The sequence below is a fragment of the Hordeum vulgare genome, chromosome 6H, assembly GCF_904849725.1.
Source record: "Hordeum vulgare subsp. vulgare chromosome 6H, MorexV3_pseudomolecules_assembly, whole genome shotgun sequence".
Classification (NCBI taxonomy): Eukaryota; Viridiplantae; Streptophyta; class Magnoliopsida; order Poales; family Poaceae; genus Hordeum; species Hordeum vulgare.
In genome coordinates, this window is record NC_058523.1 from 351,796,835 (window position 1) to 351,868,923 (window position 72,089).

Below are 72,089 nucleotides of genomic sequence, written 5' to 3' on the forward strand. Positions count from 1 at the left end.
TGTGTACCAATTTCTCTCGTGGGCTCGCCTCACCTAACTCGCTACTCGTTGGGGATGGCAGAGAACTCACTCGATGGCGAGGAAGACACAGAACACGACATTTTACCCAGGTTCGGCCGCTGAGAAGCGTAATACCCTACTCCTTCTTTGGTGGATTGCTTCTCGTGGAGGTTGGTGGAAGAACTAGTACAGTGTTCGAGGGCCTCCGGAGGATGGGTGGCCTTTGTGTGGTGCTAGTGGGCGAATGAATGGATCTCCCCCCTACGAACTAACCTACTCTCTCTATAAATAGTGGCGGCCCTGGTCCTCTTCCCTTATCGTTTCGTCGGGAAGGGATCCCACAATGGCCAATTTTCAAGAGGGACTAGGGAACATGCTTCCCGTGTCCAAAAGTAGTCTTCGTCTGCAAAGTGGCTGCCAGCGCTGCAGGGACGGGTCCAGGGATGACGTTTGTCCTGCTGGCGGGTGGCGATGGCCTTGTTGCACCAGAAAGGAAACCTTTGGAAGATGCCTTGGGAAACCCGGTCCGTCCTTGCCCCCCTTTGCACTAAAGGGGAAACTTCTTCGTCCTGCTGTCTGCTGCTCGCCTGTCCTTCCTCCGCGTCATCCTTGACTCCTGAGGCCGGGTCTCGCCTTGGAATATCCGCCGCTCCAGAGGGGTCCTGATGAGGCCCCCTGCAGGTCTTTATGTTGTTGCTCCTCGCGAGGCCTTGAGTGGTGCCTCACCCGATTGTGCTTGCTTGATGAACTCGGCCAGCCCTGGGCCGCAGGTAGGCAGGTCTGGGTACCCCGATCCCCAGAATGCCGACAACACATGTAGCTCGGTGACGTCTCCTACGCCTTGATCTAGCAAGGAGAGAGGAGAGTTTGAGGGAGAGCTCCGGCAGCACGACGGTGTGATGACGGTGGAGCTGCGTGGTACTCCGACAGTGCTTCGCAAAGCGCTACGGAGTACGGGGAGGAGGAGAAGGAGGGCTGCACCAAGGGAGGATGAAACTTACGTGTCTAGCAGCCCCAAACCCTCACATATATATAGGGGGAGGAAGAGGGGCCGGCCACCCTCGGGTTTCCCCTAGGTGGTGCGGCGGCCAAGATGGAGGTGGGGCGGCGCCCTAGGGTGTGGCTTGCCAACCAAGTCAGCCCCCACGCCTAGGGTTTTTCCTCCCTCGCCTCCTTGTCCACCTTGGGCCCTGGTTGCTGGCGCACCAATCCACCTAGGGGCTGGTTCCCATCAACGTTTGGCCCATTTGGCCCTTCGGGGCTGGTGGCCCCTCCCGATGGACCCCCGGAACCCTTTCGGTGGTCTCGGTACAATACCGAGGATCCCCAAAACATTTCCGGCGATCAAATCTCCAGTTCCTATATATGAATCTTTACCTTCGGAACTCCTCGTGATATCCGGGATCTCATCGAGGACTCTGAACAACCTTCGGTACCACATATTATTCCCATTGCAAATCTAGCGTCACCGAACCTTAAGTGTGTAGACCCTACAGGTTCGGGAACCATGCAGACATGACCGAGACACCTCTCCGGTCAATAACCAGCAATGGGATCTGGATACCCGTGTTGGCTCCCACATGTTCCATGATGATCTCATCGGATGAACCACGATGTTGGGGATTCAGTCAATCCCGTATGCAATTCCCTTTGTCTACCGGTATGACCCCTGCCCGAGATTTCATCATCGGTATCCCTATACCTTGTTCAGTCTCATTACCGGCAAGTCTCTTTACTCGTTCCGTAACTCATCATCCCGTGACTAACTCCGTAGTCACATTGAGCTCAGTATGATGATGCATTACCGAGTGGGCCCAGAGATACCTCTCCGTCACACGGAGTGAAAAATCCTAGTCTCGATTCGTACCAACCCAATAGATACTTTCAGAGATACCTGTTGTGCAACTTTATAATCATCCAGTTACGTTTTGACATTTGATACACCCAAAGCACTCCTACGGTATCCGGGAGTTGCACAATCTCATGGTCTAAGGAAATGATACTTGACATTATAAAAGCTTTAGCAGACGAACTACATGATCTTGTGATATGCTTAGGATTGGGTCTTGTCCGTCAACTAATTCTCCTAATGATGTGATCCTGTTATCAATGACATCCAATGTCCATGATCAGGAAACCATGACCATCTATTGATCAACGAGCTACCCAACTAGAGGCTCACTAGGGACAAATTGTGTTCTACGTATTCACACATGTATTATGGTTTCTGGTTAATACAATTATAGCATGAATAATAGACAATTATCATGAACAAGGAAATATAATAATAACCACTTTATTATTGCCTCTAGGGCATATTTCCAACAGTCTCCCACTTGCACTAGAGTCAATAATCTAGTTACATTGTGATGAATCGAACACCCATAGAGTTCTGGTGCTTATCATGTTTCGCTCGTGGAAGAGGTTTAGTCAACGGATCTGCAACATTCAGATCCGTATGTACTTTACAAATATATATATATCTTGATCATGGATGTATGCACGAATGGAGTTGAAGCGGCGCTTGATCTGCTTGGTCTTCTTGTGAAACCTGGGCTCCTTGGCGATGTCAATAGCACCAATGTTGTCCCAAAAGAGAGTCGTCGGGCCCGACGCACTGGGAATCACTCCTAGGTCGTTGATGAACTCCTTCATCGAGACTCCTTCATGTGCTGCTTCCAAAGCAGCTATGTACCCCGCTTCACATGTAGATGCCGCCACGATGTTTTGCTTGCAACTCCACCAGCTGAAAGCCTCACCATTCAAAATATATACGTACCCGATTTGTGACTTGGTGTCATCCGGATCTGTGTCTAAGCTAGCATCAACGTAACCCTTTATGATGAGATCTTCGGCACCTCCATAAACAGAAACATATCTTTAGTACTTTTTAGGTACTTTAGGGTATTCTTGACCGTTGTCCAGTGTTCCACTCCTGGATCACATTGGTACCTCCCTACCAAACTTATGGCAAGGTTCACATTAGGTCTGGTACACAACATGGCATACATAATAGAGCCTATGGCTGAAGCATAGGGGACGGTACTCATATTTTCTCTATCTTCCGCCATGGTCGGGCGTTGAGCCGTGCTCAACCTCACATCTTGTAATACAGGCAAGAACCCCTTCTTGGCCTTATCCATATTGAACTTCTTCAATATCTCGTCAAGGTATGTGCTTTGTGAATGACCTATGAGGTGTCTCGATCTATCTCTATAGATCTTGATGCCTAATATGTAAGCAGCTTCTCCAAGGTCCTTCATTGAAAAACTCTTATTCAAATAGGCCGTTATGATTTTCAAAAGTTGTATATCATTTCCCATCAACAATATGTCATCCACATATAATATGAGAAATGCTATAGAGCTCCCACTCACTTTCTTGTAAATACATGTTTCTCCATAAGTCTGTACAAACCCAAACACTTTGATCACCTCATCAAAGCGAATGTTCCAACTCCAAGATGCTTGCACCAGCCCATAGATGGAGCGCTGGAGCTTGCATACCTTGTCAGCATTATTAGGATCGACAAAACCTTCTGGCTGTATCATATACAATTCTTCCTTAAGAAAGTCGTTCAGGAAAGCCATTTTGATGTCCATTTGCCAGATTTCATAATCATAAAATGCGGCAGCTGCTAACATGATTCAGACCGGTGAGAAGGTCTCATCGTAGTCAATCCCTTGAACTTGTCGATAACCCTTAGCGACAAGTAGAGCCTTATAGATGGTCACATTACCATCCGCGTCAGTCTTCTTCTTAAAGATGCATTTATTTTCTATGGCTCGCCGATCATCGGGCAAGTCCACCAAAGTCCATACTTTGTTCTCATACATGGATCCTATCTCGGATTTCATGGCTTCAAGCCATTTGTTGGAATCCAGGCCCGCCATCGCTTCTTCATAGTTCGAAGGTTCACTGTTGTCCAACAACATGATTTCCATGACAGGGTTGTCGTACCAATCTGGTGCGGAACGTGTCCTTGTGGACTTTCGAGGTTCAGTAGCAATTTGATCTGAAGTTTCATGATCATCATCATTAACTTCTTCTCTAGCCGGTGCATGCACCCCAAAAACATTTTCTTGTGCTGCGCTATTCTTCAGTTCGAGTGGAGGTACAATTACGTCATCAAGTTCTACTATCCTCCCATTTACTTCTTTTGAGAGAAACTCTTTCTCTAGAAAGGATCCGTTCTTGGCAACAAAGATTTTGCCTTCGGATCTAAGATAGAAGGTATACCCAATATTTTCCTTAGGGTATCCTATGAAGACGCATTTTCCTGCTTTGGGTTCGAGCTTCTCAGATTGAAGTTTATTCACATAAGCATCGCAGCCCCAAACTTACAGAAACGACAGCTTAGGTTTCTTGCCAAACTATAATTCATACGGTGTCATCTCAACAGACTTAGACGGTGCCCTATTTAAAGTGAATGCGGCAGTTTCCAATGCATATCCCCAAAATGATAGCGGTAAATCAGTAAGAGACATCATAGATCACACCATATCCAATAAAGTGCGATTACGATGTTCAGGCACACCGTTACGCTGAGGTGTGCCAGGCGGCTTGAGTTGTGAAACAATTCCATATTTCTTAAGTGCGTGCCAAACTCGTGACTCAAATATTCTCCTCCACGATCAGATCGCAAGAACTTTATTTTCTTGTCACGTTGATCCTCTACCTCACTCTAAAATTCCTTGAACCTTTCAAAGGTTTCAGACTTGTGTTTCATTAAGTAGACATACCCATATCTGCTTAAATCATCAGTGAGGGTGAGAACATAACGATAGCCACCGCGAGCCTCAACACTCATTGGACCGCATACATCAGTATGTATTATTTCCAACAAGTTGGTTGCTCGCTCCATTGTTCCGGAGAATGGATTATTCGTCATCTTTCCCATGGGGCACGGTTCGCATGTGTCAGATGATTCAAAATCAAGAGACTCCAAAAGTCCATCTGTATGGAGTTTCCTCATGCGCTTGAGACCGATATGACCAAGGCGGCAGTGCCACAAGTATGTGGGACTATCATTATCAACCTTAAATCTTTTGGTACTCACACTTTGAATATGTGTAACATCACATTCGAGATTCATTAAGAATAAATCATTAACCAGCGGGGCATGACCATAAAACATATCACTCATATAAATGGAACAACCATTATTCGATTTAAATGAGTAGCCATCTCGCATCAAGCAAGATCCCCATACAATGTTCATGCTCAAATTTGGTACTAAATAATAATTATTAAGGCTTAATACTAATCCCGAAGGTAGATGTAGAGGTAGCATGCCGACGGCGATCACATCGACCTTGGAACCATTCTTGACGCGCATCGTCACTTCACCCTTTGCGAGCCTCCGCTTATTCCGCAGTTCCTGTTTTGAGTTGCAAATGTTAGCAACAACACTGATATCAAATACCCAGGAACTACTACGAGCGCTGGTAAGGTACACATCAATAACATGTATATCATATATACCTTTGACGTTGTCGGCCTTCTTATCCGCTAAGTACTTGGGGCAGATCCGCTTCCAGTGATCGGTTCCCTTGCAATAATAGCACTCAGTCTCAGGCTTGGGTCCTTTCTTTGGAATCTTCCCGGCAACTGGTTTACCGGGCGCGGCAACTGCTTTGCCGTCCTTCTTGAAGTTCTTTTTACCCTTGCCTTTCTTGAAACTGGTGGTCTTATTCACCATCAGCACTTGATGTTCTTCCTTGATTTCTACCTCCGCTGATTTCAGCATGGAATACAACTCGGGAATTGTCTTCTCCATCCCTTGCATGTCGTAGTTCATCACAAAGCCCTTATAGCTAGGTGGAAGCGACTGGAGGATTCTGTCAAGACTGCGTCATCCGGAAGTTCAACTCCTAGCTGATACAAGGGGTTGTGCAACCCAGACATTCTGAGTATGTGCTCACTGAATAAACTATTCTCCTCCATCTTACAACTGAAGAACTTGTCGGAGACTTCATATCTCTCGACCCGGCATGAGCTTGGAAAACTAGTTTCAGCTCCTCGAACATCTCATATGCTCCATGTTGCTCAAAACGCTTTTGAAGCCCTGGTTCTAAACTGTAAAGCATGCCGCACTGAACCAAAGATTAGTCATCACTCCACGACTACTAGACGTTCTGAACATCCTGGGCTGCCACAAGAATGGGAGGGTTACCTAGCTGTGCATCAAGCACATATACCTTCTTGGAAGACATGAGGATGAGCTTCAAATTATGAGCCCAGTCCACATAGTTGCTCCCATCGTCTTTCAGCTTGGTTTTCTCTAGGAACGCGTTAAAGTTGAATGGGACATGTGCATTGGCCATTGGATCTACAATATTTGTAAAGACAATTTTAGACTAAGTTCATGATAATTAAGTTCATCTAATCAAATTATATAATGAACTCCCACTTGGATCGACATCCCTCCAGTCATCCAAGTGACACATGATCCATGTCGACTAGCCCGTGCCCGATCATCACATGAGAAGTACTAGTCATCAATGGTGAGCATCTCCATGCTGATCATATCAACCATACGACTCATGTTCGACTTTTTGTTCTCTCATATTCCGAGGCCATGTCTGTACATGCTAGGCTCGTCGAGTCAACCTAAGTGTTCTGCATGTGTAAATCTGGCTTACACCCGTTCTTTGCGAACGTTAGAATCTATCACACCCGATCATCACTGGTGCTTCGAGACAACGATCCTTTGCAACGGTGCACAGAGAATACATATCTCGAAATTTAATGAGGGATCATCTTATCTTTGCTACCATTGTTCTAAGCAATAAGATGAAAATCATGATAAACATCACATGCAATATCATATAGTGACATGATATGGCCAATATCATCTTTCTCCTTTGATCTCCATCTTCGGGGCATGACATGACCATCATTGTCACCGGCATGACACCATGATCTCCATCATCATGATCTCCATCATTGTGTCTCCGTGAAGTTATCTCGCCAACTATTACTTCTACTACTATGGCTAACGGTTATCAATAAAGTAAAGTAATCACATGGCGTTGCATCTCATACAATAAATTAAGACAACTCCTATGGCTCCTGCCGGTTGTCATACTCATCGACATGCAAGTCGTGAATCCTATTACAAGAACATGATCAATCTCATACATCACATATACAACATCACATCATTTTGGCCATATCACATCACATATCATACCTTGCGAAAACAAGTTAGACGTCCTCTAATTGTTGTTGCAAGTTTTACATGGCTGATTTTGGTTTCTAGCAAGAATGCTTCTTACCTATGTGGAAGCCACAACGTTGATATGCCAAAGCTATTTACCCTTCATAAGGACCCTTTTCATCGAATCCAATTTGACTAAAGTGGGAGAGACAGACATCCGCTAGCCACCTTATGCAACAAGTGCATGTCAGTCGATGGAACCAGTCTCACGTAAGCGTATGTGTAAAGTCGGTCCGGGCCGCTTCATGCCACAATATCGTCGAAAAAAACTGGACTAGTATCGGCAAGCAATTGACAAAATCATTGCCCACAACTTTTGTGTTCTACTCGTGCATAGAATCTACACACAGAACCTGGCTCGGATGCCACTGTTGGGGAACGTAGTAGTAATTCAAAAAAATTCTAAGTTACACCAGGATCTATCTAGGAAAACCAGCAACGAGCAAAGGGATAGAGCATCTTCATACCTTTGATGAGCGCTAAGCGGAAGCGTTACTACGAACGCGGTTGATAGAGTCGTACTCGTAGCGATTCATATCGCGGAAGATTCTGATCTAAGCGTCGAACAACGACGCCTCTGCGTTCAACTCACGTGCAGCCCGGTGACGTGTCATATGCCTTGATCCAGCAAGGAGAGAGCTGAGGTTGAGGGAGAGCTCTGGCAGCATGACAGCGTGGTGACGGTGGAGCTTCATGGTACTCCGACAAGGCTTCGCAAAGCGCTACGGAGGACGAACAGGAGGACAGGTAGGGCCGCGCCGAGGGAGGATGAAACTTATGTGTCTAGCAACCCCAAACCATCACATATATATAGGGGGAGGAGGAGGAGGGGCCGGCCACCCTAGGGTTTCCCCTAGGTGGTGCGGCAGCCAAGATGGTGGTGGGGCGGCGCCCTAGGGTGTGGCTTGCCTCCCAAGGCAGCCCCCACGCCTAGGGTTTTGCCTCGCTCGCCTCCTTGTGCACCTTGGGCCCTCGTGGGTGGTGCACCAGCCCACCTAGGGGTTGGTTCCCATCCACTTTTGGCCCATGTGACCCTTCGGAGCTGGTAGCCCCTCCCGGTGGACCCCGGGAACCCTTCCGATGGTATCGGTACAATACCGACGATCCCTGAAACATTTCCATCGATAAAATCTCCGCTTCCTATATATGAATATTTACCTCCGGACAATTCCGGAACTCCTCGTGATGTACGTGATCTCATCCAGGACTTCGAACAACCTTCGGTAACTACATACTATTCCCATTATAACTCTAGCGCCATCGAACCTTAAGTGTGTAGACCCTATGGGTTCGGGAACCATGCATATATGACCGAGACGACACCTCTCCGGTCAATAACCAACAGCGGCGTCTGGATACCCATGGTATCTCCCATTTGTTCCACGATGATCTCATCGGATGAACCACGATGTCGGGGATTCAATCAATCTCGTATGCAATTCCTTGTCTATCGGTATGACACTTTCCCGAGATTCGATAGTCGGTATCCCTATACCTTGTTCAATCTCGTTACCGACAAGTCTCTTTACTCGTTCCGTAACACATCATCACGTGACTAACTGTTTAGTCACATTCAGCTCAGTATAATGACGTATTACCGAGTGGGACCAGAGATACCTCTCCGTCACACGGAGTGACAAATCCCAGTCTCGATTCGTAGCAACCCAACCCACACATTCGGAGATACCTGTAGTGCACCTTTATAATCACCCAGTTTGGTTGTGAAGTTTGATACACCCAAAGCACTCCTATGGTATCCGGGAGTTGCACAATCTCATGGTCTAAGGAAATGATACTTGACATTAGAAAAGCTTTAGCAGACGAACTACACGATCTTGTGCTGTGCTTAGGATTGGGTATTATCCATCACATAATTCTCCTAAAGATGTGATCCCGTTATCAATGACATCCAATGTCCATGATCAGGAAACCATGACCATCTATTGATCAACGAGCTAGCCAACTAGAGGCTCACTAGGGACACACTGTGTTCTATGTATTCACACATGTATTACGGTTTCCAGTTAATACAATTATAGCATGAATAATAGACAATTATCATGAACAAGGAAATATAATAATAACCACTTTATTATTGTCTCTAGGGCATATTACCAATAGGGGGCTCCCAACTCAACGAGTTAGCCTTTAATATCCCACTTGACCCGGCTAAAAGCCACTACAATCTTGGTTAAACCCGCGTGTTTGCAAGATACTACTCTAAAAAGGTGACCCGGTGTACTGTGATAAGTCAATCCATATGGAACCTAAACTTATACACGATAAACACCGGCTTAAGTCATGAGAGAGCCAACTCACAGAGAGCAACGATAAACCATGGGCTATCATGCTAGCTTCATTGAAACAAGACTTTAGGCTCGAAAGCCAGTCTTAGATATCGGGCTTATAAGTCGGCTTATAATTTATTTTATCATGAATTATTGTTTACTAAATTGCACAAACAAATTTAAACTTTATATTTACGGGGTCATACATAGACCGCCGGGTTATTATATTGGATCAGAGGATGACCAGTCATTTGCTTGATCAAGATGTCAAGAATTCATTATGTTCACAACATGATTCTATTTGGCGGCTTGATACGTATCCAACGTATCTATAATTTATGAAGTACTCATGGCATGTTTACAATAATTCTATATGATTTTGGTATGATTTTATTAGAACTAACCTGGACTGATGTTGTTTTTAGCAGAATTACCATTGTGTCGTTTTTTGTGTAGAAATAAAAGTTCTCGGAATGGGCTGAAAATTTACTGTGATTTTTTATTGACCAAAAGATACCCCCGAAGCACCAGAGCTGGGCCAGGAAGTGGATTAGGAAGCCACAAACCTGCTGGGTGCGGCCACCCCCCTAGGTCGCGCCCCCTGGCTTGTGACTTCCTCGGGAACCTCCCGGACGTGCGACCGACGCCAAAAATTCCTATAAATACCAAAAACCCCAGACAAAAACCTAGATCGGGAGTTTCACCGCCGCAAGCCTCCAGAGACACGAAATATCAATCTTGGCCCTCTCCGGCACCCTGTCGGAGGGGGTCATATTCACCGGAGGCCATCTTCATCATCCCGGCGGTCTCCATAATCACCATGGAGGCCAAGGATGAGAGGGAGAACCTCTCCCCACTCAGGGGGGAACCATGGAGGTGGAAGCACAAGGGGGAGAACCTCTCCCTGTCTCTCTCGGTGGCACCGGAGTGCCATCGAGGGAACCAACGCTGCGGCCACTCTTCCTTTGTGTCTATCACAGAACCCTCAAAAGTTGATGAAGCCTTCATGGAGACTCACTGGATTCAAGGAATGCAAAAACAACTTCATCAATTCAAGCTTAACAATGTGTGGCAACTTGTCTAGCAGCCTGATCATCGCAGGCACAATATCATCGGTACCAAGTGGATCTACCAAAACAAGCAAGATGAAGATCGTCAGGTAGTGAGGAACAAGGCACGACTTGTAGCACAAGGCTACACAAAGGTTGAAGGAATTAACTTTGGTGAAACTTTTGCACCTATTGCTAGACTTGAAGCTATTCATATATTGCTTGCTTATGCTAACCATCACAATATCACCTTATATCAAATGGATGTGAAAATTTCATTCCTCAATAGTAAGCTTGAGGAAGAAGCATGTGTTGCTCGGCCACCAAGTTTTGAATACCCAAAGCATCTTGATAAAGTCTTGAGACTCAACAAGGCTCTCTATGGCCTCAAGCAAGCCCCTTGGGCATGGTATGACACTTTGAAGGAATTTCTCATGAAGAAAGGCTTCAAACCTGGTTCACTTGATCAAACACTTTTCACACAATCCTACGACAATGAACTATTTGTTTGCCAAATATATGTTGACGATATTATCTTTGGTTGTACTGACAAACGTTACAGTGACGAATTTTCCTACATGATGGGTGAAGAATATCAAATGTCCATGATGGGGGAGTTGAAATTCTTCATAGGATGTCATAGGACTACAAATTCGGCATGGCATCTTTATCTCTCAAGAGAAATACCTCAAGGATGTCCTGAAATATTCGGCATGCAAGACTATAAAGGCGTCAAATTTCCAATGCCTACCAACGACCACCTCTACATAGACGAAAATGGTATAGATTTTGATCAGAAGGTATATCGCTCCATGATTGGCTCTTTATTGTACCTATGCGCATCTAGGACAGATATTATGTTTAGTGTTTGCATGTGTGCTCATTTCCAAGAAACACCGAAGGAATCACACCATAAGGTTCTGAAACAAATTCTTTGATATCTAGCTCACACACCAACGCTTGGATTATGGTACCCCAAGGGCTCAGATCTTCATCTCCTTGTATATTCTGACTCTCACTATGCTAGTGATCGTGTGGATCGCAAGTCAACATCAGGCACCTACCATTTCGTCGGACGATCCTTAGTGTGTTAGTCCTTGAGGAAACAAGAACTTTCTATAACTTTCCACTGCTAAAGCTGAGTATATTACTGCTGGTTCATGTTGTGCTCAACTACTGTGGATGAAGCAAACCCTCAAGGACTACGACATCAATGTGAAGAATGTGCCACTCTACTGTGACAATGAGAGTGCAATCAAGATTGCAAACAATCTAGTACAAAACTCGAAGACCAAGCACATCTAGATTTGTCATCATTTTCTTCATGATCATGTACTGAAGGGCAACATCTTCCTTGACCATGTGAAGACTGAAGAACAACTGTAAGATATCTTCAATAAGACCTTGGATGAAAATGGATTTTTCAAGTTGCGGTGTGAGATAAATATCTTAGAATCTTTGAATATTCAGTGAAAGAACACACATCCTAACACTTATGCAAAATTTATGACTTAGATGTGCAACACACGAAGTAACATTTTTCTTCAATCAATTAAGACTAGCATGGCTCTTGTGAAGAAACTAATGAAGATTTTGAGTCTTAGGACCCTACGACAATTGTACGCACTTTCTGAAATCATCATTCTTATACGGTGGTTTATGTCACCAACCCGAGTTGAAAGTCTTCGAAGTTGAAATTCTTCAAAGTAGAAATTCTTCAAAGTTGAGATTTCTGCAAAATTTTGTAAATTTTTAAATTCCTCAAGATTGCAAATTCCCGAAGAAGTTGAAATTGTTCAAACTTTTCAACTGTGTTCTTCATTGACTATATACTTATTTGTTAGCTTTCAAAGTCCTCAACAACATTCAGTTATTGCTAAGTCTTCATGGTGGTTTTTCTTCCAATTGAATGTGATCGTACCCACCCCCCTCTATGCTAAGCTCAACCCGGTCTATTCTCAAATTCTTTTTCTACGTTCTATTTGAAACCCTTTAAAAGTCTTCACTGAGTCCTTGTGAGCTGATGAATTTAAGAAACGAAATGTTAAAAATGTCATATCAAAATTTTCGGCCGTTGGCGCTAAAACCGCTACCACTACCCACGTCTAGATAACCACGATATCCCACTAACTCCACTACTTAATATCTGGGTGAAACATGTCCAGCGGAGAGAAAGACTCGTGGGAAGGTTGGTCCGAAATATTCGGACAGGACCATTTTCACTTGGGCTATAAATAACCCTTTCACTTCCCCCCTCTCGTTCCCACTTCTCACCACTCGAAGCCCAGATCTAGCGGCGCCCCTGGAAATCATCATCGCTGGTGAGGAAAAGCTTCACTACCTCGACCTCCTCGTCGTTGTACTACCGCTGGTCGCGGACATGCTCCCTCTGCTAGAGCCATAGCTGTCATGAGCCGCCATATTAGGGCGCTAAAGAATTAACCCGATGAACCTCTCCCCCACTTTCTTGTGTTTGTCGTGTTCTACAGCAAGGGTAATTAAAATCTAATTTTACTGCCCTTGTAGATCTATGTGTTTCCATAAAATCTTCAAAAAAGTGTTTATTCCTCAGCAAATTCATCATATGAACACTCCCTTATATCACTTGATAAATTTAACTAAGCTACACTATACTTCAAAATATTCCTCAAATTGTGTGATTTTTTGGATCTACGCAACTTTGGAACGTAAGTCAAGAACACTTAGCGAAATCTTCAACACATTATTGGTCAAATTGCTCAACTTGAGTTATTTCTAAAAATCTTCTGAGAACACATATGGCCTCTTCAAATTCTTCGCACCTATACTCTGTTCATAGGTACAAAATGTCTACTGACAAATCTCTAGGTTCTCATCAACTTAACTCATTTGCAGCATTTCTTGAAGAAAATTTGCACACCTCCTAAGAGTCCTCAAAAGTTAAAATTCCTCAAGTGAAGAAAATGGTTGAAGGGAAGAAACAACAGAAGGTAAAGAAGCTTGAGAACAACACAACTTTTGAAATCCGTGAACAAATCTATGATGAATACTGCACGCCAAATGAAGAAATATATCGGAAGGAAACAAAGGAAAAGCGCAAGACGCGCATATAGAAAATAGAAAGGAGGTGGCCCAGAGAGTGGAGGGAGTACAAATATGTGACTCCCAAGTACATGAAGAAATTCACACTGAAACCTCCCGGTCGAAGACCTCCTCTCGCTGATGGACAAGTCACTGATCCCACTAGCCTTGTCACTAATGAAGAATTTCCTACCGAATGGCCTAAGCATGAGGAAAAACTGCAGAAGACTTCAAAAGAGGTCGTGAGGTGATTTAGTTTGGAGACTGCTACAGCAGCTGCTGCTGCCACCTCCTCTGCTGCCAAAGCTTATAGCAGAGATACAACTCTGAAGTGAGCTTTGGTGAAGAAATTGGCTGTGAAGAGAAAGTATTCAACTTTACATTCCTCACAGCAAATACCACAACCACATCCAACTGTTTCCGAAATGTCCTCAGCGACTGCCAAAAAGTCCTCAATGCCGGTGCAACTGGAACAAGTCAGCGCATAATGGGAAGTGCAATTCCGATAGGGCCGTCTACTTCTTGCTCTAGACACACTTACTCAAGTTTAACCATGAAGAATAAGATGACCGGTGGGCGAGGAAAAAGACCAAGCCCTAACAAGGTGGTCTTCAACATTACCTCTGAATCTGAGGAAGAAGAGGCTGATGGTGAAGAATTAGCTCAAATCATCAGAAACAAACAAGAGAGGGTTGCTCATGATAAAGGGACAAATATTCATATCATCCTAGAATCCAAGGTGGTGTTAGAGTTCATCGACCTATGGTATCAAAATCCTCAGACTCTAATTGACGATTTGTAGCTTCCACCTGGGCCAAGCCATGTGTTAGCTGCATTCACTGCTGAAGAAAATGGAAAGTTGAGAATGCTAAGAGGGTCAGAAAGGACCAAATTCACAAGGAAAGGTTTCTGAAGAACAACATCCTCTCCTTGACCCCTGACCATCTTGTTTCAACACAAACTAAGATCAAAAACCTCAGTGAAGAATACAGTCGCTATCATGTGGACTCGAAAGGTGCAAAGGTACGATTAGTTAACATGGCGACCAAAGCCATCATAGATAACAACACCAGGGTTGCAGCTCCAACGCAACCACAAATTCCTCAGGCCAGCTCCTCCGCACAGCCGCGTGAAGAAATTGTCAGGACTGAAGAAATTCAAGCGCGTGATGACTTTGCGCCTCAAGAACTTGCAAGGCTAGCTGAAGAAACTATTGCGCGTGAAGTAAATTCTCCTGCCAGGACGATTGCATTAGGTATGCCTTAAGAATCTCCTCCAACAACAAAATCTTCAAAGGTGAAGAAATTTACACTTATTTATGCATAAGAAGTGAAGAAAACAAAGGCCGCTGAAAAGGGAGCTGCTAAGAAGGGGAAGGCATCAACAAGCACAGATTCCTCACAAGCCAAACGCTTGAGGACTTTTTCAAGTTCCTCAAATGCGCCAATTGATGCTACTCCAATCAGCATGGTACCCCCTTACGAGATGGTGCCATTCGGCATCAAACATGTCATCCGAGAAGGGATGAAGAAATTGAAGATAATCGATATGTGGCTTCCATAGAGAAGATTGATGAAGAAATTGAAGTGGAACCAAATAATTCAATTCCTCAAGCATCATAACCTCCGCCTCAGCAGACACCAGAGGCGGGTGCTGAAGAACTGGATGAAAATGTGGACATTGGCTGCTAAACACGAGTTATCAACGATGATTATTGGGAAGAAGCTCATCCTAACTCACCGTTGGCCGCTCCACTTCCTCAAAGTCCTCAGCCCCCTACTATAAGTGAAGAAATTCATACATGGTCTAAGGACAAACACACTCCGATGAAATCCATCCCGGAGGAAGACACATTTGCATCAGCTGAAGAAACTATGAGTCAGACCGCCACTAAGGATATTGCTGCACCGACCATTGATGAATCTACAAAGCATGTTCCTCAAACTGAAGAAAATGTGGCTGAAGAAACTGCTCCTCAAATTGAGGATATTGTTGATGAGCCTCATGTTCAAATTCCTCAGTGAGAAGTCGTTATGGCTAGAGTTCCTCAGACTGAAGAAGAGCTGCAAAGACTTGTGGACAGATACAAGCCAAATCTTCAACCCAAGACTCTTCTGCCCTTCAGAGGTACAAACAGACTCAAATTCCTTTAAGAAGAAATTTTTTGATGAACATCATTTTTTCATCAATGTAAATCCGTATGACTCCGCGGGGATAAGGCGCAAGAGATTCTACACTGCCACTCAGATGAACTTCAATGGTGCTATGCTCTTTGGGAAGAATAAGCTACTTTAACATCACCAAATTCCTCATGCAGACATGGTATTCATTCCATGCTTCATGCCAGTCCTCAATGTTCTTCATGATGCTGGCCTACTACCGTTCTGCATGGATATATGCGAGTGGAATAAAATGCTAATTCTTCAATAATATGCCACTCTTCATCTCTCTGGTGAAGCACAAGATGTAAACACTTCGGTTCGTGACTAGATTTCTGAAGACACACACTACACTGCACCTGCAACAAAATTGCTTCGTGTGGTCCCACTTGCAATCTCCTCAAAAGGAGCCAAACACATCTATGATGAACCTTAGCTGCCCAACCACCTAATGCAAGTGCTGATGAAGCCTTTGGCTCCAGGCAAGCCACCAATGACCACTTCCTTGTCAAGGATCTATTGTATGTGCCAAGGAATGTGTACTGCATCTTGACCAAAACCCTTAGCCCCATCAAGGGTCACAACTCTGAAGAAGAAGACGTGGTGGGAATCATGAAGAATTTTCTATTGAACATCATTCATGGGATTCCCCTAAATTTTCATGATTTCTTCTTGAGGACTTTGGTCAATATTGCTATGTCACCCTTTGAAATGAAGCCTTATGCGCCATGGATCATGAAATTCATCAGGGCCGGATCCTCAATTCCTTACAAAGATGAGTTTCGGAATCACTTCAACTATCTGCCCCCACTCGAAGTCATCAATTAATCCTCCGAGCTGATTGAAGGCAAGTGCAAAATAGTTATTGCTGAAGGATTTTGTCCCCTTGATGGACAATTTCGCAAGGCAACATCCTACTCAACCAATGATGACACTACATCGCAAGACTCTGCTACAAAAGCCCTAGTTAAAGTTTCTCATGAGTCTACCCCGCGCATGATGACTGGCCATGAGCTTGTGCTAAGTCTTCATCAGAAGGTCGATCACAATCACAAATAAATAAAGCGTCAGTTTGGTGCCATTGTGCATGATGTGGCTGCAACACGTAATGTTGTGAGGAAGAATCACTATTTTCTTCACGAAATCTTCGATCGCACATGGGCCATTCTGTCTCATCTCAAGACTCCTGAAGAACTCAAGGAGATGGAATTTCAGCAAGACTTTGACTGGTCATGGACGCCCAAGAAGAAATTCAATAAGGTTCATGTTCCTCTCCTGGTGACTACTTCATTTTCTTCATCACGCTCAAATGATGAAGTTGAGGATCTTGATGACATTGTTGCCGGCCTGATAACCACAAACGACCTCAACAACGTTGAAGCTCCTCCTCCACCAACAAGTTGAAATTCTTCAAGGCGTTAGTCCTCAGTTTCGTCCCTTTTTGTCACTTGATTACAAAGTGGGACAAAACTTAGTTAGTCTTCAAGCGGGTCTTACGTTATGGGCTATATTTTTTTGTTAAGTTGCAACTCTTGCTCTTCTGAAGTGCTTGGTTGTATGAGTTATAAACTTATGTCTGGTGGTGGTCTAACACTTTTGAACCATTTTCTTCGCATGCTTATTCCTCATGATGTTTAATGCAGGCACGCTGAAATTGGTCAGACTCCACTTTCCATCATCCATTTCAAATTCCTCATGATATATGTTAAATGCGTGCATGGATTAAAAAATATAGGGGAGATCTCCATGGCATAAACCTACAATGTGCATTTGAAGTCCAAAGCAAATTCCTCAAATATGCACATTTTCAGGGGGAATTTCTCTATGTCTTGCAATCATATTCCTGAAACTCTGTACTTACACTTCATATTTTTACCCCCGTTCAAAACATAACCTATTTGTCATAAATCACCAAATATGGGAGATTGTAAGTGCATCTAGTGCCCCTTAGTGATTTTGGTGTATTGAAGACTTATAGGTTAAGATATTAATGTGTTTGTGAGTGTACACAGTCTCTACAAGTCGCTTGGGAGTTTGAGTTATTCGAAGAATATCGACCCCTAAAAATGAATGTCTTCGGCTGTACACTTTGATAATTCCTCGAACATTTTGACAGTGAGTAAATTGGTGTGTCCTTGAAGATATTGATGCGAGGACTTTCAAGCATGAAGACTTATGTTTTCGTAGTTTCATTTCCTTGTTTTGAGTCATAGGACCATTGTACAGCTAAAGGGGGTCGAGGTAAAACTAAGGAAAACTTTCCAGGTGATCTTTCGAGTGAAGCCTTTGGAGATCTTTTACTGTTTAGTAAATTTATTTAGTGACACACACGAAGATATTCTAGTCTCTGAGGAAATTACTCTAACTGAGGAGTTAGGTTTTTCCCAATGCGAAATACCTACAAGTGACGAATATGAGAGACATGAGGACTTTCACAGCTTGAAATTTCGACTGTTGCTGCGTTACGCACCAACTATCCCAAAACTTTATCCACATAATGGTCATATCATTGGGGCATTTATGTCAAATCATGTCGGGATTGCCGCATGCTATAAATAGTCACCCCCCATAACCAGTAGTTGGTTGGCTGCTCCGCAAGAGAAACTGACACTTGTCATTTGAGAGCAACCCATGCCTCGAAGACTTTGAGAGAAAATTATCGCTGAGAAAAAACCCCAAACACCCAAACCAAAAATCAAAACCCAAAGTGATTGAGCATCGCTCAAGATATTGTTCCTGTGTGGAACCAACACTTGTTACCTTTGAAGACTATGCATCTTCCAGACAGTTAGGCGTCACTGTTCTAGAGCATCCAACAGTAAATTGTGGATTGACGGGTGACCGAGTTTTTGAGGGTTTGGAAGTTCGCCCTAAAGACATACCACCAATGTTGGGTGAGGATTGTGTGTGCTTAGCTCAAGGAGAATACGGTAAGAACTTAGTGTCCTGGAACTGTGTGTCCTTTCATTTAAATACCAAGCCCCTACAAACCAGACGTACAACTATCACAGTAGTTGGAACTGGGTCATTAAATCATTGTCTTCACCGAGTTACTCAACCTTGGTTCTATTTTCTAAACCCTTCTATTTCCTCATTTATGTGTTGATGAAATTGATTGTTACTATTTGAAGAATTTGACTCTAGACTTTTGCAATTTCCTCATCTCAAATTCTTCACTTCACTTGTTCTTTACCTGCGAATCCTGATCAGACTACTCGCACTAAGTGCATGTTCCATTTCATCATGATGACTATGCTTTTACTATGTTGGCTTACGCCTGAGTACTTATTCCATTGCAAGGTGTTCGTGACTGAGCAATTTCCTCACCAACAAATTCCTCAATGACAAATTCATAAAAATTGCCTATTAACCCTCCCCCTCTAGTCGATATTACGCACTTTCAACCTCAAATACCTTGCTGCCATTTATTTTCTTTTATTTTATTTTTAATTGTACAATTATCTACACACCTCATTCCATTGCAATAATGAGACCAGGGGGATTGACAACCCTCTTGCCCGCGTTGGGTGCAAGTTGTTTCTTATTTTGTGTGCAGCCGCTGAAGACGGTTGTGGTTGATATACCTATTGGTTAGATAAACCTTGGTTTCATAAATAAGCGAAATACTCACCCACTTTGTGCTGCGATAAACCATTCCTCTTCACTGAAAACCCAACACAGGTCACAAGTATGAGGAAGGATTTCTCGCGCCATTCCTGCGGAATATCATCACCAACTATCAAGTAACTGCAGACAAAATTTCATTCACTTTTTTCATTTTTTATTTGCTGGTATATTTAATTTGTATCATAAAAAAATAAAATATAAATATAAATATAAACCTTTCCTTGTTGTTAGTTCAAAGCCATGGCTAGTTCTTCTTTTGTTCGCATTACCCCGATAATGATGTTGTCAATTTTAAACAAAGGGGAGGAGAAAGTTTGAAAGATGCTTGGTATAGGATTTTCTATGCTCACAATAAGGCATTGAATAAGCTATCCACCACTGCCTTGCTTCACAATTTCTATGTTGGTGTAACCATTTGGTATAGGTTTGTCCTTGACACTATCACCGATGGGAACTTTTGGATGTGTCACACTTTGGATGCCTATAATGCCATTGAGAATCTTGTGGGAACACCAACCATTATCATTAATGCACCAATTTAACCTTGGATCATGTCATGCAAAGTATTGATGCTATTGAAAGCAAAATGATTATTGTTGAGCCCATTGAGGAGTTAGACAAAAAGGTGCATAACTATATAACTCAATTTGGGTCACGAGTAGGGATGACTTTGAAAACTTTGAAGGAAAATGATGTTGTTATTAATGAAAGGGTAGAACAAGTTTTGAGTAGAATTGATAAAATGGATGAAGTGATTGACAAGGTTAGCTCCGCCTTTACAGCGTCAAAAACTAATAAGGTTACTTCTCGAAGCAAGAGTCCAAAATTTATTTACATTCTTAAGAGCGTTAGTACACGTCCTACCAAAAGAAACGAAGACCTTAAAATCATTAGTGTTCACCTAGACTTTATAAACCTGATAATAGAACCTATTTTCAAGTCTCCTATTGTTCCTATTATCCCTGGTTGTACTATTAAGCTGTGATTGAATTGACAACTCAACCATTAAGACTTATAAATATCTTTTGGATTTTCTTGTGTCGAATCAATTAATTTGAATAGAATAATTTTTTCAAAGGTTATTACGATCTTCTATACTTGTGGGTAATCACAATCCCAAAGATGATTGATTTAATTTTGCTTGGTTGGCTATCCAAATTAAATAGAATTTGGACAACGATAGATACCAAGAGCGAGTGGCCAAATTGTGGTTTATGTCTTTTGTGCATGTGATAACAGGAGTCGGAGCTATACTTGCTTTAGAAATCACGGTTCACCTCCTGTGGTTTAGGCTTGGTTAAGGAGTGACTCTGGTTGGAGCGTTGACACTACCTCCTGGTATATGGATCATTCAATCAAAGTTCGTGAACCAACAATATTCCCAATAGGAGGGCCATCCGTCTCTCAGCATGCGCATAAGTTGGACCACTTGGAACTAGAGGAATGCATAGAGGTGTTCCATCACAAGTTCGCGGCGCGAAAAATGCTCCTAGAAGCCATCAAGAAAAATGCAATACTTTGGGTTATCACGGGTGTAAAACGTTCCAGACAAATCATGTCAAGAGAGTAACCATCCACTATGTTCTTTAGGACTTATAGAAAATACTATAATTCTCTTCTAATTAATGTACGAATCAAATATTATGCTTTTGATTTGGAAGAAAGCTTGTCTTTGTATGAATTTGAGAGCGAGAGAAGATATAGATCCGATGACATAAAATCTTCATTAATTACTACGTTCGTCCTACTTTTATTACTCTCCCTCCTATTTAGGGTCATATTTTGACTATGATGCTAACTAATAAAGTACTCCTTTCGTTCGGAAATACTTTTCATAAAAATGGATGTATCTAGATGTATTTTTATTCTACATACATTCACTTTTATCCATTTTTACGACAAATAATTCTGGACGGAAGGAGTACAAGATATACATATAAAAAATAATACTCCCTTCATTCATTTATAGAGCCTAATGCGTTTTTCGAGATTGCCTTTGAATTGATAACATTGGTAGTATATAAAAAATATATCATTGGTAGCTCGTTTCACGTACGAATTTAACGATAAGCTCTGTGTAACTTGCATGTCATATATTGTTGCTCTAATATATGGCCAAAATTAGTCTCCTATATACATATAGAGGGGAGTATATCGAAAACTATGAGCCAATACGAAATCAGATAAATAATTTCTAATGATATGCTTTAACATTTTGTTAATCAACTTTATTAATTTAAATTTGACACAAAATATGAAGGAGACTAATAAAATAGGGAGGTAGTACGTCAAATAGGGGATGTTTGTTTCCAGAGACTTTTTGATGTAAGGACTAAAAAAATCTCTTTTAGTTTCATATGAAACAAACATGAGAGACTTTTAGGGGCTAAAAGGGGTATTTGAGACTACATGAAGAAGTCTCTATGGAAGGGTCTTTTTGAGACTTTTTGACACTTTTTTCAACAGTGCCCCTACTTTTAGCATGTCATTTAATAACTTCTAGTACATTACTAGGGGTAACATGGTCTTTTTGCATGTCATTTAATGACCACTAGTCCCTCCATAAAAACAAACGGATAAGGACTAGGGACTTTTTAATTGAGACTAAAAAAAAGTCCTGGAATTTCTAAAACAAACAGGCCATAGTACGAGCAAAGCAAGGTTACATGAGTACTCCCTCCGTCCGGTAATAAGTGTATTTTTTCTTTTTCTGTCAGTCAAACTAGTTGAACTTTGACTAACTTTATTAAAAAAAGAGTTAACATTTATGACATCCAATTAGTATCAATAGATTTGTCTTTACATGAAGTTTCTAAAAATATCATTTTCATGCCATATATGTTGCTACTATTTTCTATAAAACTGGTTAAATTTTAAAAAGTTTGACTAAGTACAAATTTATATGTATACTTGTCTGTGGACGGAGGGAGCATCAATTTCTTTTGCACATCTACTAGGTCCCCGTGCACCGAAGAAAGAATCATCAGTCTGCTATGTCAGAGCGCAACATCACAGAAGATAAGAAAGGATCAGTAAAAACTTCTTCAGGGAGAGTGGGAGAGAGAGAAGAAACTCTATGAGAAATTGAGCATGTATGTGAGTCAGTGAGTGTAAATGCAAACAGGGTTACGTCCAGGGGCATTGAAGAAGCAGCCGCAGTGCCCTCATCATAGCCAAGCCAAGGCCAGGCTCACCTATGGGCTCCTCGTCGCTCGCATTTACTTGCAAGTAGCTCGCTGTTTGTGCTGCTGTAACTTCTGCGAACCCTATATGTCGCCTGAAAGGTGCAAGTCAAAATGCAGGCAACCCACCCTCACATCTACCACCACCTCGTCGCTCGCATTTACTTGCAAGTAGCTCGCTTGGGGGCGTTCTTCTTTAGTTCACTCCCATCACCCGACGCTGACATGCATGCATGTACAAGATCACGATGATCTCTGCATGGAGTCTGCTGCCTCTCTCGCTCTGTGCATGCTTGCGTGAGTTTGGAGAGAAGAGATGTGATACACTGGTGCTACGCAGCAGCTACTCATCCAGTACTCCAGCACTAGCGTACCACCACTGCCCATGCGTGGCTCTTGCACCCTCCCCTGATGGGAGAGGGGTACCGGTACGTGACCATGCGTCCATGCGTATGACTGCACTTCCTGTAATGCATCAAAAAACCCTGAAGAGTCACAAGTCATTGCAGCAACGGCAATTCTTTTCTTTTTTCACCATGTATCCATTCATTATTCTATCTTTTCTTCACATGCAGGGTATAGCTCGGCCTGGGCGTGTACGTAAGTACGCAAGTGCTAGAAGCATCAGTCCTACAAATATATTTACGCATGCGTACTCAGCATCGCATATACAGAACAGAAGCATGCATACGTACTTTGCATCCACTGTTCTAGTTCCATCACATCACACGGCCTCTATGCATACAATGGTACCTACTTCGTCCGTTCGTAAATACTCTCTTCGTTCCAAATTCTTGTCTTAACTTTTGTAGAAATTGATGTATCTAAATAATATAACTTGACTAGATACATTCATATATAAACAAATCTAAGACAAGAATTTTAGGACGGGGGGAGTATAGGACATTTTAAACATTTCACTATGAACTAGATACATATGTATATAGACATATTTTATAGTGTCGATTCAATCATTTTGCTTCGTATGTAGTCCATAGTGTAATCTTTAAAAGGTCTTATATCACTATAAGAAATAAGGTCAATTACGACTACCAATATTGGTCGTTGATTCGTCATTGTTGACGTTTATTGACTTTTTTTGACCAAATTTACAAGATCAACAGTTGGCCGTCAAGAATGAATAAACATGACCTTTCTAAAAAAATTGTCGTAGATCTCTATTGATCAAAATTTTGGTTTGGTCACTACCCATTTGTGTGAGCCACGTAGGATCTGACGTAGCATTGCTAGTGACCAAATAGAATCATCATCAATTTCACAGCCCAGTCCAGCAATTTAGCCTACATGGGCCTGGCCCAATACCTATTTTATAATTAAAAATGTCTGATTTGTTTGGGTTGATGCATTATTTTGCCAGAAGCACGCATATCTCTGGATAGGCCCATTAAAAATAAGTACAACAAAATAAAAGATTGTAAATAAAATGTATATTTTATTTTAGTAGCACATCACATGACATACAATACATCATCCATGACTCCTCTGCACATCAAGGTTCAAGGCCTAACAAGTGCACATCAAAATAATTTTACAAATGCACAAAAGAATACTTCCGCAAGTGCAAGTGCACAGAAAAAAAGACCCAACAAGTGCACAATCAGACATCAAGAGAGTTCTACAAAGATTGCTTGTGAAGCACAAGTTTCTTCTCATCCTCTTCCTCTGCACAATCTGCCACTCCTATCATTGCCGCCTACAAAAAGAAAATGATGGCAAGGCTCAGAAAGCAGACCAAGAAAACTAACATGATAGAGCATCAAATACTAATGCATAGATAAGCCTGTAGACAACGAGCCACATATAATAATAAAAAGGGCAGCAGATAATAACCCATTATAGGTTCGTGCACATGTACCACAAAAATTCTCCTTGTATTATTTATCTCAAGACTTCCATGTAGATGTTAGACATGCTTGAAAAGAAACCTAGCTTAAAGAGAAAAATAAATATACAACCTTGGGATAATCAGGACAATCTTGGTATAACAAGAATCTGCCCACGAGCAACAGATCAAGCTACATATAGATAAAAGAATTAACGATTGTAAATTTAGCTCATAACCAGTTCTAAAAATTCTAGTTAAGCACTTGCTGCTAACAATGGACAAATACTATATATATATATATATATATATATATATATATATATATATATATATATATATATATATTGTATTAAACCGGCTAAGCTAGGGGCTCCCTCGCTTTTTTCAATTTTTTTCAAATGCTTTGTGAAATTGACATGTGGCAATCAATGGAGAGCAGCTGTAACGTACACTAACTCCACTTATTAACTAAATATAAATAGTAACCTTCCCGAACATGAAAACGGGTGAACAGCGCTCTACACGCTAGGCGAAGCATGGTAGTTAGTGAACAGTATCTATAATGAACAGTAGATTCACTTATTAACTAAATATGAATAGTAATCTCACATGAATAGTCTCCTTCCCGAACTTTAAATGGGTGAACAAGCCTCTACGCGTCCACTGTTTCTAGAAAAAATGAAAACGCAGTTTCTTTTCTGAGCAAAATGTATATACAGTTAAAAATATGATGCAAACAAATAATTAGTTGTGAAAAATATTACATGTTAACAATATTTACGAAAAAGTATTTTCGAAAAAAAAATAGTAACAATTTTGTGAAAAAAAAGATACTTGTCCTTTCTTCTAGCCTCGGCCTCACACCAGTTTTTCTTCTTTGAATTTTAGACTAATAATTTATCACGTATTCTGGTAGTTCACAACATAATAATACTACTTATGTATATACCCTCATAAATCTGCACTAATGGAGAAAAAACATCAATGAAACTGCATACATTTGCAATACTTGATTCTCGAGATAAATTAATAAAGCAATAGTTCAATTAAAAACATGACAATATTAAACTGGTCACGCTAGCCTTCACCGGATGCATTTGTTAGAGGCCGGTCTAGCCGGTCCGCTTTGTGTGTGTGTTGCTTTACTTCATGTGCCCATGCCTTACAATACGTGTATATTTTACTTCCTGTGCTATTCAACTTGAGTCACAATTGACCGTATTTCTTGTAGTGTGAACATTCATTTTAGACTTATGAATATTTCAATGAGAAGGAAAATACTACTTCCTCTGTTCAGAAATGTAATACGTATTTGCACACATTTGTGAATAGGTGGAGTACTTTTGAAGGATGCATTCAGTACATAAAGATCACTTGATTATTCAAAGGAGCATAGTAAGATTTACTACAAAGGATGTACTTGTAATTATTTCAAGGATTAACTATACAAAACAATAGGAGGTACACAAATTTAGAAGTGCTAGACAGCCACCAAGTGTGTACCCCATATTAGTCAGTATACAACTAAAACTGGTGAGAAGCAAAGGGCATATGGCATTCCCATTAAAGTATAGGTCCTGATACAACGCATAACACCTCCACTCGATAGATTGGTATTGTATAAGACTGGAAACTTACAGTGAAGGGGATGAGGACAATCAGTTTTGTTAACCACCACGATGTTGACCACGGCGTTGCCCTCACTATTAGAACTTCATCAAGCCTATAAGATCCAAAGTTGAGGTTTAAAGTAAAAAAGAACTTGCAGATAATGGTGGTCTAATAGGAAGAGTATACAGATAACATGACAAGTGAGTTTGATTAAACATAAATATCAGGAAACTCTGACGTTAAACATAAATGTGTTATTGGGTCTTAGAATCATGGTCTAGGCCACGTAAACATAACTTTATGTTGTCTTCTAATGTAGAAAAACAACTAAATAAAAGCATAATTAGCATCCCACAAACTGAATGATAAGAACTCGAGATAACCATTAAACATACATGCATATACTCCCTCCGTCCCAAATTACTTGTCTTAGATTTTTCTAGATGTGGAAGTATCTGGACACATTTTAGTGTTAAATACATCTGTATTTAGAAAAAATAAAGATAAATAATTTGCGATAGACGGAGTACTTATTCAAGTTCTAAAAGCCCTGTCACAGTACTCTGCATTGTATAGAAGCAAGCATAATATCGACCAAACAAAAGTGTACGGAGTAGATGTTATTTTCCCACAACACAACAACCTTTATATGGGCATGTGATCTACTACCAGAACATCTCACACTAGTACTCCTTCATGCGCCTTAATTTGAAAACAAAAGTTTCCTCATACAACTTCCATCTACACAATTACTTAACACATAAGAAAAGCAGAGAAATAGTAGTAGAGAAAATGTCTTGTTGCAGCGATCATTGTTATGTACTTGATTTTATAGAAGCACTACAATTTGAATTTAGGTCGCTGACAAAATGGCACAATGGTATTCATCAGTAGGCATTCTCCTATTAGTTGCCAAAAAATAAACGCAAAAACAAAACCCCAACATGGTTTGAATAACTCAGTTTCATGCTTGAACTAAAGTCTATTTTTTCAGCTAATCATAGTTTGCAACAATTAACACATTTGAGTGAGACCGTTTGACAAATTGATTTATATATGTGGAACAATGCAAAGTGATTATTCTTTTAGCTAATCATCTATGTGAGGAAGCGAGTAAGTCATGCATGCATACATCCAGTGCCAACTTTATTTGGTCAATCAAACAGTTAGGAAATGAAAAAGGTAGACTGCAAGAGGAGCAAACATTTCAAGGGTTACACAGGAGAGAGCAGTACATGTGAAAGGTTAGGAAGCAACGCCACCAACATGAGAAGGAGGCCAAGCCCAAGCACAATTCTGTGTTACAAGTAAAACAAAGGCAACACTCATACAAATCAGCATTGGCAAGATCTGGACCCTAAATATGCATTGAAATAGCTATCCATCAAATATTTGTGATTTATAGTGTTGAGTAGCCTCGGATGGCAGCGGCTTTTTTGTGGCTTCCTACCGATTATGAATATAAAAACACGTTTCTACAAGACATAGCCTGTTGTGTTGTTTGCAGATTATTTGCAACTGCCACTTATAACATTATTGATATTAGTTATGACTGAATTCAGTAATCCACTAGCTAACTCAGCTGGTGAAAAGAAGTTGATTATACATGTTTGTGCCGCTACACTGACTGAGGTTCCCATGGAACAATCTCAACTGAAAAAGCTTGTTCTCAGTGATGGGAGTATGCGTATTTGCACTACTCATGCATGCCTAGAATTTGTTTTTGTACACTAGCTGAAAAAGGGTGAGATAGTTAAGGAAATGGCATGACGAACATGTATCTAGTCTGGCTGAAAACTATGTAGCAGCAGATTTGAGTTACTACTGAACTTCATCACCATCGCTCGCACCTTCAAAGCAGCAAATATTAGTTAGTAGTACATTGCAGTAGATTTGGCACATCAGACGTTATTTTGAGCACCCACAAACACCTCATCGATTGATATTATTTAGAAAGAAAAGAAAAAACTGACGATGCTAAACTCAAAGGCGGCCAGACGGAGCTTAGTCCTTAGTTTACAGGATCAACAGATTTATCGGAACCTTGACGACCACTAAAATGGCAGCATCAGTCCTTGGTTTATACGATGCCAACCTGGCCACTAAAATGTAGTGTGTGTGTGGTCTAGCTAGAAATTGGACAATAGCAGCAGAGCATTTATAAGGAGACGAGAGCAGGGAGCGGGTACCTTGCCTTGTGCAGAGTTGTCAAGCTCGAGCTCGGACTCAACCATGTCTTCCTGGTCGAGCTCAGGGGTGGGGTCCTGCATGACATAGCTGTCGGCTTCCCTCGAGCAGGACAAGGCTGCCGGCTGGGCACGCCCCTACTATCCGCCTCCTCGAGTAGGCCAGGGCTGTCGGCTGGGCGCGCCCCACCTATCCGCCTCCTCGAGCAGGATAGGGTTGCTGCCGTCGCCATCCCATCGGTGCCATGCATAACTAGAACATTGTTACCTAAGAAAAAATTAGAACCATAAATTTTAAAAGAAGTGTTGTTTAAAGTAATTGACAGATATTACATGTCATATTGTGTTGGCTTCCATATGGATGAAATAAATTTATTTTAATAAATACATTTATACCTACTATTTATCATCCCAAATTATAATTTATATGTAAAGTCTGGGACCAGGGGTTAGTAAATATATAGAGGATATTAGTCAATATTTTTATTTCCTTTAATTATATAGCAAGAGTCTAAATATTGTGTGCTCCTAATAGTAGTTGTCTAGGAACCTGATTTTTAACTATACCTATTTGTTTGGGTACTAATTGCATCAAATACCCTAGTTGCTTCTACAAGACGTACATGGGCTTCAGAATCGCTTACGGGAAAGAGAGTCGTTCCCTACAATGTTGTTACCCTGAAAGAATATACAGGTAACGGTTGATTCTAGCCACTGATGCTTGCCACGCAGTAACATAGTGGGTGTTTCGCCATGGCTGCAGGCCACGCCGACCTTCCCAGACTCAACGCATGCATCAAGACCCAGTGCAGCATGTAGAGAAGGGGGAGAGAGAGAGGACGAACCCAATGGAGGGTATGCACTCACCGGATGACACGAGGACGACATAGCCACCGGAGCCGGAATCGACGCCCGAAACCCTAGCCATGAGGGGTGGGCCATGGTGGGCTCTGGATGCCGCAAACACTGGATCTAGCAGGATGGGAGGGCGTCGTAGAGCAAGGGGAGCTCGGGCTGTGCTTCGCGTTGGCGGGATTCGCCGGACATCGCCTGAATCAGCCACCAAAGGTAGCGCGACGAGGAGTCGCGTGAGGAGAGCGGGATGTGATGCGAGAGGGACGGTTGGGTGGGGATGTGGCGGATCCGATAGCATCCAGAGTTGCCAGGTTGGAGGAGGAGAGGGGGAGGGTCGGCGGCAAGGGAGACGAGGCGGGTCGGAGGAGGGAGACGAGGCACTGGTGGCGGCGATTTGGGAGAGACGAGGGGAGTCGTGTGTTCTGTTTCTCCTTTTCTCTATGGATGGATGGAGGAATGTGGGGGTGGAGAGCTAGATGGATAGATGGATGGATATGCGCCACGTCATCGATCCGTGGAACAAATGTTTCCACCAATAGGAATCAAGCTCATGCAATTGTGTTCTTCTTTTTATTTTTCTTCTAATTTTTTCTACCCTCTTGACCGACGAAGGAGGGCAAGTACTAACTGCATCCACATCGGTGAAGGATCCGGCGGCCTCTGGCCTCATCTCCATCGAAGAAGCACTGAGGTGAAGGCCACCGAAACCCTAGCCACAAGGTAGGTGTGTGGGTGGACGGGAGGAGTGGATCGTGATGGATGGATGGAAGTGGCAGCGTGAGGTGCGGTGAATCCGGCCGCCGACGATCTATGAGGGGAGAGAAGGGCGGCGACAAGGAGATGATGATGTGAGGTGGGGGCATGGATCGGGGAAGGTTGTCTTTGGTATGACGGTGATGAGTGTGGACGGGGACATTCGTCTAGGACCACGTGAACCCGCCCGACTGCTACCACACATGAATATCGGATGGATGTGCGGCATGTCATCGATGTAAGGCATAAATATTTCCACAAATGAGAAGTAACCTATTGTGTGGCTGTTTCCACCCTCAAGTGAAGACGACGGTGCCGTTCATGAAGGGGGTCACACTCAGGAGCCACGTGGCAGGCATCTAAAGCTATTTTTGCCATTTAAAGAGTTTTCTGCCGAATCAGAAGGAAATCAGATGGAATCAGAAGGAAATCGGTCAAACAATTTTGCACAAGGGTGCATCTTGAAATGGCAAACAATGTTGCTAAAGGGAGTTTTCATTTTCTTTGGACGTAAAATTCATTTTCCATTTATGGCCTTGTCGACATCAATACAAGACACATAGGCGAAATTGTTGAGTTTTCTGCCGAGTCACCTCTATTTAAGCCTATGACCTTCTTAATTTTGTCATGGAGAACCTACAATGCGGGCATAAATAGAGCTACACATGCGAGTGACCATTTTAGGCAATGGGATTATGACCTTCTTGATAGAGATGGTCAAAATTTTCTACGATTTGGACCCTCTTAGACACCTCATGACCTTTTTGTAGATTTTAGTCATAGATCTATGATCAATAAAACCGCCGTCAATATTTTTTGTCATAAACGAGCTTATTTCTTGTAGTGTATTTTGGAACGGAGGGAGTACAATAGATAACTTTGCTCACATACATATATATGCCGAAAATTTCTATATATATATATATATATATATATATATATATTTATATATATATATACTTTTGAAAAATGTTTCTGAATTATTTTTTCCACTAATTTAAAAAATATTCACGAATTGAAAAAGTTCAAAAAAATTAATAAATCATGGATACCAAAAATCTTCAGGAATTTTTTATGTTTTCATGAATAAAAATGTGTTCAAAAATTTATAAAAATGTATTAACAAATCTAATATTTTCTAAATTTGAAAAGTTCTCACAATAAAAAGCTTCAGGTATTTTAAATTATTCACAAATTCAAAAAAATGTTCATGAATTGGAAATATGTTCATGAATAAAAAATTGTTTATAAAATAATAAATGTTCATGAACTAATTAGAGAAATAATAAAGGAAACAACAAAGACAAAAAAATGAAACGGCAAAAAGAAATGAAAAACTGGAAGAAAATAAAAAACAGATAGAAAATAGTGACAAAGAAAACATGACGGAACCTTTCTAAAACTGCCAAGAATGCTCCGAAAACTGCCCCGGCTCCCGATATCTTCCAAAAAAGGTTCGTAAAACTGACTGCCCATGATGGAACTGCCCCGGCTATAAATGGTATATAACATTGGCCGGACGCAACCACTACAGGTCACAGTGTGGAATTCAGTCCTAATTATCAAGTCTGAACAACTATGCAATGCCCTTAACAAGACCATGTCGTAAATATAAAAAAATAAGACAAGCACCATTACAAAGTGCAATCAACTAAAAACATACGGGGGGCTTTCACCTGGAGTGTGAGATCTTGTAGAACCACCAAATCGAAGTCGAGCTGACCACACCAAGGTATCCCTGGGACGACATGTTCACTGCCCGAACAAAGATGTTGACGCATACACATACAGGCCTGGTGTGAGCATTGTCGTGGAATTGATAAAGCAAGCCTGCCGAGGAGTGCAACTTTTGGGGCACTCGCTCCATGGATAAGCTCTAATCACGAAAATGCAAACGACATATAAAATGAACTTTCGATTCAAAAAATATAATAGGTTCAAATTTACAAGTCAACGTGAAAAGAATGGCAAGTGGGACGGGTAGGGCTTGCACTCTCTGCCAAAAGTTATACTCCCTACGAATCCTTATTAATTGCCCCTAATTTAAAGTAAGTACAATAGTATAGCCAGCTGCTGGCTATAAGCCATTGTCATGTCATCTATATCTTACCTTATAGTCAACATGTACAATAGTTCATTACAAAAGTGTACTACTTCTTTATTATATAGTCCACCTTTCATACTCATAAAATGCCTAGGAGCACGTGCTAGAGCTGACTCTTAGCTAAGAGCCCGCTTACCTTCTCTCTCCTCTTCTTTTTTCTCTAACTAAAAAAAATTAGTTTATTCCTTATAATCAGCTGACTCAGCTCTATTTTACTTGCTCTTAGTGCAACTTTATACTAAACTAATAATAATTAATATGAACCTCACACATGTGCCAATGCAAATATCTTAGCAAGGCATTTGGCTTATGTGGTATTGTATTTAATGAAGATAGATAGTGAGGTTGTATCTTAGCTACTTCCTCCGTCACGGTTTAGAAGACGTATTTAGAAATTCTCTAGAACCTAGGTGATTATTGATTGGTTGTAAGATGGACTGAAAAATAGCATTCACAATACACATGCATATAGAAATAATATAAAGAAGTACTAATTAGCTGCTAAGAATAAATGCAATACGCCCTAAACCTTGTCTATTAGAAAAATGCACATAAATTTAACCGTGCTTTCTAAACTGTAACGGAAGGAGTAAAAGGCAACCTTGGCACGTGGTCATAGGCAAAATAAGAGGTGCTAACCCAATCACATGCATGCATGAGTCACAAATCATTAAATTTACATACAACACATAAGATACAATGCATTGTAGTACTACCTCCGTCATGGTTTAGAAGGCATGGTTAATTTTACGTGCATTTCCACAATAGACAAGGTTTTAGGCGCATTGCATTTACTCCCAGCATCTAATTAGCACTCTGTTACAGTACTTCTATATGTATGCGTAGTGTGAATGCTATTTTTTTAACTCATTTCACAACCAATCAATGACCACCTAAGTTCCAGAGATTTTTCATGCACACTTTCTAAACCACGACGAAGGGAGTAGTTGTTTTTTATGTTTTAATTACGCGTATGATTACGTGCTAAGAGACGATGCATTGGTAGAGGCCTTAGTGACCAACAAAAACTACATGCATGTCATAATGTATCTCTAATGGAAAAATCACTTTCTGAATTTTAGCGCAATCATGTCGCTGCATGCATGTGTGCCCTCGCTCTTGTGTGCCACAATCGTCTTCCATGCTAGTACTCCCTCTGTCCAAGTGGATAAGGTGTATTGTGATAGTCTAGCTTATGTTTGCAATCATCAAAACAAGCCTATGACATGCCTAAAAAGGGCAATTGCAAAAGGCATTTATTTATGCATGTGTGATGATGAAAGATTTTTTTTTTGAAATGGAGGCAAAGATTGCCTCATCTATTAAATAAGCACAAGAGGATTATCGAGTTAATTACGGAAAACTGGACAAAAGCCGGTACAACAAAGGGCAAACCCACTCTCATAGACTGAAACACTCAGCGCCAAGCCCACCCTTATCGACGACACGTCGACCTACGGCCACACAACGCAGCTCCTACTCTGATGGAGAACTCTGTAGGACAAAAGCACGCACGGCTGGCGCCAAGGGAGATCGCCGGACAGGCTACCTGCAGCCGGTCATCGTATACCACAGGGCCCCGTTGCCGCAGATTCGACTCAATAGCAACAAACAAACCAAGGCAAAACCATGGACACGCCAAAGAAGAGTCGACTACCGCAACCATTGCCGCATCGCCGATATCGTTCCCACAATCATTGTTGCCAGAGAAGTCTGGACGCCCCACCCGCCACTAATCACCATCCACTGGTCCCGCTCACAAACACCAACCTCCCAAGACGAAGCCCCCAAGAGGGGATACGACACAAAGGCGCTGCCATCGTCTGATCATAGATCAAGCTTTCCCCGGAGAGGCCGAAACAACCAGGTCCGCGCTGGAGGGGTGGGAGAATAAGCAAAGATGCCTCCAAGAAGGTCAACAACGACCGCAGCCGCCACCATCGTTGGTCACGGCACGAGGCCAAGACATGGTTTCACCAAGCTTCACACCACCCCGGCCGCACATCATCTCGCATTGGCATCGGCAAGCCCACCAAACATCACCACCATCGAAGCAGCCCATCGACGAAGAAGCATCAAGACCCGTCGCACCCAACCGCACCTCGCGGAGACCACCGACAGTCGGAGACTAGATCGGCATCACATGCCATCGGAGCGCACTTCCTCGTCACCATGGGACTCTGATCCGCACACCCGGAGGGACGCCCACATGATGCCAGACTGCGTAGGTGCACACCGGCCGCACCCCTCCTTGCCGAAGCCGTCGCTTAAGTGTCGTACAGGCCGCAGAAGCCCGCACCTTGGGCTGCCCAGCCACGTCGCGCTACCAAGCCTCGCACGCACACTTTCAGCATCGCCTTGTCGCGCCACTACAGCACATTACCGCACCACGCCGCACAGACCCACGACGGCCCGCAACGCGCATCCGGCACCGGTACTTCGTCCCGCGTCTCCTGCACCAGATCCGTCACATTTGTGCCTCCCGCACATTCGGCACCGGCGTCGCGTCCATCCACGCCCACGCCATGCAGGAGCCCCAGACCTCCACGCCCAGGCGCCTCCAACCGCGCTGCCCGGAGCTCGGCCCTCTGCGTCCACGGCCACGGTCCCACCGCCAAGCAACCCAGGGCAGGCTGCAACCGAGCATATCCTGCCAGCGTTGGTGGCCACTGGGCTTTGCTCGTTGGTGTGAGCCGACAACGTCGAGGGGAAGGGAGAATGGGGGTGGCGGCGACGACTGAAGGTAGGTCTCCGCCCGAGCCGCTCCACGAAGCAAAGCGAGGGACGGGAGTTTAATCTGTTTTTGATGAACACGCGCGAGATTATACATATCATTACTGATATCCCCTTAAACGCATGGCACGGTCTCCTCATTGACAAGTCATGCCCGTAAGAAAGCGGCCTCGAACCGCGAATCGAGTTTTTGTCATAACTAGTTGTCGCGAGTTTTCGTGAGAAAGCCTATCACAGAAGAACTGTTCACACCCGGACTTTTTAAAGCCTTCTGATTAAGCAGTGACTGTTTTAAAGGCATGACATCACCTAATGACCAAGTTTAAACCAGACAAACATGAAGCGAACTCGTCTCGCAAGCCGGTTACTCTGGATGCAAGGAGCTGCCGAAGACCATATACATCGGTGTTGGATGCAAGTTCCGGGGCTACTGAGGGAGTCCGAGACTAAGGGATCCTCGGATGGTTGGCCCATCTCTTAGAGACTGACCATATGGGCCGTATTTTTGAAGACCGGACTGCATGACAACCTCGTATTCAAGAGGAAAGCTCCAAAGACTGGCATGTCGTCCAAGTTAAGTAGGCTATATCGGCGCATCTGTCCCCTGCTGCAGGTTGGTGGTATCCAACCCTAGGAGCCCTGATATGTCTCCAACGTATCTACTTTTCCAAACTCTTTTGCCCTTGTTTTGGACTATAATTTGCATGATTTGAATGGAACTAACCTGGACTGACGCTGTTTTCAACAGAATTGCCGTGGTGTTATTTTTGTGCAGAAATCAAAGTTCTCCAAACGTCCTGAAAATTTACGGGGAGCAGTTTTGGAAAATATCAAAAATACCTGAGGGGGTGGGCCAGTGGGCCACAAGCCCCTGCTCCACCACCACCCCCTGGTGGCAGTGTGCAGGCTTGTGGGGCCCACAGGACTCTGCCGCCCCCAACTCCAGCTCTATAAGTTGTCTTTCGTCCCAGAAAAAATAAAAAGAGAAGATTTCGTCGTGTTTTCGATACGGAGGTGCCGCCACCACCTGTTCTTCATCTGGAGGGCAGATCTGGAGTCCGTCTTGGGCTCCGGAGAGGGGAAATCGTCACCATCATCATCATCAACCTTCTTCCCTCTCCAATTCCATGAAGCTCTTCGTCATTCGTGAGTAACCTATTCATAGGTTTGCTGGGCGGTGATGAGTAGGATGAGATCTATCATGTAATCGAGTTAGTTTTGATGGGGATTGATCCCTAGTATCCACTATGTTCTGAGATTTGATGTTGCTACTACTTTGCCATGCTTAATGCTTGTCATTAGGGCCCGAGTGCCATGATTTCAGATCTGAAATGATTATGTTGTCACCAATATATGTGTGTTTTAGATCCGATCTTGCAAGTTGTAGTTACCTACTATGTGTTATGATCCGGCAACCCCGGAGTGACAATAACCGGAACCACTCCCGGTGATGACCATAGTTTGAGGAGTTCATGTGTTCACCAAGTGCTAATGCGTTGGTCCAGTTATTTATTAAAAGGAGAACCTTAATATCCCGTAGTTTCCTTTTGGACCCCGCTGCCACGGGAGGGATGGACAATAGATGTCATGCAAGTTCTTTTCTCTAAGCACGTATGACGCCACACGAAATGCATGCCTACATTACATTGACGAACGGGAGCTAGCCACACATCTCTTCGTGTTATAGCTGTTGCATGTTTAATATCATCCAAAAAAATCACCGACCCAATGACTACGAGTTTGTCCTACTGTTGCTACTGCCGTTACTTGTCTTGCTCTGCTGCTACTACTGTTGCTACTGATGTTACTTGTCTTGCTCTGCTGCTACTACTGTTGCTACTTCTGTTACTTGTTTTGCTCTACTGCTACTGTTGCTACTACTTTCGCTAGCTACTGTTGTTACTTGCTACTGCTGTCACTACTGCTGTTCCTTGCCACTGCTATTGCTCGTTCCACTGCCGATACCCGTTACTTCGCTGTTACTACTTCGCTGTTACTATTGTGCTTGCAGATACAAATCTTTCAGGTGTGGTTGAATCTGACAAATTCAGCTGCTAATACTTGGGAGTATACTCTCACCTCTATCTGGCGTACCTACAAATTTGGGTCGAATACTCTACCCTCGAAAACTGCTGCGAACCCACGCGCTGGTAGGCCATCAACAACATTCTTCGAGTTTCATTGCCGGGGAGTGCTATCATCATTCTTTTGGTGCCGTTGCAGGTGAATGTTAGTTGTTATAAGCATTCGTCTAGCTAACACTAGAGATTGTAGGATCAACACTTTTCTGGAGCCATTGCCAGAGAAGCACATCTGACGTCAGCATTTTTATCGCGCCGTTGCCGGGGAGGTATTGCTATATTCTCTGAGTTACTTGGGATTTATATCTGCTGATCACTATGAAGAATCTAAAGGATCCGAAGACCAAAGTCTTGCCCTCAACTACGAGGGGAGGTAAGGAATTGCCATCTAGCTCTGCACTTGATTCACCTTCAGTTATGAGTAAGTTTGCGACATCACCTCCTGCTAGAAATCTTGATATGTCGCCTGTGCTTGATGATGCTTGTGATACTACTGCTAGAGATGTTATTCTTGATACTATGCGTGATGATACTGTGCTTGATACTATGCCTGATGATACTATGCTTGATTCAAGTGGAAGGAAAAATCTCGGGAAGTTAGGATGAGAAATGATCCGAAGTTTGCCACTTCGCCTCTCTTTGTCACCGATAAGGATTATGAATTCTCTGTCGACCCTGTGATAATCTCTCTTGTCGAGTCTGATCCTTTTCACGGTTATGAGTCTGAGACGGTCATAGCCCATCTTGCCAAACTATCCGAAATAGCCAACCTCTTCACTAATGAGGAGAAGATCCACCACTACTATATCCTTAAGCTGTTTCCTTTCTCTCTAAAGGATGATGCTAAAGCCTGGTTCACCTCTCTTGCTTGTGGATGTGTGCGTAGTCCCCAGGAGATGGTCTATTACTTCTGTGAGAAATATTTCCCTGCCCATAAGAAACAAGCTGCCTTGTAGGAAATATACAACTTTGCCCAACTCCAAGAAGAGAGTCTTCCACAAGCTTGGGGAGGCTCGTCCAGCTACAGAATGCTTTGCCTGATCACCCTCTTAAGAAGAACAAGATACTTGATATCCTCTATAACGGACTTACCGATGCCTCTAGAGACTACCTAGATAGTTGTGCCGGTTGTGTTTTTAGGGAACGAACTGTAGAACAAGCTGAGACTCTACTGAATCACATCTTGATCAACGATAATGCTTGGACTATTCCCGAACCACCTCCTAAGCCAACTCCTAAGAAAATAGGTATTCTATTCCTCAGTCCCGAAGATATGCAAGAAGCCAAGAAATCTATGCAAGAGAAAGGCATTAGATCTGGAGATGTCAAAAACCTACCACCTATCGAAGAGATCCACGGTCTCGATAACCCGATACAGGTAGTAGAAGTGAATTTTCTGCGTAGGTTTGATGAGAGTAATATTCCTTTTGATAAACCTGCTAGCCTATGCTTTGATGAATTTGAAAAATTTGTTGCCAAACAACAGAGTTTCAATTATTATGTTAGTAGACATTTGGAACAAAGTGCTCGTATGCTTAGCCATCTAAGTGCTTGTGTAGACAGAAATGTTAATGCTCTGAAGCTTGTGAGTAAACATGCCTCTATGATTACTACTCAGGTAGAACAAGTACTTAAAGCTCAGAATGACTTGCTCAATGAATTAAATGACAACTCTGTTAGAGTCATTACTAGAGGAGGCAAAATGACTCAAGAAACTTTGTATCCTGAAGGTCATCCTAAGAGAATTGATCAAGATTCTCAAGGAATCAATGTTGATTCACCTAGTCATCCTAAGGAGAAGAAGAAGGATGATAGAAGCCTACACGCCAGTTCACCAAATACTATCACACCTGAAGAATCTAATGATATTTCTGCGTCTGATGCAGAAACACAATCAGGTGATGAACATGAACCTGGTGACAATACGGACAGTGATGTTCATAATAATGCTCAACCTAGCAATGATGAGGATGTGGAGATTGAACCTACGGTTAATCCTGATAAACCACAACCTAAGAGACGCGATAAGAATGACTTCACTACTAGGAAGCATGGTAAAGAAATAGAGCCATGGGTTCAGAGACCTATGCCCTTTCCTCCTCAGCCATCCAATAAAAAGGATGATGAGGATTTTGAGCGCTTCGTTGAGATGATAAGACCCATCTTTCTGCACATGCGGTTAACTGATATGCTCAAGATGTCTCCGTATGCCAAGTACATGAAAGATATCGTGACTAATAAACAGAAGATACCAAATCTTGAGATCTCCACCATGCTTGCCAATTACACTTTCAAAGGTGGAAACTCCTAAGAAACTCGGTGATCCCAGAGTGCCCACTATACCTTGCTCTATTAAAGGAAACTACAGAAGAACTGCCTTATGTGACCTTGGAGCCGGTGTTAGTGTTATGCCGCTCTCTCTTTATCGTAGTCTTGAGTTGGATAAGTTGACACCCACTAAAATTTCTCTGCAAATGGCCGACAAATCAACTGCTTTCCCTATCGGCGTTTGCGAGGATGTGCCTGTTGTGGTTGCTAATACCACTATCTTAACACACTTTGTTATCTTGGATATTCCCGAGGACGATGCCATGGCTATCATCCTCGGAAGACCCTTTTTAAACACCGCAGGGGCTGTTATAGATTGCAACAAAGGCAATGTCAATTTCCACGTCAACGGTAATGAGCACACAGTGCACTTTCTGAAGAAAGATATCAAGTACATTACATCAATGCTATTGAAAAGACTTCATCGATGCTAATTGGGAGCTTTGAATGCCCCGTTCCTCGTGTCAAGATGAAGTATGATTTGCTTGTTGGGGAGACTCATATCCCCATTGAGGTGACTTAGTGGCTATTCGAAAATTCTCCATTCTCTCTTGCGATTCGAGAAGGTTTTGTCATAAGGACTTGATCAATCCCATTGACGGATTTCTTCCGATGACCATGAAACGGATGAATCAGAGAGTGACATACCTCTATTTTGAGTTTTCCTTTTCTATTGCTTAGAAGAAAAATGATATAATTAGTTTAGCTTTTCCTGTTTTCTGTTTTAGCGTCCCGGAGAAAAATACCTCGAAAATAAAAGTTCTCCGATGGTCCTGAAAATTTAGTATGATTTTTTCTGGATTTTTTGAAAATTTCTGAGCCTGAGAGCTGGTCAGGGGGGCTGATTAGTGGGCCACAAGCCCCCCACCGCCACCTACCCCCTGGTGTTAGGGTGCAAGCTTGTGGGGCCCACAGGCATCCCCTCCACTCATTCCAGCTCCCAGCCTCTTCTTCCACCTCCAGAAAAAATTGTTTCGCAGCTCAAACCCGTGTTCTTGCTCATTTGGCTGTGATTTCCGATCTCCTTGCTCAGAGCACCATTCTCCGAACCGTTTTGGGGAAATTACTCCTTGGTAAGTGACTCCTCCATTGGTCCAATTAGTTTTTGCTCTAGTGCTTTATCCTTCGCGAATTCTTGCTAATTTGGTGACCCTGTTCTTGAGCTAGAAAAGTTGATTTTAACTGGTCCCAAGTAGTTTTAGCGCGTGATACGGTCTCTAGACACTAGTAGGAGTAGTTGCTACAAGTTGGGTTAATCCTTATTCACTTTTCTTTCGAAGTCTCTAAAAAAATTTCAGAATTTTTCAGAGCTAGAAAAAGGAAAAGATGAGGAGGTTCTTGAGAGGCTCTTCAAGCCGTAACTCCAAGGAGGACGAGAAGAACCACCCCAAGTACGTAGTCCCTCGAGTCACAGAAGTTCGAGCGTGCGAGTGGCCAAGTGCTGAATTTTTGCGCGCCGCCGGACTTTATGAAGACTTTTATTAGTTGGTGGAGAACGCAGGTCTCACTGTGTTCGTTGAAGATAAGTGCCCACAATATCTCCTCCTCACCAATATTTTCGTTCAAAGCTTCAACTTTTATCCGAGGAAGAATCCTCCCATTGTTGAGTTCATAATATACGATGTTCCCCAGTGCATGACGGTGCATGACTTTTGCAATGTATGCAAATTACCTTATGTTGGGGATATCCGTGACCCTCGTCCACGGGACTTGGAGGATTTCATTGGTTCTATTGCTGTTGGAGAGGAGAGAGGAGTGTCTCGCGCTAGAATCGCTAGCATACATTTTCCTATGCTTCGGTACTTCTCACTATTTGTGGGAAAATGTTTGATTGGCCGTGGGGAGGCTGGATCACTTTGTTCTCCAGACCTTGCGGTTTTGCGCGAAGGCCTTCATAACGATAAGACTTATAGCTTGGGCGCTATAGTAGCTCAACGGTTGAACCTGAACCGTTCTAAAGGTGTTGTCTATGGAGGTATCTATGCTACCCGTCTTGCCAGACACTTTGAGATACCGATTAGACTGGGAGAGGAAGGAGAGATGCTTCTCCCTGAGAGATATCTGGATTATGACAGCATGGTTCGCCATTATTTTCTGGATAGAGATGCTAGTAGACGGATGATTTATAACCTGGTGTTTAGTCAAGGTACTCGCGAGACTATTACTTTGCCTGCTCCTTCTTTGTTTGATCTTCATGCAGGTAGGTACACTATTATGCCCGCGGACATCTACGCATATTGGGGCTTGGCCCAACCACAGGCACCCATGCCCGAGCCGCCAGTCGAGTACCAAACACGAGTTTATCAGTGGGAGCCAGAGGAGCTCACACAGCAGTGGCATCCACAGTCTGCTCCGGATTATCCTGGAGCTGGTTATTCCCCACCTTGGGAGTAGACCAAGCTAGGCCAAAAGCCTAAACTTGGGGGAGTACGTGTTCTCACTGACTTTACATTCATGCTTATGCTCTCGCTTTGTTAGCCGGTGTTTACACTTTGCCACTGTATTATCCATGCTAGTTTCTTTTTGTTTTCTTGTTTTCTTGTTTTATGTCCTTTTGAGAAAACTCAAAAAGATTTTTCTTTCTTCTTTTGCTTGTTGGGAGCTTTCCCGTGTAAATAGTTTTCTTTTTCTTTGTGTCAAGGTAGAAGATATTGGTTACAATGCTTAGTGGTTCTTACATGCTTACCTGTTTAGCTTTCAAAGAGCCATATTATCTTGTCTTCTCCTTTGTGTTTGCGTGTAGATTCAGCTTAGTCCAATGCGCTTACTATCGTTTTCATCGTTCGATCGTGCAAATGAAAGGCAACAATGATGATATATGATGAAGTGACTGAGATTGAAAAGCTGGTATGAACTCTATCTATTTTGTTTTCGTAAATATAACTAGCTTGTCAACCCAGTTTTAGCTTTGTTGTGAGAGAACCATGTTTGCAATGACAACTTAGAGATCATAGTTTCTGATGCCATGCTTATTTAGCTGAGAGCTTATAATGGTTTGTCTTGATTGCCAACATAGATTTTGAAATGACTATGATGTAGTATTATAGGATGGTATTCTCCTTTGAATGTTTCAAGTGGCTTGACTTGGCGCATGTTCATGCATGTAGTTGAAACAAAATCAACATAGCCTCTATGATGTTCGTGTTCATGGTGATTTATATCCTGTTCATGCTTGCATTCAATGTTAGTCAAACTCATTGCATCTTGATGATTGTTGTCGCTCTCTAGTTGGTCGCTTCCCAGTCTTTTGCTAGCCTTCACTTGTACTAAGCGGGAATACTGCTTGTGCATCCACCTCGATAAACCCAAAAGTTTTTCCATGAGAGTCCACCATACCTAACTATTTGCGGTATCTACATGCCGTTCCAAGTAAATTTGCATGTGCCACTCTCTAAACCTTCAAGAAATAAATCTGTTTTGCATGCCCGGACCGCTCATGTGGTGACAGAGGGCTATTGGTATCTTCCATGCTAGGAGTGTTATCCTCGAAATGTGTTTATTCACTGTCATTCACGATAAAGGGGCCGGTATTTGGAATTCCCAGTTCCACGCTTAAATCGAAAACATAACTGTAAAACAAGACCCCCCCGGATTGATTGACGGTACCCGAGGATTCGGCTAGCCGTGGAGTGTGATTGATTGGTGGTGGGGGAGTTAAAACTTTACTTTTCTGTTTGGGAACCTCCTATAGCATGAGAAGCATGGAAGATATTGATAACACTTGGTCATTGCGTTGACAATGAAAGTATGCCACCCAAAATTATTATCTCTGTTTTCAAAGCTTGAGCTTTGGCACCTCTGCAAATCAATGCTTCCCTCTGTGAAGGGCCTGTCTATTTATTTTCCTGTCGAGTCATCCTCCTCTTATATAAGCACCAATTAGAGAGCACCTCTGTCATTTTTATGTTTTGCTTTTGATTGATATTGAGTATGACTATGACTGGATCTTTGTTGCTATGAATTACAATGTTTAGTCAGCCCTTGATCTTTGAAAGTGCTCTACATTTATGTTTTGCGGTCTTAGAAAGAGCTAGCGAGATACCACCTATTCATATTGCTTCATGTTTGTTTTGATTGAAGTGTTGGTATTTGAAACTCATTATTATTTGCTCGTTAGCTGATTGTGCAATTGATATTAGTTTACCATGAGACCTTTGTGTCATTTGCTTATGTGGTTAGCTTGTGATCTTGCTGAAATTCTGGTTATGAGTTAGACATAGTTGCAACAACAAGATCAAACAGAGTTTGTCAAAGTTTTTATTTCTCTCTCAGTTTGTCAACTGAGTTGCTTGAGGACAAGCAAGGTTTTAAGCTTGGGGGAGTTGATACGTCTACAACGTATCTACTTTTCCAAACTCTTTTGCCCTTGTTTTGGACTATAATTTGCATCATTTGAATGGAACTAACGTGGAGTGACGTTGTTTTCAGCAGAATTACCTTGGTGTTATTTTTGTGCAGAAATCAGAGTTCTCCAAACGTCCTGAAAATTTACGGGGAGCAGTTTTGGAAAATATCAAAAATATCTACGCCAGAATCCACCTGAGGGGGTGGGCCAGTGGGCCACAAGCCCCTTCACCGCCACCACCCCCTGGTGGTGGTGGGCAGGCTTGTGGGGCCCACAGGCCTATGTCGCCCCCAACTCCACCTCTACAGTTGTCTTTCATCCCAGAAAAAATAAAAAGAGAAGTTTTCGTAGCGTTTTCCATACGGAGGTGCCGCCACCACCTGTTCTTCATCTGGAGGGCTGATCTGGAGTCCGTCTTGGCCTCCGGAGAGGGGAAATCGTCACCATCGTCATCATCAACCTTCTTCCCTCTCCAATTCCATGAAGCTCTTCGTCGTTCGTGAGTAGTATATTCGTAGGCTCGCTGGGCGGTGATGAGTAGGATGAGATCTATCATGTAATCGAGTTAGTTTTGATGGGGATTGATCCCTAGTATCCACTATGTTCTGAGATTTGATGTTGCTACTACTTTGCCATGCTTAATGCTTGTCACTAGGGCCCGAGTGCCATGATTTCAGATCTGAAATTATTATGTTGTCACCAATATATGTGTGTTTTAGATCCGATCTTGCAAGTTGTAGTTACCTACTATGTGTTATGATCCGGCAACCCCGGAGTGACAATAACCGGAACCACTCCCGGTGATGACCATAATTTGAGGAGTTCATGTGTTCACCAAGTGCTAATGCGTTGGTCCGGTTCTTTATTAAAAGGAGAACCTTAATATCCCGTAGTTTCCTTTTGGACCCCGCTGCCACGGGAGGGATGGACAATAGATGTCATGCAAGTTCTTTTCCCTAAGCACGTATGACGACACACGGAATGCATGCCTACATCACATTGACGAACGGGAGCTATCCACATATCTCTCCGTGTTATAGCTGTTGCGTGATGAATATCTTCCAAACAAATCACCGACCCAATGCCTACGAGTTTGTCCTACTATTGCTACTGCCGTTACTTGTCTTGCTCTGCTGCTATTACTGTTGCTACTGCTGTTACTTGTCTTGCTCTGCTGCTACTACTGTCGCTACTGCTGTTACTTGTTTTGCTCTGCTGCTACTGTTGCTACTACTGTCGCTTGCTACTGTTGCTACTTGCTACTGCTGTTCCTTGCCACTGCTATTGCTCGTTCCACTGCCGATACCCGTTACTTCGCTGTTACTACTTCGTTGTTACTATTGTGCTTGCAGATACTAATCTTTCAGGTGTGGTTGAATCTGACAAATTCAGCTGCTAATACTTGAGAGTATACTCTCACCTCCTGTCCGGCATACCTACAAATTTGGGTCGAATACTCTACCCTCGAAAACTACTGCGAACCGACGCGCTGGTGGGCCATCAACAACATTCTTCCAGTTTCATTGCCCGGGAGTGCTATCAGCATTCTTCTGGTGCCGTTGCAGGAGAAGGTTAGTTTTTATAAGCATTCGTCTAGCTAACACTAGAGATTGCAGGATCAACACTTTTCTGGAGCCATTGCCAGAGAAGCACAGCTGACGTCAAGCCCCTCGTGTCTATATAAACCAAAGGGTTTCATTCGCAAAGGCAGGTTGAGTCATCTTGGGTTGTAGCTCATACGATCTCGAGGTAGATCAACTCTGTAATCCTCATACACGTCAACATAATCAAGCAGGTCGTATGGTTTTACCTCCTCATGAGGGCCCGAACCTGGGTAAATACCATCTTCTTCGGCCCCGCAACACATCGATCCAAGGTCCACAGGTCGGGACCCCTACCCAAGATCCGCCACTTTTGACACCGACAATGACTGCACCGTGTGTGTTCTACCAGCTTTGCGCCCGGCAGTAGGCGCTGTGATAGCCGCGCTCCGCGCACGCAGGGAACCTCCTGCGTCTGGCTTGTCTTTGTTGGCGAAGCTTAGCAAGCTTTTATGGTTGCCCTCCACTCCTCCATCATCTCTGGCGTAGGTACTCCTGGTAGTGCCAGAAGGAGCACTTTCCCGTGCCGTCGCCCACCGCATGCCCTCACCCGGGGGAGGTGGTCGAGACTGGCCTTGCCCTCCTTGTGCAAAGGTCTTGCCCACATGCTGCCCCGGGTCATCATCTCGCGGGCGCGCGTCCTGATTGTCTAGTGAAGCGCGCGTGGAAGTCCGGTCACAACCATCGCCGCTGTTGTCGCGGGCGCGGCTGTGGTGTCGCCCTCGACCGCCACCGGCGCATATTGCACTAGAACAACGGCGGGATCCGGGTCATGGCTCGCGGAGCTCCGCACGGTGTTGTGGTTGAGTGTGCTGGTGTGACGTGCATGGTGTCCACCCCTGTTTCAGTCACCCGTCGCAACCGATGTGGGTAGCTCGGACATCGAAGGGGCATCTATCGGGCCACCCTTGGCCTTCTTAGGTGCCATGGGCGTCGATGAGGGCACGCATAAACGTCGGCGATGATTCATGCACTAGAAAGCCCCGTATCTGGTGCACCAAAGATGTCGGGGAGAGGCGACGATCTATGAGACTCGTGGGGCCCCTTTACGGTTGTACAGGGGGCTCCAGGTGCGCAAAGAGCATCACTCGACAGATTGTGCGCGGGATTTATACAGGTTCGGGCCGCTCGGGAGCGTAAGACCCTACGTCATGTTTGTGTTTGGTTGATTATATGGGTTCAAGTATAGGAGCGCAACAACCTGGCAAGGATGCTCGAGAGGTGCAACTATGCGTTCAATTGAACAAGGTGTCGACCCCCTAAAAGGTAGCCTCGGGCCTCCTTTTATAGTTCTAGTGGTCACCAAAATGGCTATGATGGTATTTTCCTGGGTGTATAGTGTGTACTGCATCTACCGAGACTACTTGTCAGGATAGGTAGTGGGAATTACCTAACTCTAACGGACTAAGACGGGCCCATCGAATGTGTCGTGAGGTGGCGCAGTGGTGACGTTCCCCGACAAGGATTGTCTCTCCTTCTGTGTAATCCTCCCAGCTACCTCCTATTCTTTTTCCACGCCATAGGATGGGTGTCATTAAAGATGCAACACGTCATGCAACACGTCCGGCACTGTGCCCATGTGCCCTTGCCAGTCCTGCTTGTCCGCGTGCCTGCTCGACACCTTAGCTGATGTAGACAATCAGCCCCGTGGTGAGGTGGAGCGGTGGCCTCGCGGGCTGGAATCTTGCCAGGTGTTTCTTGTGGGCGGCTTTATTGCCTGGTGAGAGTCTTATCGCCTTTTTGCGGTCTTGGCTTTGGCATGCTTCGAGAGTTAGTGTGAGCCCGACAAGGAGTTGCCGGACTGAGGGTCGCGATTGCCCGTGCCTAAGTCTGGGTGATAAGGACCCCAGTTCTTAGTACACCGATAGCAGGGATGATGAAGTGGCCATCAGTGATGATGCCCATCTCTGGTAGGGTACTGGAAAGGCTCCACATGTGATTAGTGGATCCACTGTCAAGAACCCACTCGGTTGCTTTAGTGGTTTCAGCCTACATATGAATTAGTACATCTTACCATCTCCTATGCTTTAGAGTGAATAATATGATATCAAATTCATTAGACTTGAATTTCATCAACAATGTAGAGTTAAGTTAACATGAGGACAACTGGAATGAATATCATTTCATCATGAATAGCTTGCGTCCTTTCAAGCATTTCCTCAGGTCTCCAGCAAATTCTTCACACGACTAACTTCGTCTGGACACCTGATTTGCATAAATGGTTAGTTCAATTTCTTCACCACCCACATGTGAAGGGGTGGCAAAGAGTTCATCATCCTGCGAGCACCATATGGAAACTTAGGCATTGAAGCTAATGCACTTCGTTTCACAACAGGGGGTTAGTGTACTCGAATGCATCTGAAGAGAAATTTGTCAAGGGTTTATGAACATAATGATTTGAGGAATAATGCCAATATTCAAGACCGTTGTAGTTTCCGTGCATACCATAAGCATTAGCACGAGTAGGAGAAGAATTTTTACCATATGAGGAATTTGATCCTGGTGAAGACTTTGGTCCACTTGAGGAATTTGATCTAGGGTTCGTGTTCTTCATGGGCGGTGTCATGAGGACATTCACCTGAAGATTTTACAAGGTGCTTATGGGAACCTAGATCTTCCTCAACGGTCTTCTATTTCTGTAGTTAGGTCCAACATATCTAGCAAATACTTCACCATTCTAATTTTTGAACAATTTATCACTACTAGGGAAAAACCTACCAGTAGCGCGGTTTTTAGGGCTATCAGTAGCGCGGGGTACCGCGCTACTGATACGGTGCTACAGCTAATGCTTATCAGTAGCGCTTTTTGGCCCGAGGTACTGCTATAGCTACTTAGCAGTAGCGATGTCCATACTAGCGCTACTGCTAAGTGGCTTAGAAGTAGCGTTTTTTTAATTTCAGCGCTAAAGAGCGCTACTACTATATTTTCACATATCTTTTTCCTACGTATTTGCGATGTTTTTATGCAGTATTCTATGATGAGCATATTGCCAGTTTATGATATGATTATCATACACATAATAGTCTCATCATACCATCCAACACAAATCATGTCGTCACATGATAATCATGATATAGCTATACAACTTACATGGCATGTCTCATCATACATAATGTAGTATTTCTTGAGGCACCAGTTCGTAAACACACGGTTACACATATTAATATACAACATTAATAATTATTGTGCCAGCAACCACATTTATATTAAATTGGATGGATGTAAGTGATCATGTTGAATTAGAAGAAAATATGATGTTGCCAATCGCAACATCATATTTTCCTCTAATTCAACTTGGTCACTTGCATCCATCCACTTTAATAAAATATATGTCATATAACTCATCATCATCTTATGTACTCATCTAACAACTCATCATCATCTTATGTACTCATCTAACAACTCATCATCATCTTAATTATATACCAAGTTAAAATCTCATAAAACAGAAAAACATCATAATAGTCATCATATGCATGCATCCTAATCGGTCATACCAAGTTAATATAAAGCAGAAAAGCTTGTCTCTCATAAGACCTAGTCCTCGCTCCTAGGTATAATGTCATAAAACAAAATAACACCTATGTCTCCGTGATGGAGCACAAAGATCCAACGGTCTCCAATTTGTGGCTTGCGATCCTTCTTTATTTCTCTCCATGCTTCAATTCGAAGCCTTTTTGATTTGCCGTCAGTCGAGTATGGAGCATCGAACTCAGCCCTCAACGGACTTTTATTTTTCATATGACCTTCTGGGTGCATCAACAGAGGCACTACATCATTTGGCAGTTGTCGTTGAAGAACATAATGATAACCTAGTTGGCACAATGTAATCAACACCATTTATGCAATAGTAGAGCGTACTTAATTAGCAAACTCTTACCAACATATTTCGGCGAATGTCATCCGCCCTCAACCTATGCACTAGTGGCATGTAAAATGTATAATTTGGGCCAGTTCCCAAATTATACGGGAAGTTCTCCCTACCAACAAGGACACCAACAAGAAAGTCGGAAGAACATCCTTCTCCTCCCAAGTTAGATGTGATCCATACGTGTAGTGTGTCATGTCAATTAATTTACGTAATTCCCTCGAAGAAACGAAATAAGCTGTAAATTATAATTTAACAAATTTAGTATATGGATGAACACCAACTATTTTTAAATATATAATGCAAATTACTTGACAAATAAGCTTGAGGAACTCAGATGGAGGTAAAACAGGAATCATATCGACAACCACCCAAATGTCAGTGTTACGTGGCATATTATCTTCAGGATGAAGATCGAAGGTTATTTCCATACCCTCCTGAAATCCATATGCCTTGCACAGATCTTCCCAATTTGGGCACCCTATTTTTGTGTTAAAAACTGAATTCATTACTTTGATCACAAACGTGTGACCATGTATAGTCCTCAGGTTAGCTCTCCTCGTCTCCATACTCTCGTGGTTTTCCAAACCGAGCCTCTCCAACATATACCTTCTTGCATGGCATGGGAATTACTAGTCGAATTGTATAAACAGAAATTACACGTTGAAGCAAAGAAACAGAAATCTTGTATCCTTAATTACGAAAAAACACTTGTCATCGTTGCGTACCATAGAAACTTTGAAGATCTTGTCAAGCTTCATGCTGAAGAACGTGTCGTCTCGCAGGTGAGGCATGTCGCACATACCCCGATAGTCGCCGCAATATTCACAAACCCAATATTCATCGTCATGCATTTCTTGTGTTCATGATTGAAAAATTTGACAAGATCATTATTCAAATAAGACAAATTGAGCGCGTGAAATTTACCGGAATGGAAATGAATCAATATTCTGGCAGAACATATGCACTAGGAGGTGTTCCATGCAATAACATACACACATAAAATATATGACATATAACTCATCATCATCTTACTCATTTAACAACTCATCAACGTGAAAGTTGGGATTCCTCGATCAAGAACAGACATGAAAGTCATACAAGGAGCAACGACAAACCAAAAGATAACCGATATTATCACTAATACATCTCGAATATTATCATATAATATCGCTAGTACAAATCCAGTTGACGTCTCATGGCGCACGCGGTGGCAATCCAAAAGACAAGATAACCGATATTATCACTAATACATCTCAAATATTATCATATAATATCACTAATACGAATCTAGTTGACGTCTCACGGCGCAGGCGGTGGGAATCCAAAGATAAGGAACCATTACCGGATCATAGCTCGGGTGATGTCTGATACGTCTCCAACGTATCTATAATTTTTGATGGTTTCATGCTATTATCTTGTCAAACTTAGGATGTTTTGCATGCCTTTTATATATTTTTTGGGACTAACTTATTAACTCAGTGCCAAGAGCCAGTTCCAGTTTTTTCCATGTTTTTGACCCCTTTCAGAGGAGGATTTTGAATGGGGTCCAAACGGAATGAAACTGCCAAAAAGATTTTTTCCGAAAAGAAAAAAATCGGGGAGCCGGAGAATCAGGGCAGGGGGCCACCAGGGACCCCCACAAGCCCTCACGGCGTGGCCAGGGGGGCCCGCGGCCACCAGGCTTGTGGGCTCTCTGAGGTTCCTTTGCCCTAGGTTTTCCGCCTATATATTCTCTAAAATTCCATAAAAATCAGGAGAGCATCGAAAGTACTTTTCCGCCGCCGCAAGCTTCTGTCTCCGTAAGATCCCATCTGGGGCACGTTCTGGGGCCCTGCCGGGGGGGATTCGGACACGGAGGGCTTCTTCATCAACACAATGACCTCTCCGATGATGCGTGAGTAGTTCACAGAGACCTACGGGTCCATAGCTAGTAACTAGATGGCTTCTTATCTCTCTTGGATCTTCAATACAAAGTTCTCCGTGCTCTTCATGGAGATCTATCCGATGTAATCTTCTTTTGCGATGTGTTTGTCGAGATCCGATGAATTGTGGATTTATGATCAGATTATCTATGAATCTTATTTGAGTTTCTTCTGATCTCTCTTATGCATGATTTCATATCCTTGTAATTCTCTTCGAGTTGTGGGTTTTGTTTGGCCAACTAGATCTATGATTCTTGCAATGGGAGAAGTGCTTGGTTTTGGGTTCATACCGTGCGGTGACCTCACCCAGTGACAGCAGGGGTAGCGAGGCACGCATCATGTTGTTGCCATCAAGGGTAAAAAGATGGGGTTTTCATCATTGGTTTGAGATTATCCCTCTACATCATGTCATCTTGCTTAAGGCGTTACTCTGTTCGTCATGAACTCAATACACTAGATGCATGCTGGATAGCGGTCGATGTGTGGAGTAATAGTAGTAGATGCAGAAAGTATCGGTCTACTTGTCTCGGACGTGATGCCTATATGTATGATCATTGCCTTAGATATCGTCATGACTTTGCGTGGTTCTATCAATTGCTCGACAGTAATTTGTTCACCCACCTTCATATTTGCTATTTTGAGAGAAGCCTCTAGTGAACACTATGGCCCCGGGTCTAATCCACACCATATTTTCAGCCTTACTCTTTTTTTACTTCGTTGCACTTTCCGCCTTCAGATCTCACTTTGCAAACAGTCTTGAAGGGATTGACAACCCCTTTTAAAGCGTTGGGTGCAAGCTCTTTGGTGTTTGCGCAGGTACTCTGGACTTGACGAGATTCTCCTACTGGATTGATACCTTGGTTCTCAAACTGAGGGAAATACTTACTGCTCGTTTGCTGCATCACCCTTTCCTCTTCAAGGGAAAAACCAACGCAAGCAAGTCTCCGTCAACGTGTCAATTTCTAGCGCTGTTGTTGGAGAAGTAGCAGAAGGATTTCTGGTGCCGTTGCCGGGGAAGGACTTTTGTTGCCGTAGCAGAAGAATTTCTGGCGCCGTTGCCGGGGAGGATCTAGTCAAGAACTCATCCAAGTAAGTGTCGCAAACTCATCTCTTGCATTTACTTTGTTTGCCAGTTGCCTCTCGTTTTCCTCTCCCCCACTTCACCAATTTGCCTTTTTCGTTTGCCTTTTTCTCTCGCTTTCTTTCTGTTTGCTTGTGAGCTATGTGCCTTCAATATGCTTGCATCTTCCCTTGCTGAAAATCTAGTGATATGGATCCTCATCCAGTTGCTAATCTCTTTAAGAGATCCAATTATGTTGATCCAATTGCTAGTGAGTTGAGTGCACTTGACTTTCTCTATGAAGTTTTGCTTGATATGCGTGAATCTGAAAAACGTTATGAAGAAATTTACGAAGTGATTCACGAGGGCTCCTTGAATGAAAATCATGATTGCAATGATGTCATTATAAATTTTAATAATGGCAATCATGCTAAAAATATGCAAAACCCTAAGCTTGGGGATGCTAGTTTTGTTATGTCCACTACTTGTTGCAATGACATTTGCAATAATATTGAAAGTGGGATTGGAGAAGTCATGACTTTAGTTGATGATAATCCCACTATTTTTGAAGAGCGTCAACTTTGAATGCATGTGGATCATGAAAAGAATATCCTTTGTGATAGCTATTTTGTTGAATTTTATTATGATCCCACATGTAATTGCTATGAGAGAGGAAAATATTGTGGTAGAAACTTTCATGTTACCAAATTACCTCTCGTTATGTTGAGATTGCTATTGTCTCTTTCTTCTTACTTGCATTTGGTAACTATTGGTTGTCTTGCCAATTTGTTTTCCTATAAAATGCCTATGCATAGGAAGTACGTTAGACTTAGATGTGATTTTCACATGCTTTATGATGCTCTCGTTGTTCTTCAATTCTTGTCTTTTGTGTGAGCATCATTGAATTATTGCCTAGCTAAGGGCGTTAAACAATAGCGCTTGTTGGGAGGCAACCCAATGAATTTATCTTTTTCTTTCTGTTTTGTTGCGTCCACACTTTCTTAATTCTGTTGTGATTGTGTTTTTTGTGTTTCTTTTTGTGTTTGAGCCAAGCAAAACCTTTATGACTAGTCTTGGTGATGGTTGTTTGATCCTCCTAGAAAAAGACATAAACTTTTCGCTCACGAGATGATTTTTCATTTTTATTCAGAAAGAGATTTTGAGTTGATTCTTTTTGATGCTGGTTGATATGCCTTTTTCCCAGGCATTCGTAGTTTTTCAGAATTTTTGAGGTACCAGAAGTATACGAAGAATAATGATTGCTACAGACTGGTCTGTTTTTGACAGATTCTGTTTTTGTTGAGTTGGTTGCTTGTTTTGATGAAACTATGGTTAGTATCCAAGGGTACTAGCCATGGAAAAGTGATAATACAGTAGCCCAACACCAATATAGATAGAATTCAAGTTTTCTACAGTACCAAAAGAGGTGGTAGTTTGTTTTCTTGTGCTAATGGTATCACGAGTTTCTTTTTAAGTTTTGGGTTGTGAAGTGTTCAAGTTTTGGGTGATGTTCTCATGGACAAAGAGATCAGGAGTGGAAAGAGCTCAAGCTTGGGATGCCCAAGGAATCCCAAGCCAAATTCAAGGACACCAAAAAGCCTAAGCTTGGGGATGCCCCGGGAAGGCATCCCCTCTTTCGTCTTCAATCCATCGGTAACATTACTTGGAGCTATATTTTTATTCACCACATGATATGTGTTTTTCTTGGAGCGTCTTGTATCGTAGGAGTCTTTTATTTTTGTTGTGTCACAGACATCCTTGCTGCACACCTTTTGGAGAAAGAGAGACATGCACTCATCGTGATTTTGCTAGAATGCTCATAGTGCTTCACTTATATCTTTTGAGCTAGAGAATTTGGCTCTATGTGCTTCACTTATATCTTTTAGAGCACGACGGTGCGTGACTTGGTAGTTGGCTTATGCTATGAAAGTAGTCCCAAAGGTGATAGGTACCCAAAGAGGATACAAAAACCTCCATCTTCATGTGCATTGAGTAGAAAGAGAAGTCTTGATTCCTCTCAATTAATTTTGAGACGTGGATTCGGTAATATTAAGAGCTACGTTAGTAGGGTGTTGTGAATCTAGAAATACTTGTGTTGAAGTTAGTGATTCCCGTAGCATGCACGTATGGTGAACCGCTATGTCAGGAAGTCGGAGCATAATTGATCTATTGATTGTCATCCTTTGTGTTGAGGTCGGGATCACGCGATGGTTAACACCTACCAACCCTTCCCCTAGGAGTATGCATTTAGCACTTAGTTTCGATTACTAATAAAAACTTTCGCAACAAGTATGTGAGTTCTTCATGACTAATGTGAGTCCATGGTATAGATGCACTTTCACCTTCCACCATTGCTAGCCTCTCTAGTGTCGTGCAATTCTCGCCGGTACACAAACCCACCATATGCCTTCCTCAAAACAGCCACCATACCTACCTACTATGGCATTTTCATAGCCATTCTGAGATATATTGCCATGCAACTCCCACCGTTCCATCTCATGACTTGTGCCGTCACTCTCATATTTCCATTGCATGATCGTAAGATAGCTAGCGAGATGTTTCAACGTCATACGCCAAGCTAGATCGTTGCACATCCCGGTACACTGCCGGAGGCATTTCCTATAGAGTCATCATCATTTTGAGCTTTGAGCTGGGAGTAAATAAAAGTGTGATAATCATCATTATTAGAGCATTGTCCCATGTGAGTAAATAAAAAAAAGAGGCCAAAGAGCCCAAAAATAAAAATAAAAAGAGAAAATATAAAAAAGAGGCCTAAGAGCCCAAATGAAAAAAAAATAAAAGAGAGAAAAAGAGAGAAGGGACAATGCTACTATCTCTTTCCACACTTGTGCTTCATAATAGCACCATGTTCTTCATGATTGAGAGCTTCTTGCTTTGTCACTACCATATGCTAGTGGGAATCTTCATTATATAACTTGGCTTCTATATTCCAATGATGGGCTTCCTCAAAATTGCCCTAGGTCTTCGTGAGCAAGCAAGTTGGATGCACACCCACTAGTTCTCCTTTTGAGCTTTCACATACTTATAGCTCTAGTGCATATCTTGTATGACAATCCCTACTCATTCACATTAATATATATTAATGGGCATCTCCATAGCCCTTTGATACGTCGAGTCAATGTGACCATCTCCTCCTTTTTGTCTCACAACCACCACCACAATTCCACCTATAGTGCTATATCCATGGCTCACGCTCATGTATTGCGTGATAGTTATAAAAAGTTTGAGAAAGTAAGAGCGCACAAACAATTACTTGGCCAATACCGGGGTTGTGCATGATTTACATTAGTTGTGTGGGGATGATGGAGCATATCCAAACTATATGATTTTGTAGGGATAACTTTCCTTGACCTTGTTATTTTGAAAGTTCATGATTACTTTGTTAGTTTGCTTGAAGTATTCTTGTTTTCATGTCAATAGAAAACTATTGTTTTGAATCTTACGGATCTGAACATTCATGTCACGTGAAAGAAGTTGCAAAGGACAACTATGCTAGGTAGCATTCCACATCAAAAGTTCATTCTTTATCACTTCCCTACTCGAGGACGAGGAGGAGTTAAGTTTGGGGATGCTTGATACGTCTCCAACGTATCTATAATTTTTGATGGTTTCATGTTATTATCTTGTCAAACTTTGGATGTATTGCATGCCTTTTATATATTTTTTGGGACTAACTTATTAACTCAGTGCCAAGAGCCAGTTCTTGTTTTTTCCATGTTTTTGACCCCTCTCAAAGGAGGATTTTGAACGGAGTCCAAACGGAATGAAACTGCCAAAAAGATTTTTTTCCGGAACATAAAAAGTTCGGGGAGCCAGAGAATCAGGGTAGGAGACCACGAGGTACCCCACAAGCCCTCACGGCGCGGACAGGGGGGGCACAACCACCAGGCTTGTGGGCTCCCTAAGGCTCCTTTGCCCTAGGTTTTGCACCTATATATTCCCTAAAATTCCATAAAAAATCAGGAGATCATCGAAAGTACTTTTCCGCCGCCGCAACCTTCTGTCTCCGCAAGATCCAATCTGGGGAACGTTCTAGTGCCTTGCCGGAGGGGGGATTCGGACACGGAGGGCTTCTTCCTCAACACCATGACCTCTCCGATGATGCGTGAGTAGTTCACCATAGACCTACGGGTCCATAGCTAGTAACTAGATGGCTTCATCTCTCTCTTGGATCTTCAATACAAAGTTCTCCATGATCTTCATGGAGATCTATCCGATGTAATCTTCTTTTGCGGTGTGTTTGTCGAGATATGATGAATTGTGGATTTAGGATCAGATTATCTATGAATATTATTTGAGTTTCTTCTGATCTCTCTTATGCATGATTTCATATCCTTGTAATTCTCTTCAAGTTTTGGGTTTTGTTTGGCCAACTAGATCTATGATTCTTGCAATGGGAGAAGTGCTTGGTTTTGGGTTCATACCGTGCGGTGACCTCACCCAGTGACAGAAGGGGTAGCGAGGCACGCATCGTGTTGTTGCCATCAAGGGTAAAAAGATGGGGTTTTCATCATTGGTTTGAGATTATCCCTCTACATCATGTCATCTTGCTTAAGGCGTTACTCTGTTCGTCATGAACTCAATACACTAGATGCATGCTGGATAGCGGTTGATGTGTGGAGTAATAGTAGTAGATGCAGAAAGTATCGGTCTACTTGTCTCAGACGTGATGCATATATGTATGATCATTGCCTTAGATATCGTCATGACTTTGCGCGGTTCTATCAATTGCTCGACAGTAATTTGTTCACCCACCGGGATATTTGCTATTTTGAGAGTAGCCTCTAGTGAACACTATGGCCCCTGGGTCTACTCCACACCATATATTCAGCCTTACTCTTTTTACTTCGTTGCACTTTCCGCCTTCAGATCTCACTTTGCAAACAATCTTGAAGGGATTGACAACCCCTTTTAAAGCGTTGGGTGCAAGCTCTTTTGTGTTTGCGCAGGTACTCTGGACTTGACGAGATTCTTCTACTGGATTGATACCTTGGTTCTCAAACTAAGGGAAATACTTACTGCTCCTGTGCTGCATCAGCCTTTCCTCTTCAAGGGAAAAACCAACGCAAGCAAGTCTCCGTCAACGTGTCAATTTATGGCGCTGTTGTTCGGGAAGTAGAAGAAGGATTTCGGGCGCCGTTGCCGGGGAAGGACTTTTGTTGCTGTAGCAATGTCCGTGAACAACATGCTAGGTATTGGAGGAACTGGCATCCAACGCAGACATGTAGCGTTTGACGTGCTCGTCCTCCTCCCTAACACGGCGACTTACCACCTCTGTGGGGGCCGGCTACCTCAGCACCTATAGTGGCCCATGCGACCGCCACCAAAGAAGCTCTGGGTCGACGACGAGACCCGGATTCCTCACCAAAGTGCGCGCCCCGGAAGGTAGCACCTCCTAGTGCCAGCCCGGCGTAGCCCAGTCCCGGACATGGCGCCTATCAAGCAGGCTCTCGCCGACCACTCGACGATGAGGATACGAGCCGGGCATCGGCGACGTCGAGACAAATTCCTATGAGAAATTTTTCTTATTTTTGAATGTTTTACTTTCTAGTTATCATTTGTACAACAACCATCTCATTTTTATTTAGCTAGCGCCCACTACCTATTTTTCTCAACATGCTTGTGTGACACCAAATATAAAATAATAAAATAAAATACATATATTGCAAATATTTCCGCAACAACGTTCCGGGTTTGAGCAAATAAAATGAATAATGACATAAAAAAGGCCTATGTATTGCAGGAACGTTGATTCATTCCCGGTGCGGCAAATCCCGAGCACTCGATATGTCCTAGTTGGTAGCACAAGTCATGCCAAAATTCACAAACAATTTCGGCATGACCTTTGCTAAAAAGTGGACAAATCGAGCACCTGAAATTTGCCAGAACGGAAATGAATCAACATTCCGACAAAAAAAGGCCACTCCGCTTCATTCCCCGGAAACAACAAAAGGCCACTTGGGTATCCATCTCTCTCCCTCTCCCTCCCTCTCCATCTCCATATCTCTCCCTCTCCCTCCCTCTCTATCTCTCTCCCTCTCCCTCTCCTTACCTATCCATCTCTCGCCCACTCCCCCCTCCCTCCCTCTCCATCTCCCTCTCTCACTAAGTACATTGCCCTAACATAACCTAACTAACAACATTTTCACTAGGTACATTGCCCTCTCCCTCTCTCACTAAGTACTATATAAATTTCTCTAACATAACCTAACTAACAACATTTGGCTCTAACATAACCTAACTAACAACATTTTCATTAAGTACATAACCTAACATAACCTAAGTACTTTATAAATTGCTCTAACTAGGGTTCATTACTAAATTCATAACTAGGGTTCATAATGGGGTTCACCTAAGTTAATTCCTAGGGTTCATAACAAGGGTTCATAACTAAATTAACCTAGAAAGGAGGGATGGGGATTACCGAGAGGCAGGGGTGTTGAGGGTGGCTCAGGGGAGACGGTGGCAATGAGGGTGGCTCCGCTGGCGGCGAGGCGGCTTTGGTGACGCCGAGGGAGGCAGGGGAGGCGAGGAGCGGACGAGGGTGGCAGCGATGGCGACTCCGGTGGCAGCTCCGGTGACGGTGACAGAGGGAGAGGTTGAGGGCGACGGGGGAGCAGGGGCGGCGAGAGAGAAGTTGGAGACGCGGGCGAGAAGAATTGGGAATTGGGGGAGGGATGCCCGCGCGCAGGGGCAAGTCAAACTTAGTAGTAGCACTCTTACCCAGCAAGCGCTATAGCTACTTAGCTATAGTGCGTTATCTAAAAATGCGCTCCTACAGGAAATCTTAGTAGTAGAGCGGTTCTCGGAACCGCGCTACTACTATACCAAGCTTGGCAGCAACGGTTAGAACAGTCATAGTAGCAACGCGTTTTACTTGAGCGCGCTACTGCTATTTTTGTAGCAGTAGCGAGCTTTTTATCCACGCTCTACTGTTATTTAGAAGTAGCGCTTTGTTTTAACAAGCACTACTGCTAATATTCTGTGTATAAGCTGTTTCTTAGTAGTGTATAGTTGGAGTCAAGTGACTTATTAGAGGAATATGAAGTTTCATATGTAAATCCAGATAATGTAGATGGATCTATAGGAGGACCTTTCGCAACAACCCATGAGGTTTTGGGATACTCCTCAGGTTTCCGGTATGATCCATCAACATTCAATTTTCTCTCACATGCAATACCCTCTTTCCTAGGGTTTCTCTTCAGAATTTGCTTTTTGAGCACATTGCAAAGGGTTTGATGACCTTTGAGACTTTTGTATATGCCTGTCACATACAATTCCTTCAATCCTGCATTTTTGTGACTAACATTTGTGGCTTCCTTAAGTGAGTAATTTGTGACAACTGATATGGTTGAAGAATTTGTAGCAATAGAAGCATTTTATCTTTTAGGTTAAGAATTTCCAGATTCATGTTCGATGCATTTTACGCACGGTGAAATGAATTCTTCCTAAGCAAACTGATTTGTTGAGCAAGCAAAGAATCATTTTCACTTTGAAGATCATCATGAGACGCTCTCAGTTTCTCAAGATCTTGCTTTCTTTGATGAAATTCATAAGAAAGCTTCTCATGATCAGCCAAGAGAGTGACATGACGTTCTTGAAGACTATGAAATTTAGATTGAAAACTTTGAATATCATTTAGTCAGAATTTGACTTCGATCCATTTCCTCGTTCAATAGGTCATCGCTTTTGTCTAGATGTTTCTGGAGCTTTTCAAGTGCATTATGTTGCTTAGTGTCAATATTAGCAAGTTTGTAGTAACTAGGTTTCTGATAATCATCAGGTTCACTATCACTTGAGCCATAAGAGGAAGTGTGTTTGGGGTACCTTGGCACCTTTTGTCATGAAGCAATAGGTGGGAGCAAAGTCGTCGTCGTAGTCATCAGTGTTGTTGACGTAGTCATTTTCTTCGATGATGAAGATGGATTTGCTGATGAATGTGGTATCAAGGGATAGACTTGCCACACTAGACTCTAACTCCTCCTCACATCCTTCCTCTTCATCACATTCCCCAGATTCTTCCCCAGAATCCATTTCCTTGCCAACAAGAGCCTGAGCCTTTCTAAAACTATTCTTCTTGTGCGATGAGGACTTTGATGATGAGGATTTTGAAGATTTCTTATTTTTCTTCGAGTCATGAGAACTATCATCCTTGTACTTCTTCTTCTTTGATTCCTTTATCCAACGAGGACAATCAACAATGTAGTGACCAGACTTCTTGCATTTATGGCAGGTTCTTTTCTTGTAGTCCTCAGATGAAGATTCTCATTTAGTCATATATCTTCTTGAAGATTTTCCAAACTGACCTCGTGTGGAGAACTTTTGGAATATCCTCACTAGCATTGCAAGTTCTTGACCAAGTTCTATAGGATCACAAAGCCTGCAGTCAGATTCTTCTTGTTCAGATGAGGAAATAGCCTTCGCCTTCATCACACGAGATCTTCCATAGCTTGGACCATATAGATCTCTCTTCTCAAATTGTTGGAATTCATGAGTATTGAGTGTCTCAAGAATATCAGGAGATCTAGTAACTTTTAGTCTCCACACTGTTGAATCATCAGAACCTTTGTATCGAATGAGGAATCAAGAGAGCTCATCAATTTCTTCACCACCTCATGGTCCGTGATGTGAGTTGCTCCAAGAGCATGTAGTTCATTGGAGATATCAGTGAGGTGATCGAAGGTTTGTTGACAATTTTCATTATCGAGTCTTTTGAAGCGGTTGCGAAGAACATCAACCCGAGAGTCACATTGAGTAGAGATTCCTTCCTTGACTTTGGAGAGCCTGTTCGAGATGATTTTTGCAGATCCCAAAGCACTCACTATGCCCTACTCACCTTTCCTCATATGGCCACATGTGATATTCTTTGCTTGAGAGTAGAGTTTCTTGAATCTTTTCACATCAGCAGCGTTCAAAGCTTCAGATACTGTGGGAACACCATTTTCCACAATGTACGAGAGATCATTGTCAATTTCTTCAAGATGCATGTGCACCTTATTCTTCCAGTATGGGTAGTTAATCTATTCGAAGGTAGGACAACATGCAGTGGCATTGATCATACCTAAAAATCTAGGTGGGTAAACCAGAATCACACAGAACAAAGGAGTATGTTGCTCTAATACCAATTGAAAGTGCGTTATATCGACTAGAGGGGGTGAATAGGTGGTTTTTATGAATTCCTCACTGAGGAATTTCCCTTGAGGAAATTGGTAAGTAACGAAATACTTACAGTAGAATAAGAACTTAGGTGTAAGTGTAACATGGAAAACGCATGGTCGTCATGATGGTATAAATAAAACACAGAGCGCGAGTAGCATGAATAGGATATGCAGGTGAAGAACAAGTTGGCTGAAGAATTTGAGATGAGGAAATTGAGAAAGTATTCAGTCAAGTTCTTCAAACAGTATAGATCAATTTCGTCAACACGTAAATGAGGAAATACAAGGGTTGAGGAAATAGAACCAGGTAGTCGGTGAAGGGAGTGATTTGATGACACAGTTCCAACTGTTATGACAGTCGTACGTCTCGTTTGGAGCGGTTGGTATTTAAACCCAAGGACACACTATCCTTACCGTATTCTCATTGTGCTAAGCTCAAACAAACCTCGCCCAACCCTTGTGGAATGTCTTCGGGGCTGACTTCCAAACCCTCACAAACTCGATAACCCGAGAGTCCACAATTTACTGCTAGATGCTCTAGACCATTGACCCCTAACAGGTTGGAAGATGCACAGTCTTCAAAGGTAACAAGCTTTAGTTCCACACTGGAACAATCTCTTCAGCGATGCTCAATCTCTTTGGGTTTTAGTTTTGGGTGTTTGGCTTTTTCCTCAGTGATGATTTTGTCTCAAAGTCCTCAAAGGATGGAATGCTCCCAAATGACAAGTGTCAACTTCTCTCTCATAGAACCCAACCAACTAGTGGTTATGGGCGTCAGCAATTTATAGCCGGGGAGAAATCGGATATGATTTGACATAATGCCCCAATGATATGACTGTTATGTGGATAAGGTTTGGGGACAGCTGGCGCTTGGTGCAGGAATGATCGGAACTTTCAAGCTATGGAAGTCTTCATGTCTGTCATGTTCCTCACTTGTAGGCAATTCGCACTAGCGAAGTCCTAACTTCCCGGTTAGAGCAATTTCCTCAGAGACCAAAATATCTTCGTCCCTATTAGTGCAGAAATTGACTAAACTGTAAAAGATTTCCAAAGGCTTCACTCGAAAGATTGGGTTTGTGTAGGCTTTGAGATCAGCTTCACTAGGAAACTTTTCCTTAGAATTACCTTTACCCCCTTTAATAGTATAGTGTTCCTATGACTCAAAATAAAGGAAATGAAACTATGAAAACAAAAGTCTTCATGCTTCAAAGTCCTCGCATCAATATCCTCAAGGACACACCAATTTCCTCACTTTAAAAATCTTCAGGAAAGCATCAAAGTCTTGAATCGAAGACATACATTTTTAAGGGTCGACTTTCTTCGAATAACTCAAACTCCTCAAGACCTTATAGAGCCTGTGTACACTCACAAACACATTAGTCTCTTAACCTATAAGACTTGAATACACCAAATCACTAGGGGCACTAGATACACTTACACCTCCGAAAACAAGTTAGACGTCCTCTAATTTGTTGTTGCAAGTTCTACATGGCTGTTATGGGAAGCTTGCAAGAGTCATTCTTACCAAGGCAAAGCCACAATGGTGATAAACAAGTTGTGATTTAACCTTCTACAAGGACGCCTTTTGTCGAACCTGATTCAACTAAAGTGGGAGAGACAAACACTTCCCGCCACCTTTATGCAAAACAAGTTGCATGTCAAACGGTGGAACTAGTCTCTTGTGCGAGGACAAGTAAGGTTGGTCCGAGATGCTTCATCCCGCAATACCGCCAAACCAAGATAAGACATTGGAGGTAACCAATCTTAACATCAACACCCATAACTTTTTTGTGTTCTACTCGTGCATATCATCTATGCGTAGACCTAGCTTTCATACCACTTTGGGGAACGTTGCATGGAAAATTGTGCTATAATTAGTACCTAGATTTGACAGTCTTCTAAACCCACTTTCATCAATATAATCATCATAAATAGGAGGCATGCTTTCATCATAAAAAAATTGCTCACCAAAACTTGGGGGCTAAAAATATCATCTTCATCAAACATACCGTCCTCAAGCTTGTGGCTTTGCATATCATTAGTGTCATGTATATTTATAGAATTCATACTAACAATATTATTATCATGCTCATCATTTAAGGATTTTACATTAAGCATTTTTACAAATTTTTCCTCTAACAACTGAGCACAATTTTCCGAACCATCATTGTCACGAAAGACATTATAAAGTCGAAGCAAATGAGACAATTTACATTCCATTTTATTGTAGTTTTCTTTTATAAAACCAAACGAATGAAAAGTAAGAAACCAAACGATTTAATTGCAAAATCTAAAGATATTACTTCAAGCACTCACCTCTCGAGCAATGGCGCAAGAAAAGAGCTTGATGTATACTATGCAACTTTATTCTTGTAGACGTTGTTGGGCCTACAAGTGTAGAGTTTTGTAGGACAACATCAAATTTCCGTGGGAGGTGTAGGATGAGGATGGTCTCCCTCAAACAACCCTCCAATCAAATACAAGAAATCTCTTGTGTCCCCAACACACCCAATACAATGATAAATTGTATAGGTGCACTAGTTCAGCGAAGGGATGGTGATACAAGTGTAGTATGGATAGTAGAAATATATTTTCATAATGTGAATAAATAAAACAGCAAGGTAACAAGTAGTAAACATTGAGGAAAACATTGTATAAATGCTTGGAAATAAGGCCTAGGGTTCATAATTTCACGAGTGCAATCTCTCAACAATGCTAACATAGTAGAATCATATGATCATCCCTCAACGTGTAACAGAGAATCACTTCTTCATAAGCAACGGAGAACATAAGATGAAATTGGTGTAGATAGTCAAACCAGTTCAATGTTATTATTTGCGATTAATATATTGAGATATTCCTATAAGTGTCACAAATATCCCTAGAGTTCATTGTAAAATAACACCCATGATACATATCAATCAACACTAATGTCACCTAGGTACTCGAGTGTCACCTCAAGTATCTGTGGGTTAATTATACGACATGCACAAACAATTCCAGATTGATCATATTCAATCCAACACAAAGAACTTTAAGCAGTACCCCAATATTTCTATCGAAAAACGTAGTATGAAAATGTGCAATCAACCCCTATGCATAGATCCCCAAGGTCTCCGGAATCCGCAAGTTGATGCGATAACATACATCAAGTGAATAAATATAACACCCCAATGTCACTACGGGTATCCGAATGCAATACATAAATCAAGTGTTTTATCAACAATATTCAATCCGACATAACGAGATCTCAAAGAGAAAGACTCAATTCACCACAACAAGATAGCAAGGGAAGAATACCCTATGATCCAACTATATTAACAAAGCTCATGATACATCAAGATCATGTCATCTCAAGAACATGAGAGTGAGGGAGATTGAACACATCGCTACTGGTCCATACCCTCAGCCCCGAGGGTGAACTACTCCCTCCTCGTCATGGCCTCCGCCGGGATGATGAAGATGGCCACCGAAGATAGTTTCCCCCTCCGATAGGGTACTAGAAAAGCTCCAAATGGGTTTTCATCGATATAACGAGTTTCGGCACTGACGTTGAAGTTCTTTGTTTATTTCTAAGGTTTTGTGTATATATATGATTTTTTTGGCATTGGAATCACGCTAAACGGAGTCACCTGGGCCTCACAAGGTATCAGGGCGCAGCTAGAGGGGTGGCCGCTCCTTGTTGCCTTGTGGCCCACATGTGGCTACCATCTGGTGGTCCTTTGATCCAATAATGTTGTATGTTCTAGAAAAACTCGTCAAAAAGTTTGAGGCGATTCTGAGAAATTTCATTTTCTGCATAAAAACAACACCATGGTAATTCTGGTGAAAATAGCGTTTGTGTGGGTTAGTTCTAAATAAATCACAAAAGTGCATCAAAGCCATGTAAACATTATTGTAAACATATGTGCATATGGGATGAATACTTCATAATTATCAATACGTTGGAGATGTATTAGCATCCCCAAGCTTAATTCCTAGTCGTCCCCGAGTATGTAAATGATAAAAGAAATAATTTATGAATTGTGAATGATAGCATAGTATATAAGTTTGACCAATGATAATTCCAATCACTTTTTATAGCGTCATAACCAATAACCTCTTCTCATGAAACTTATCATGATAGAGTAGAAATTAACTCACATGCCATGGTTCAAACAATGCATTCTCTTGAAACTTAGCAACCCATGTTCTTAGTCGCCAAACACCTTGAATGCATCATCAAGTATAAGAAAGAGCTCCACATACTCAGTTATCGCATAGTCTTCTAAGATTGCTAATACTCATGGCATATTTTTTAACAAACAACATCCATCAAACATAGACAAAGATTGGGGCTTAAAGTTTTGCCTCCCAACATACTTATCATAAAGATAATTGTCAACAATAATGAATCATGATCAAATACATTTTACTGGATATATATGTTTGGATCTTTCCCCACCACATGGTGCTTGCGAATTAATAGATTGTCCCTGCGTAGAGGGAAGCATGGATTTGTAGAGGTGCCAAAGCTCATTGTTTTAAAATAGAGATGAATATGTAATCTTGGGTGGTGTTCTTTTCATGTCAACGTCACAACAGAGTTTTCAATATCTTCCATGCTACTCACATTATTGGCGGTTCCCAAACAGAATTGAAATTTTACCCCCCCTCACCATTCAAACACTTTCCATGGCCGTATCAATGGGTGCCCAGAAAACAATCAACTTTCTAAGGGGATTTCTTGTTTAGTTATTTTCGTATTATGCAGGATTGGGAATCTTTTTTAGCTTCCTCTCTCGTGCAATGACAAGTGAATAAACACTCATCATGAGAATAACTCGCTTAGCATGGAAGATAATGACCGCCCCGTCGCTTCATGAGCGGTACGAGCACACAAAATGGATTTTATATGGATGTTTAGAGATGGCACATGGAAATTTACTTGGAATGGCAGTGAAATTCCATATATAGGTAGGTATGGTGGACTCTCATGGAAGAAACCTGGCTCAAGGATTTGGAGGCACAAGTAGTATCTCTACTTAGTACAAAGTTTTGGCCAGCAAAAGGTTCTGAACAAGCACCACATGTTGGAGGATTCATAACAATATAACTTCTATGAAAATATACCCAAACATAACCATTACATTGTATTTCTTCTCTAACTTCAACTATTTTATCAAGGTTGAAAATAATTTCACTATCATAAAAGATGTCAAAGATAATATATTTGTATGTGAAATTTCACTTTCTCATACTAATCATTCATGAATTGCTTGTATGACCAATATTGTAGCTTTCAAACTTCAATAGTTTTTACTATCTAAACCAAATGTGAAACTACTACTAAGTATAAAGCACACACATAACATATTTTTTATATTCAATTCATTCAGAATTTACTCTTAGGGTATAAGCGAAGCACACGAGTAAACATCAAAATACTCTCAAAAGCTATAAGTGAAGATCAATGAGTAGTCAAACATTTAAGTAGCTATGTGAGGACCCTCTCTCAATAAAGATTTTGAGATCTAAGAATTTTATTCAAACAAAAAATAAACAAAAATGCACACCAAGAATAGCACATATCATGTGGACAAATAAAAATTTAGGATCAACATAGGCTAGCCGATAGTTGTTGAGGAAGAGAGGTGGGATGCGTAGCATGCCCAAGCTTAGATGCTTGAGACTTATTGTAATATTAACTTAGGGTGATTGAGATTTGTTTCCATTTCTATCCTCTCATATCCCGGTGTCACCTGTATCAAAAACTTCATCCACACAAAACATGAAAAGAACTCGTGAGATAGGTTAGTGCACATAAGAATAAATCAACTCTTTATGTACTTCCAAGACAGTTTGCATAACAATTTTCAAACATTATCTACTGTTTAATATCATTTCCAAAATTTGTTTGTACCAATATAAGCTATGAAAACTCTAGGCTAAGTAGATAACAAAACTATGTGACCAATCTATCCAAAGAGAACAGTCTATAGACATCTCCTTAAAAAGTATACTTCTGTAACTCCAAAAATTATGAAAATGTTGGACATGAGAAATAATTTGTCTGAGTGTTGTATAAAATTTTCAGAAACTTTTTCCATTCTAGTAAAATCAAATAATTCAAATACTACAGAAAAAGTTTTCGTTTTTGTATACCACACATCACACATGCAATTCAAGCATTCTAAAGGAAATTCTTGGAAATTTTTATTGAAAAGAATGATTATAAATAATACCTAATAGAGAAAAACAAAATTAAATGATGCTCCAAGCAAAATACATTTCATGTGATGAACAAAAATATAGCTCCAAGTAAGATATACCGATACTGTTTGAAACGAAAGAGGGGATGCCTTCCGGGGCATCCTGGCACTTAGACGCTTGAGTCTTCCTTGGATATTACCTTGGGGTGCCTTGGGAATTCCCAAGCTTAGGTTCTTGCTGCTCCTTATTCTCCTTATGTCGGTATCTCACCCAAAACAAGAAAATTTCAATAACACAAAACTTAATGGAACTTCATGAGATGGGTTAGTGTAATAAAGATAGATCATTCACTTAGGTACTATCAAGACAAGATTCACAATTGTTATCACATGATACCTACTGTATTCTATCATTCCCATAATTTATATGATTCAGTATAAGATAAGGAAACAGTAAAACAAGCAATCTATTCATGCAAAACAGAATTTGTCAAAAACAGAATAGTCTGCGAAGATCTGATTGAACACCATACTTTTATGACTCTAAAAATTCTGAAAAAATAGGACAATGTAGAGAAGTTGTGCTCCAAAATTTTGTAAAAATTTCAGAATCTTTTTACACTCGAGTAAAATAAGAGATATTCTTTACTGGATGTAAAAGTTTCTGTTTTTTCACAGAATCAAACAAGCAAGTATCCACACTATCCCAAAGGATTTACTTGGCACATTATTGAAATAAAAGACAAAACCAAGATTAATAAAGTACCTTAATAATGTGAACAAACAAAAACATGAAGTATAAATATTGGGGTGTCTCCCAACAAGCGCTTTTCTTTAATGCATTTTAGCTATGCATCACGAGAATATATGTGATTACATGATCACGAGAATTGTTGACGTGATTGAGTCCAACTCTTAACATATCTGATATATTTGGCCAAGACATGACTTTGGAGACTCGTGAGGGCTGTGAGGAGCCCCTAGGAAGGTTCTAGAGGTGCCCGAGAGCCATTGGATCAAGGGTCCATCCATCGGAGGGCCATAGAGCACCACAGAGGCACATATAAGGAGAGAAAAACCCTAATTTTGCTAGAGCCACCAAGAGCCACGAATTTGCCTCTCCCTTGGCATCTACCAAGAAGGGGAGATGCTCCTCCATTGCAGCACCAAGACAAAGGAAGAAGGAGGGGAGAGGGGCCGCCACCCATCGCCGGTGCCTTGGCCGCCATCGCCTCCATCCCTTCGGGGCTGCACCTCTCCATCAAAAAATCTCTTTTCCTCACCATGATAATGTGTGAGTAATCCTCCTCGGGGGTGAGGGTCTGTACTAGTAGCTATGTGTTCAATCTCTCTCTCTCTCTCTCTCTCTCTCGTGTTCTTGAGATAGCACGATCTTGATGTATCACAAGCTTTATTAATATAGATGAATCATATGGAGTTTTCCCTCTCTATCCTCTTGTGATGATTTGAGTTTTCCCTTTGAAGTTTTCTTATCGGATTGAGTGTTTAAGGATTTGAGAAAACTTGATGCATGTCTTGCTATGGGATATTTGTGGTGACAATGTGATGTTCTATTGATCCATTTGATGTATGTTTTGGTGATCAACTTGCGGGTTCCGTGACCTTGGGAATCTATGCATAGGGGTTGGCACATGTTTTCTTCTTGACTTTCCGGTTGAAACTTTGGGGCACTCTTTGAAGTTCATTGGGTTGGATTGAACATGATGAATCTGAAATTATGTGATGCATATCGTATAATCATGCCCATGGGTAGTTGTGGTGACATTGGAGTATCTAGGTGACATTAGGATTTTGGTTGATGTGTATATTAAGGTGTTATTGTAGTACAAACTCTAGGGCTGTTCGTGACACTTATAGGGATAGCTCATAAGATAGATCAAAAAAGATAACTTTGAGGTGGTTTCGTATCCTACAATAATTTCTTCGTTTGTTCTTTGTATTTGTGACTTTGGAGTGAACTCTTGGCCGCACGTGAGGGATTTGTATACACTAGTAGAAAAGAGGGCTTTGGTCCACTTGATGAAATCCCATTAGTCCTAGTTCACTCACGAACCGGGACCCATGTGGGCATAGGTCCCGGTTCGTGAGGCCAGGTGTAACGACCAAGATGCGGTCCTTTCCGATCTCGGGGTCGAGGCCCCCGAATAGGAAAGAAGCGCATCTAAGCGTTTCGCAAGAAAGTAACATAGCACAAATAATAATAAAAGTAGACAATTCGGGATTCAACTGTCTTCTTATTAATAACTCAAAGTACAACAGAGATACAAACAAGGTAGTTCCGCTACGGACTACAAAACATGGAAAATGCTATGCTACCCTGCTGCAGGCCCACGATCACGACCACGCCTCAGTCCTCTGGATAGTTCACGTAGAGGCGGTCTGTCTGCTCGTCGTACTGCCACGCCAGCTGGGTGACGTCGGGATCATCTATCTCTGGGGTACCTGTACCTGCTGGGAGTTTCGGAGGAATCCGTGAGCCACGGGGACTCAGCAATCTAAGACCTTGGTGCCAGAACTAGTCATGTTATTAGGTAGGGTAAGGATGAAGTGTATCAGGCTGCAGCACCTATGCTTGTTTAAGTGGCTAACTTACGCAAAGTAGAAGTAAAGCTGGTCTACACTAACGGTTGGACTTACTTGATCACTAAGTGATCCTGAACACCTACCTACGGCATTCATAACCCCACCATGTTCCCGATCGAAGAGGGATCTTCGAAGGGACAGTCACGGTTACGCACACAGTTGGCAGTTTTATTTATTTATGTTTAAGTTCTCTAATACCGGATGTTAACAAAATATTCCAAGTTGCCACATAACCGCGGGCATGGCTTTCCGAAAGATTAAACCCTGCAGGGGTGCTCCAACTAGTCCATCACAAACGAACACAGGCCGCAAAGGCATCCTCTATCACGAATCTCGTGATCTCGTCGGATTCCTTAGAGGAAAACCTCAACTCTGGGGGAACCCAAAGCTTCACTGGGATTCCTATTTGCAAGATATACCGCTAAGACAAGACAAGGCTAGCAGGACCTCCCACTTGGAATCAACGAAACAAGATATGAAGCCCTACATGGAAGATTCAACACCACACACCCCAATGGCACAAATCTGGTATTCCCAGGTTGCCAAGACATGTAACAACCCAACATGAATGGATTGGAGCAAGGTAGAACACCACAACAACAATTAAGCACACACTTTGATCAAAATGACAAAACTACATAATCTGCCATAATCTGCATCTTAGTTATTTGGGAGCTACATGCAACATAGCTACAGGCCTCCAAACATGACAAATAATATATGTGGCTGTTGCCAACCAAGATCACTACAAGCACCAGCAAGAATCACAGCAAAAGGAATTAAACTCTAGAAGATACAAGGCCACAAACTTTCCCAAAACCATCAGATCTCAGGGACTTTGTGAAAATTCCTGCACCTGAGTTTCTGTCTCTGTTCTGAAGCTTTTTGACAGCAATCAAAACACAACCTACTGGACTCCAAATGATTTGAAATTTGACAGGGATCTTCACAAACATACCAGGTTCACAATCCTAGCACTGAACTAAGGCTATTTCTCAACAGAATGACCAGCACATCCTCATCTATAAGAGAAGAAAATGTTTCCAGAATCCCAGACTTAGTGAAAGTTCAGATTTCACTAAACTGGAATTTTTCAGCCACATGCCCACTTTGTCTAGGCATAGTTTGCACACACATAACAACAAGAGATAATTGACACCACTATGGTGTAAAGCTAAACCCCTACTACTATCACACAAAAGCTCATGCCCTTGGGCTCCACCTATTCCATGGAATCAAAGATCAAACTTGCAACAAAACTGAATATGCAACTCCATAAAGTACCCTACTAGGACAACAACTACAAAGGTTGGGTTCATGTTCACAATGACAAAGTGACATGGTGGTTTGAACCCCATGTTTGTGTCATGCACATCAACAACACCAACACATCTACCAAACTATCCCCACACACAAACACCATGCCCTCTCACATATAGACATGTGAAGGTGCATAATTTTGCAAAGGTGGGGAAGTTCCACACACACACACACATACTCCACATCATTCACCACAACATCAACTCCTAAAACCAAGAACAACATGAGGGGGATAACTACTAAGCAAGTAACTTGGAAGCATCACCTCTCAAGCATCTTTAGTAGGAACCACAAGTGGCGTGCACTCCCAACAAACACATCTCCATGCCTGCACTATCAACTACACTTACAACCCCTATGCACCCATGCCTATTTGCAATCACACCATCAACATAAACTAACAAGACCACATGCACACATATATCACTTAAGCCACCAACACCAACTAACAATATACTAGTGTGTGCAAACACACACACAATACCCTCTGCACCCACCTAGACTAGGAGGGAAAAAAATACATAGGACACCTTGCTGTCTATGCATAAGAAAGAGGAAGAACAAAAATAAAAGGACAACAAAAAGAAAGAAATATGCATCAGGGTGTTGGTGGGAATCGAACCCAGCACCCTCTGGTGCAACAACCTACCCTTACCACTCTGCTACTGCCATATAGTCGACAGAACAGAGGGAAACAGGCGAGTTAAGGCTACCTGCTGGAGCCACTACTATCAAATCGATGGAAAACACTTCAAAAAGGGGTGGTGCACCGAATGGGACTCGAACCCTGCACCTGCCGGCAAACAAACAGAGACAACACCACTGCGCTGTGCTACGACGACTGACGGAACAGAGGCGATGAGCAAGGTATTCTACCGCTACTGCCTGCTCTCTCCAAACGCAGAGTCGCCG